The sequence below is a fragment of the Onychostoma macrolepis genome, chromosome 04, assembly GCF_012432095.1.
Source record: "Onychostoma macrolepis isolate SWU-2019 chromosome 04, ASM1243209v1, whole genome shotgun sequence".
In the NCBI taxonomy this organism is placed as follows: Eukaryota; Metazoa; Chordata; class Actinopteri; order Cypriniformes; family Cyprinidae; genus Onychostoma; species Onychostoma macrolepis.
Genome location: NC_081158.1, coordinates 6,325,309 through 6,397,397, shown reverse-complemented (window position 1 = coordinate 6,397,397; position 72,089 = coordinate 6,325,309). Strand labels below are relative to the sequence as shown.

Here is a 72,089-nt window from a genome sequence, read left to right as displayed (position 1 = left end):
AGAACCGGCGTTGGGTCAGTTAAGCTTTTTTCCGTAAGTTGAAGGCCTTTAATAACCCCCTGGAGCCGTGTAGAATATGTTTATGATGGATGGATGTGGATGGAGGCACTTTCTTCAGCTTCATACTTGTTGGTCTGGCTCACTGCCATTATAAAGCTCCCCCAGATTTTCCTTTAATTTGTCACCCATCTGTATGTGTAAACATGTTAAATGAATATAATTATAATATTGTAGTATTTCTTCTTTTTAAATACATATTTAACTTTTACAGTATGGACGAGGGAGAGCATCAACAACATGGAGGCGAAAAAAATGGGTGTTTGGCATGCTAGGTGTGAGGGATAAATGCAGACACCCAATCTTGCGGCTAGTGAAAAGAAGATCAAGACCTCACCTCATCCCCATAGTTGTGAAACATGTGCGTCCAGGCACTACCATTATTTCAGATGAGTGGAGGGCCTACCGGGGGGTTTTGGCAAATATGGGCTACAAACACTTTACAGTGAACCATTCCCAGTGGTTTGTAGACCCACACAGTGGAGCTCACTCACAACACATTGAAAGAGCTTGGCTGACATACAAAACAAGTGTATGGAGACTAAGAGGGAATAGGACAGAGAAGATGCTGAAAGAACACCTCTCACTCATAGAGTGGACTCACTGGCTTGGTGAAAAAAATAAACGGGGACCACTTGGGCACCTAATAAAAGACATTCGCCATCAATTTCCTGGATAACACACTGAACATTTGATTGTGTTTTATTTAAGATTTAAGTCAAATACAGGTTAAAATACAAGTTAACTTATCCCCTTGATTTATAATGTGCATTGATATTTAAAAGCTTTGTTAAATAAAAGGTGTTTTAACTTAAATTCTGTGTTGTTGTTTTTTTTTAAGTGCTGGTGAATATGTATCTTAAAGTAATCATTTTGGACATACTGGTGTAAAATAAGAATCGCCTTAGTGGATGTTAATTGGTATTTTAGATAATGACGTAATGACTTATGACTTTACATAACTACAGATTATTACTAACTCCTCATTAATTACTTATTAATTAACATGAATTCATGACTTGCTAATGTATCATTATGTCATGACTTGTCTTGGAAGGGCACATCTTTAAAAAGTTATCAATTACACGTTCTATACGTATTCAGATCATCTAAATCGGATATTTGCTGCTTTTCGGTGGTTTGTAAAGAAGTGGAAGAGCAGAGGTCACGTGGCTGCATTTGGATGGAGAAGGAACTGAACGGTAGGAGGAAGGTTAACCTTTTGAAGGGGCAATAGTGGCCCAAAAGAAGAGCAAGAACACAAGACAAATGTCTGACTGCAGTGCATAATTATGATATAAAGGCATTAAACCAATCCATAACATAACCAAAGTGATAACCATCATCACTGATTTTAATTTGGAAAATTGCATCTGCTTAATGAATGCGTTTTTGTAGGATGGCGGCAGTGGAATCGCTCAAAACAGGATGAGATGAAATTGTTTTTAATTATGAATGCATTTTGCATTGGATGAGTTGGTTAAACGTAAATATTGCAAGAAATCCACTGATGTTTGTGACCGCTGCAGGTGGCAAATTTATAAACAATTTTACATTGTGCCATTTTCGTACATCTTCTAGAGCATGTTTGATTTAGTTTACCCCAAAGTGTTAATTAATACATTAACTAACATGCAGGAACTAACATGTAATTAAGGTGGTGTTATTCATATGACTCATGTCGTAGTTAAGTTAGTTCTTCATTAGTTCTTGATTAATACATGTCTTAACTCCTCATTAGTTCATAGTCAAGTAATTATTAATTAAGGTATTAGTACATGATAATTCATGTACTGTTATTGTAAAGTGTTACAGAATATATATATATATATATATATATATATATATATATATATATATATATAAAAATAGACAATCCACCAAAAATCTTTAACAGATAAAATCCATCCAATATCTATGAACACGTATGACTTCAATTCACATAAGTTTTAAGAGGTTAGGAAAAAAACTTTTAAAACAATCCTACATACCTGAGCACTTGTGCAGCAACCATCCTCTGCAGATTTTTGCCAGTTTTGGATATGCATTAACAAGCACCTCTGATAGCTTAATTATCAAAGGCGGAGTAAAACAAAGTAAGGAAATTCACCCCAAAAAACAAGAAAAATGACATTTATCGTTCTTACCTCTGAATGAGTCATGTTTTTGGTTATAGTTAATGATCTTCTCCCAAGTCCTGCAAGTGTAAGTTGTAATTCTGTCTCTCCTTTGGGCGTTTTCTCATATTGTTGGTCAACACTGCACTGGCTCCCTATCAAACAATCTTGTTAATTACTTATAAAGCCCTGAATGGCTTCGTGAGCTCTTATCACATTATAGTCCTCCACGTCCGCTGCGTTCTCAAAACTCTGGCCGTTTGATAATACCTAGAATATCAAAATCGACTGCAGGTGGCAGATCCTTTTCCTAACATTGTTCGGGAGGCAGACACACTCTGTCAGTTTAAATCTAGATTAAAGACCCATCTCTTTAACCTGATGTACACAGAACACACTAATACGCTTCTATTATTCAAATCCGTTAAAGGATTGTTAGGCTGCATTAATTAGATCAACCGGAACCGGGAACACTCCCCATAACACACGATGTACTCGTTACATCGTAAGAAGAATGCAGGGTTCCCACGGGTCCTTGAAATCCTTGAAAGTTTGTGAATCTGATTAAAAATTTTCAAGGCCCTGGAAAGTTTTTGAAAATAAACAAACATGGATACAGGTCCTTGAAAATTCCATATTATTCCCTCCGGTCCGCTAATGTGTTATTTCACCAACACTTTGTGCGCATACTAGCTTGCTTGATTTACGTTGCACATTTAAGCGTTACGTTAAGTGTTTCCCACGTGAGGTACTTTGTGTTGTTCGTTGCCATGACGTTCACACGCACACAAAACTACTAAGATGGTACCTCAACGTTTCACAGACACACCGTGAAACATTGCAAAAATAGGCTGAAATGTGATGACTGGAAAATGCAAGTTTCAAGATATTTGGCTCACCAAAGAAGATTACAAAGAATGACTTGCCAGAGATCCAAAGGATGTAATGTTGAATTGCTTTGCTTGTTAAGATCATGCAAAGCCATGAGGCAAGAAAAAACTTAAAAGCATATTCATATATCTTAAAACTTCTGGTTACATGAGCCTAAGCTCTTTTCAATAAAATCCATGCAAAAGATAATATCAGATCATTTTCGAATACAGTATAGTATATAACAAATATTATTAAATTTTATGCAAAACAGAAATACGACAAATATCAGATTTCTGTCATATGGCCAAAAATAAATGCAAAAGAAAAAAAATTGCTTTTTTGCATAGTTGTGTTTGACACATGAAAACTGTAACAATGTATCTTACAAGGTGGCGCGATGTAACCTTTGCTCTCACTTGAAATGTGTCCCCACATTAAGTCCTTGAATTTGAGGGTATTGGACCTGGAAAGTCCTTGAAAGGTCCTTGAATTTGAAGTTAACCAAGGTGTGGGAACCCTGAATGTTATACTAAAACTAAAAGAAAAAAATGGTTTACTAAAGCTATATTTCATTTACAATTAAACAGACGAAATTTCAAATTACAGTAACATTTTACAGTACAATTTATATTATCAGGGCACCAGACTAACATTCGAGAGCAGTGGCACCAGCACCTGATTTGGTAGCACTGAACATGTAATATTACAAGTTTTGTCTCTTAGAAATGCACACTAGAACAGGAACTTGAGTTGGGATGCAGATGTACATTTAACAGTACCATTGTAAAAACTGTAACAGCCTCATCTTTTATACATAACCAAAAGTACAGCACCTCATTACCATGGTAAAAAAGTAGCCTAACTACAGTATATGGTTTCTATGGTGTTTGCATTGAAAAACAGTAGCCTAAAGACATTGTCAACTACAAATCCACATCAACTGATAGAATACTTACCAAAATAATGTAATTATATTCCATTACTCCTTTAACATATTTAGTATATTAATAATATAATAATACTCAATATGAATATCCTACTTTTTTGCATTGTTACGGTTAGTGTTACTACAGTAAAACTATGGTAAATGTGGGTGATTTGTGGATTGAAACGTCTTCTAACTGGATCGTTTGTTGCACTGTTTCTGCTGCTTTCCTTTCTGCATCAGTGTTGATGAGAATAACAGCTCCGTGATTTGTACTGGAGAACTCTGCGCTGAACTCGAGTGCTTCTTACTGGATTTCACTGCGTTGTTTAGCGCGTGATCGCGACTGGTCACTGTAATAAACGCTTGCGCTCTAAGCTCGCGCTGCGCTGTTTTCTTTTGACGCGAGCAGATAAAAGGTTCGTGTGGCGCGCAGTTCAAACGAGTACCGCTATTTTGTTCCGCTTTTGACACGTTTGGCGTTTAACATGTTATGCGCAACAGAGTGACTATCAGTCAGACAAAATGTCTTTTATCCAGTGTGTTTGAGACCCGCGCTGCAAACACCTCTTAAGCACACAGAATAATGCAAGTGGGCATTTTTAATGATTTATTTTTGTAATCGCTGCTTTGAACGATTATGTAATCGTGGCATCCATAATCATAATCGCGATTAGAAATTCGATTAATTGTGCAGCCCTACTATGTGGTTACAATGAAGATATTAATGATTGTTTTGTGACCTTGTCTGTTCAAGGTCAGGTTTTATTTTATTTTTTATTTTTGTATTTTTTTGTGTGTGGTTCTGTCCTTTTCCATGTTGATGCCATCTGTCTGATGCGATGTTCTGGAGCCTGCGTTCTGGATTTGTCCCAGCCTTCCAGTGGTTCTGAGGAGGGTTTGGACTGGCGAGCCACCCCAGACAGCAACATAGTGTTGGCCCAGATCCTCTGTTGTAGAACCTTAGTGAACAGACACAAAATAATTGCAGGACAGCACATTCCTTAGCAGAATCTAAGGAGCCTTCTCTTCGGCCACGCCGTGGTCGTAAAATTAATGAATGATCAGCACAGCGCCCAAGTGTTTGACCAACGTCCTGCCATGTGTTCCTTATCTCATGAGACCTATTAAAATGATGATAGGTTTGAGGAAGACATCTGGATGTTTAAGAACAGGATCTCACTGTTTAAGAAATATTCCTCACAGGATGGATGAAGCATTATGTTAATTAATTTAATGATGAAGAACCATGCGGGGCATGGCTCCGCCCTGTAGAGACAATTTGATTGGAAGAAGCCTCTAGTGGGTGGACAGAATCCAGCCCGTTAAAACTCCGTGACACAAAAGCTTGCTGCTCGCTGCTTGAAAACTTTGGTCTCGCCTCACTGATCGCGCTGCGAAGCGCCTACAGACTTAACATCAGGTTGATCATCCAAGACTTCAACACTCCTTCAAACTTCTGACCAAAGAAACTTTCAAAGCCTGAAACCGCGCAAGGACTTCAAAGCATTGCCAGCTTCGCTGCCAGGAAGCGAACCACTTACAGACGTGCTTCCCCAGTGACGTCACACGACAACGACACATCAGCAGCCAATCAGCCTTCGGGGTTCCCTCAAGCAGCTATACAGGAACCAGAGCCATAGAGAGTCACCCTACAGCCTAATGTTCATACTATCCATCCTAAATAGTATGCGAGACTGCAATAAATGTGTCCCAAAGCATAGTATGTTGAAAAGAGTATGCCAGAAGTCCCCGGATTTTTTACTATTTCAGGTCGATTTTTGAAGAGTGGATCTGTGCACACGCAAATGGCTAAAATTGCCCACAATCCATTGCGCTTCGGCGAAAGATTCGGTCCAGAACTACAAACATGAATAAAAAGCGTTAGAAAAACTACAAACGTGGCCGATGCGCGATCGATCTTTATGTAGAGAGGTTTACAAAAAGGGGTCTGAGTTACTAATAACCCAGACAGCAAGGAGTGTCGACCCAGATCCGGCCCACAACTGGCCCGCGTGGATTTCACACGGGCCAGATGTGGGCTGGATCTGGGCCAGAACTATGTTGCTGTCTGGGAATCAACATTTAAACTAGTAAAAACTATTTATTTATTGTTATCTGTGTTATATTTCATCTGCAACAGCAATGTGAACTTTTATAAACATCCATTTGGTCGTTAACTCTTAAATGCATCATTATGCAGAAAATAGCAGAGTTCTCCGCATAAAAGACCCGCGACTGGCAGATCATCGAGCTACTTCTTTTTTCTCCAATACGGTAGGAAGTTAAATGAAATGAAATGTGAAGGATGTTAAAAGTGACAGGGTGCGTGTAACAGATGCGACAGAGCAGTCCGTTAAACACGCAGTTGTGTGACATGATAGTATGTCCCAAAGCTTGCCTAATCTTCTACTACACACTCAAAAGTGTGTACTTTTTCTTCACCAAAAAAGTACATACTTTAAGGGTGTAGTATAAGTAGGCACATTGGGACGCAGCAACAGAGTTGCGACAACGGAAGTTCAAAATGCTCGATCGTCACATGATTCACGTAGACCTCAATAATTCCAGGAAGTTAATAGCAGGCAATTGGAATACATTGAGTTAGAGAGACAGAACTGTAATAAACAGAACTGACAAAAAAATAATTTATTTACATTATTTATAAAATAATGTATACATAGTATATGTAGCTGTATCAGTGTTGCTTTTAAAAGATAAAATCCGCTAATATTTGAGGATTAATGTGGTCAGATAACCTGCCATGTTAACATATTTTAGGCTGATGTTACCATGGTAAAAGTCCATGTTTGCTATATAAACCACAGCGTGGTCTTTTACCAAAGTAACTTCAGCCTCTCTGTATAAATATAATTATGTGTGTGTGTGTGTGTTCTAACAACTTGTATGTTAGTCAAGTGCAATCACATCTTAATGTTCATTGTCGTTTTATTAATCTCATGGTAAATGTTAAGTTTTTTGTCTTTGAAAATTCATTCCAAATAAGTGAAGATATTTTAAGACTAAGTGGGAATTAATCTCTTTTCTGCACCCCTCCATTATTAATATATAAATATATATTTGTAGTATATTCAAATTTAAAATAACATTTATAATAACATTTTTACCCATTTAATCATATATTTTATTTATGTTGACTGTTGTTATGCACTTATTTACGTACTATAAAGCATGCTGTCCTTGAACAGTCTCCACTATAGTTTGCTGTGCTGCATGGGATGCTCCAGTCACTCACAGAAAGGAGTTTGAATGTGTAATTTCCCTACTGACATGGAGAGGAGAAAAAATGATGCATCAAGTTTTGTTCAATTCACATTTATTTGTATGGCACTTTTTATTATAAACATTGTTTCAAAGCAGCTTTACAGAAAATGCATGTTTCTACATTACAAATAAGAGTTCTGTTAACAGGTGTAACTGTGTCAAAGTAATGCTCATATGGCAGAAATGTTCTAAAATTAGGCTATACAAATCATGCAGTTAATGCATGTCATGTATTCAGAAACAATGAATAAATTAAAGCAATGGTTACGTGATTTGATCATGTTGATTACAATGAAAGGAAAATTGATCAGTTTTGTATGTTTATTCAGAGTCAGAGTCAGCTTCATCTGAAGTCCTCTCAAGGGCTGGCGTCATCTCTTCACAGGTGCTGGTCATCTGAAGTCTTCATGAGAGGCTGGATATAGTCAGCAGGAGCAATCTATAGATTACACCAACAAAATATGATGTAATCATACTTGGGAACTGGCACTTTTTCACAAAGAACAGGGAACGACTTGCCAAACCCAGTGAAGAGGCTCATTGTGAGGGTGATGTCTCATTACAGGGAGTCTTCAGGTTGTTCTGAGAAAGATAGAGGAGAAAAACACAGGAGAAATGGTTAAGTGATTCTCCATCACATTTCAGTCCTGTGGCATCTGCTCCTTCAACACAGTGCTTCTACAGTAGCTAAGACATTTAAGTATAAAATACAGTAATACAGTACAGGTTTATTGTGATTACGCCTATAATATAGTAGTGGTATATAATACATTTTTGGAAATGTAGCCTAGCATGATTCTGAAAAGAAAACTGCTCGCCTATTTTAAACTTTTTATTCTCACTCAGGTCCATCAGCATCCTTTGCAATAAATCTAAATCTATTAAATAACTTCCCAGCAACAGAAATCATGTTTAAAAGCCTTAATTACACAACAACGAATTAAACTGCCTGAAGAGAATGAATAACATCCCGTAAATCTACTAATTAAGTGAGGAATAATCTAATAATAATCTGTTTTAATGCACAAGATAATTTGAACACAAAATTTCATCATAGCGGTCTCTTCTGCTGCATCTCTATGGCGCTGATAGTATGAGAGCTAACTTCCGGGAACTATTGAGCGGCTCCATGATCCGCCATCCAAACTTTGCCCTGATCCTTGTTACCTTGCTCGAAATTTGATAAACTACTAGTGTTTTGTTTGTGTTATCGTTGGCCACGTAATAATATGAATTAAATTTTTAGGATATACTGATTTTAACGCTCGCTGGACCAGGCGTTAATAAGGTATAAATAAGTTTTTGGATTAATATCAATTCAATCAAATCAATATCGAATCGTTAATAAATGATTCCCCAAAAGGATAAATAAGAGCTAAAATGAATAAAATCCTTACACTGTGGACCATTCAAAGGACAGTTTTTCTTGAAAGATTGAACAATTCAATTCAGTGTTGAAATCGAAGGTTATCTATTATATTTCATTGAGAATGGTTGGTTTTCTATTTTGATTTACAACTGGGGTTGTATGTTGTTGTTTTTTTTGTTTTATAATTGAACACTGATTGATTTAAAAGAACAAATAGTGACAACAGAAATTTAATTGCTTATTCAGTATTTTTGGAGTACATAAAATATTGTAAAGTGTGAAGAACTTACCTTGTTGAAAACTAAGAAGCTCTGCTGCTGAGCCATTGGTTCATTTTTAATACACTGCACGAACCAATGGCTGTGCAGTTTCACTGTGTGGTTGAAAAAGGCTTCAGTTATCAGAGAAAAAGGAGTTTTCCCTTATCGTCTTAGCAGACTTTGTACTCATTCCTGTATCTCAGGAAACCGAGGTAACATCAGTAACTTGTTTCTAACAAGTGCTTTCGACCTACTTTTTGATCTGAATGGTATGCAATGTCATATGTGGAAAACATTTGAGGTTTGCCATAGACTTACAATGCAACTGAATGCTTCTTCAAACGCCTGAAAAATCGTGGAACACTTTTAAACAGGAAAAGATGGAATATTTACTTACATATTTACAGCTGGTCTATTCGCACGGGATCAGTATTACCTGAGGCAATTATCCTGGACCTTTTTACAGAAGGTAAAAGTTGCCATAATCTTTACTGTCATTGTTCGTAGTAATTAATTACTTTACCCACCACTCCATGTAAAACAAATCCCGTCTGAATACTCACGTCCCAGACGTCCTATCTCTTCCTAAATTACATTTTTTAATTTTGTGTTATTTAATTTGCACAGTCTTGTGCAAACAAATATTCTATATGTGTTTTATGGCCTTATTTCAGTGACTTAAAAAATATAGTTTTTCACTAACCACACATAAACATTATTTTCTCAAAAACACAATCATGTACATACATACTGTTCACATATTATTGTAGCCCAGTTTGTGCTGAATACAGTGTTATCAGACTTTAGCCAATAATATTTTTATAAGATATTGAAAAAAACACAAATGCATGTCAAAATTCTCCAGGGCCCCAAAACACCCTCAGACCCCAGAGGGTTAAACAGGAAAATACGGAATATTTACTTGCATATTTACAGCTGGTCTATTCGCACAGGATTAGTATTACCTGAGGCAATTTTCCTGGACCTTTTTACAGAAGGTAAAAGTTGCCATAATCTTTACTGTCATTGTTTGTAATGATAAATTACTTTACACCCCACATTTACTTATAATTGATCCCAGAGGTAGCATATACTGTATTACAAAACTATAATAGTAAAAATAGTAAAAGCCTATTTTTTAAGCAATTATAATAGTAAAACACATCAAATATAACATGATGATATTTTGCACTCTTCCAAAACTATTTGCTCTGGAACAAATAATAGATTAACGAGACTAAAGACTACACATTAGATTCACTCAAAACAAATTATATCTCATGTTTAACCACTATAGAGACATCAGAGCCAGCGGCAAATTAGAACAAATATTGGTATTTGATCAAAAATAAAGGGAATGTTTAACAAGGAACCATTAATTACTACTTAAACATTACAAAAATAATAGTAAAAGCCTGTCATATAAAACAAACATCACAAAATACTCGTAGGGGTCAGACTCCACTGGATAGTTTTAAAAGTGGTAATTGTATTAACTCAATTTACAAAGAATGTTAAGATTTTTTGTTACAGAAGGAACAGAGGAAGTGTGCAAATCCATCTGCAGAGCTTTATTCAGAGACATGGTCGTAAAACAGGTAAGGTCATGACAATGACAAACAGGTATATTGAGGGCAAGGCAAGAGAATGATCCAAAACAGGTGTGATCGATCGACGGCTGACAATATCCAGAGGGCTTGACAAAAGAGGTAATCCGTAAACATGAGCAATAGTCCGGGCTGGGGTGAACAGTATCCAAAACAGGGCCAGGCACACGGGGAATCCAAAACACAGACGTGAATCAAAAACAAGGGAAAACAGGCAATGTAATATAATGTAAAGTTTATTTATATAGCACTATTAAAACAACACATGTTGACCAAAGTGCTTTACATCATCTCAATACAAAAAAAGAAAGAAACATCACCTAAAACAACAATAATAAAAAATTATCAACAAGAAGGATATGCCATGGCAAACAAATAAGTCTTTAGCTGTACTTTAAAAACATGTACAGAATTAACATTCTTGACATGTGAAGGTAAGCTATTATTGTGAAGGCAAGACTTTGACTAGACTAAGAAAACTTAAGACAGGCTCCGTAAAGTAACTATCACAGTGACAGATGCTAAACAATACTCGGCAGTGAGAAAGAGGAAGTCCATGTATGAAGTCTTATGTAGCATGTCTGATTGGAATTAGCTGTCTGCGTGTAATCAGTGCATTCAGCTGTGTGTGTTTCTCAAACGGAAGGCTGCATCCTCCGGAGGTCACATTTGTAGGCTGCATACGTCATAAAGAAGATCTTATTTTAGAATATTAACAGTTATAAATTTGACCATTATTCTTAGTTAAGCCTAAATTGTTGTAATATGCTTATGACTCGCGAATGTAATGCTCAGTTAACTGAAATAAACCAGGCTTGATGACGTATGCAGCCTACAAATGCGACCTCCGGAGGATGCAGCCTTCAGTTTGAGAAACGGCCTACGTATGTATGAAGTCTTATGTAGCATGTCTGATTGGAATCAGCTGTGTGTGTGTGTGTGTGTGTCATCAGTGCAATGGATGATGGGAACTGTAGTCCGGGGTGAAGTGCAACAGTTAATGCAGTGCAAGAGTCCATGTGGTGAGCGGGTGACCTCTGGTGGTGAGTGAATTGAAGTTCATAGACTGGATTCGTGACATTTTTAATCAGCCTGAAAAGAAGAATCGTATATTCACTACAAGTTTTATAACATGTAAGACTGTAAGGAAATAATCAAACAGTTGAAAATAAAAGTATCGAGTAGGGTTAGGGCAGGTGTAGGGAGGGCTTTATGGTCCCAATAAGGTAGCAGCCATTTAATAATTTGAATTAAAACTATAATTTACACTCAATACGTTACTATTGCGTACTGTTTTATAATGCACTACAATACTGAGGTGCAGATAATTGCCACTATTTGCAATAAGTAGTATAAATAGCAGAAGATCTTGCTATTTTAACATAGATTCTATTTACACTATAGCTATTTGCACTTAGTGTAAATAGCATATCTTTAAAAAATACAGCTATTTTCACTTGGTGTAAGTAGAATCCATTGAGTGTAAATAGCATCTATCGCTAAAAAATATGCTATTTACACTTAGTGCAAAAAGCCGCTGCCTTATTTATTTAACACAATTATTTACATTTAAAATTTGCACATATCATACCTGTACATACAAAACTGTCTATTGAAATATGCATACAATTGTCAATTTGTATATTGTTATTCCTTATTTACTTGTTCTATTTTTATTCTTTTATTATCTGTGTTTTTGTCCTGTCGCTGTCATTCTGTCGCACTGTGGAGCTTCTGTCACGAAAACAAATTCCTCGTATGTGTAATCATAACTGGCAATAAAGCTCATTCTGACTCTGATTCTGTTTCAAAGGAATATAAATATGAGGAACACAAAGGCCAAATTCCCATAATCATTGATCACAATGAGTAAAATCAAAGAATATATTTCTGATGTGCGGCAAAAGATTGTTGAACTTCACAAAGTAGAAAGTGGCTTTAAGAAAAGAGCTAAAGCATTGAAAATTCCCATTTCCACCATCAGGGCAATAATTAAGATTCCAATCAACTAAAGATGTTACAAATCTGGAAGAGGACGTGTGTCTATTTTTTCTTAAAGCATGGCGAGGTGTCTGAGTGGCAAAAGACTCTGAGCAAGATCACAGCTGGAGAACTGCAGAAAATAGTTGAGTCTCGGGTCAGAAAGCCTAAAAAAATGATCAAAGCCCCTACATCACCAAATGTTGTTTGGAAGGGTTTCAAGAAAAGTCTAGAAAAAACACTCTCATCCAAAAACATACTCCAGCATATTAATTTGCTAGCCATGACTGGAACTTCAAATGGCACTTTTTTATCTTTTATGTTGTGGGTCTATTTTTCTGCCAGAGATTCTGGAAATATAGTTTCAGACAGATAGTGTGTGTAACGATAGGCTGCCACTAGAGGGAGTGAGAGCGACACGGTCATGTCAGTGAGTTGTATCCAGTTATGTGGTTGCAGGGTTTCCATTAAAGGCACGTAAATACAGTTCAAATCCAGAGTCTTTATTTACAAGACACGACCGATAGCATTGTGGATTTGATAAAATACCAACAGATAAAAAATTTAAAAGGGGCACTGCTTCTGCTGGCCATTCCAGTCCTCTGACCTGAACCCTGTAGAACATGAGTGAACTGAAGAGAAGAAGCAGCAACATGGAGCTGTGAATCTAAAGGGTCTGGAGAGATTCTGGATGAAGGAATGGTCTCTGATCTCTTGTCAAGTGTTACTCATCAGGAATTACAGGAGAAAACTCAGAGCTGTTATCTTGGGAAAAGCAGGTTACAAAAGGTATTGAATAAAGGGTATGATTAATTGTGGTCAATGTGTATTAGAGAAAAATATTTATTTCATAATGAGATTTTCCCTCCATTTTAAATTCTTATTCTCCAATGAAAGGTTAGGCTTTTGTACATTTTTAAAATAAAGGATCAAGAGGATTAATGATACAGATTTATTTTCACAGCCCCTTTGATCAAATTTACCAAGGGTATGAATAATTTTGAGCACAACACTGCGTGTGTTTGTGTGTATGTAAAAATTACCTGAGCTGAATTGCAATTAGAAGTAGAGGTAGGCTGAATTGTTTGTTGGATTAATTTGTGAAATTTCGATTTCGGATTGTTCCATTATGACATCAATTGAATAATTTGTAAAGCTCCTTCAGATGAGCTATTAAATCTGTGTTTGAAAAAACAGCTGTGGGAAATTGTGGAACGATATGAATTAAGCAGCATTGATAAGGCGATTGAGAAAAGGTGAGGCCAGAGAAATAATAAGAAACAAATTGAGTGATCTTCAGATTTGACCATTTACGCCTAAACAAGTATCAGCTGGGGTTAATCCTGCAGCTCAAAAATCAGTTTCATTCGTTGGTTTGTCATTTGAGCAGCAGAAAGAGCTTATTAAAATGCAACAGTTGCATAAAAAGGAGATGCGTGATCATGAGATAGAAACAGAAAAACGTAAATTGGATGATTTGATGAAATAGCGTGAGACGGACTTTGAAAAAATGAAACCCGAGCAAAAATTAGCTGCAGAACGACAAACTCAAAGAGTTTCAGATAAAGTTTGAGAGCTTGAGACTTCGAGGTGAGAGCAGATCATCTAGTGATCACGCAGACTGTTCTTTTGGTATAATTAATAATTTGAAATTGTTGCCTGCGATCAATGAGAGAGATCCGGATGTCTTTTTCTCATTATTTGAAAGCAGACCAGACGAACAGGGATGGCCTGAGACTGACCGTACAGGTATGCTTCAATCTGTTTAAGTGGGGAAAGCTGAGGGGCATATACTGCTCTTTCAGTAGCGCAAAGAAAGAAGTATGATAGTGTCAAATCTGCTGTGTTTAAAGCTTTTGAACTGGTCCCAGAAGCTTATCACCAAAGTTTTCCTACTTGGAGGAAAAGTGAGAGACAAACACATGTGGAGGTTACACAAGAGTTAAGTAATCATTTTGACCGCTGGTGTACAACAACTAACGTACAGTCATTTAGTGAGTTACGCAAAATGATGATTATTGAACAGTTAAAAAACATTGTTCCCGATCAAATTGCAGAGTATATTAACAAAAAGAAACCTCGCTCTGCTATTGAAGCTGCATCATTTCGTTCCGACTCACAAGAATTGATTTAGTTATGGGAATCAGGGTAATGGAAATCTTCGCAATGAAGTGATCAAAGTTCACCTTCTCAGAGGGTGAAATCTGATTCTACGTGTCGTTATTGTTTGGAAGTTGGACATTGGAAGAATGCATGTCCTGTACTTGTCTCTCTTGTCTAGAATTTCTCGTGCAGAACTCGTCATCGCCCAGAAGGATGATCCTGGGTTGAAAAGTTTGTTTGCTGCTGTTCTCCCACTGGAGGATGTGGAGAGTGCCGCGACTGGATACTTTATACATGATGCGGTGCTGTTGCGCAAGTGGCTCGCTCAAAGAGAAGATTGCGGTGCTGAGTCACTTGTTTCAGTTGTTGTACCTGAGAAATTCAGAGATGTTGTACTCTGATTGGGTCACAGCGATATAGCCGGGCACTTAGGTGTAAAAAAGGTGTTTTGCAGCATTTTTATTGGCCGCTGTTGAAAAAAGATATCTTGCTGTTTATTAAAATATGTTATACGTGCCAAGTGACCAGAAAACCTAATCAGCCACTGAAACAGTACTTCCAGTAGAGCAACCCTTTGAACTTCTGGTAGTAGTAGGGTTGGTATCATTTTTTCTTCTCGATACCGGTGCCAAATCAATACTTTTAAAATGGTACTTGTGCCTAAATGGTGCGTGAACTGATACTTGTATAAAAATTATAAAAAATAAAATAAAAATTACCAATGAATAATTGGATTGGCCATTAGCACTAAACACATGATGTCTTTTTCATCCCTCGCACAAAAAATCCACATATCCAGTCACAGAAGTAGCGGAACTCATGAAGCTCCAGGAATATGGACAAAGGCATACTAAATCCACACTATCTCCAATACCGCCCGGAGCGCTATTCGAGGCTTAGTGTATCCCATCATGCATCATGTTCTGGAAATAAATCGTGAGACTTGTTGCCGAGATCTCGCGAGACGTCACGGAAACCTTTCCAATGTAAGTTAAATATTAATAATAACTGGACATTACAAATAATTTGGTAGAAAAACAGTGTTTTTACGTTTTATTGGTGCAAAGATGAGTATTGGTGATATTTATTTTGTACATTTGCAACTGCTTTTTATCACTTAATCAGAAGCACCACAAATTAATTAATAACTACTGAACAGACATTTAGAAGTTGATTTTAAAATGCAAAGTATTTAATATTAAAATAAAGCTGTGTGTTAAACACTTGCATTTTTACACTATAAGTGTGTCCCATCAGGTAATGAAAAGTTCGACACACACTTGTGGTCTTCATCCTCACTTGAACACTTGGGCCAAATACGTCATATAAGTTGTCAAGTGCAAAGACCGCAAGTGTTGTTATTTGGACAAGGCATTGGTTTGGGTGTTTAGGTTTCTTTTCTCTGTGGCAGGTTCTGTGATTGGGGCATGACTGGAGCGCACCTGATGCTCGTCATAGCTGTTATTTAAACCTGGTGCGAGAGTTCGTCGGTGCTGCTGCTCCCCTGTTGCTTGAGCAGTTTGTCAGAGCTGAGCTCCAATTTTGTGGCATTATATACTTTGTTTCGCATCCACTCACTAGCGCTGACCACACTCAGTGTTGCCAGATTGGACGGACGATTTCCAGCCCAAAAGTTCACGAAAACCACCCAAAACTTTAACTGTCAAAATAATGTGATAGAATGTAAATCAAGGTTGATAAGAGCCATTTTTAAGTCCTTATAACGAAATAATGACGACAAAGTAATATAAATATAATGCTAGATAAATTTCCCATGGATCAAATCGGGGCAAATACATTAAAGAGAACTACCAAATATGATTAAAATATGCAAGCAGACACTGTAAAAACAGCTATCAAGAAATTAACCGATACCCTCGAAAAACACATGCATCATTTTCAAGGTCAACAGTCAGAATTTAAATGCAGAAAAGTGCCCAATATAAGTGATCAGAATAAGCAACGTAATTATAGGTATTCTACACTCGTTCATGCACACAACATGACAGTCATACTGTGTCGTTCTGTATGATAATCCGACAATAAAAAAAATTAAAAACAACAATGCTCTTACTTTCGTGTCGCTCTATAATTTCACACAGAAGTCTTTAGTGAAGTTTATATTGAACATAATACAGAACTTTGCACAGTCAAAACTAACAAGTCCAGCAGCTTTAAAGGATATACCAATCTGGACTGTTTAAAAGATAAAAGACTGGATCATATAGATATAAATAGATTTTGATTAAATAATTTAACTGTGCCCTGATTTCAGAGTTGCAGTGAAATAGCCTTCGTGTCATCTCCCTCAACAGCTGTAATTCACATTTTGAGAGTTAAAACACTCTCCACTCTTTACCTTCGAACTTATATTTAGGTATTAATATGATCACTTGCATACATTCAAAATCAGATCCGTTATCACGCTAAAAACCCGTCGCTCATGAATCATCACGTCTGTCTGCTGATTCTAGTGATTGGCTAAAAGTGCGGCCGCGACGCCAACATCAGCACCAGTCCCTTTGGCAGTGTGTGTATGTGTTTAGTAACGTTGTGATGACTGATGCATGCAGTAGGCTATATATGCACACTTGGGCTTGTTTGTTAACCAATTAGCCTGTACAATTTATGTTTTGAAATCCGCCAAACTGACCAAAAACCAGCCCAAATTTTGTGCATCCATTCACCTGCATTTCATACTGATTGATATTACTGATACTGACTTTGTGATTGTTATTTTTTGTTGTCATAAATATCATGCTAGAAGTTATTCCGCCGTGTCGTCTCCCTTTATGTTACATCTTTGAGCCCACAAACACACACAGACATGAAATACAGTGTTGGAGAGTAGCTAGTTACATGTAACGGAGTTACGTGATTTAATTACTCATATATAATGACTTAATGAGAGGATTTCATGAGTCATGTTGCAATACATTTGTGTAATCATAAAATATCTTCCTTTTTTCTTGGTATTGAACGGAGAAAACAGAGTACAAGGGGTAGTAACAATGAGAGATTTGAGATTTTTAATTTGAACAGTTTATTTCCAAAATGTTTCCAAATAATTAATTTTATGGCTCGTGTGTTTTTTTAAATATAAGTTGTTACCTTGATGATAACTGATTGTCTACCTTACGTAGGACATGCCAATTTGATAAGGTGTATTCTGATTGGTTGATTATTTTATCTTGAAAATTAAAAGATGAAAACCGTGTGGGGGGTTTCACATATAATACAACTTTTCTTCTCCACAAATGTTGCAGGATTTTTCTTTGTTTTTATAACAGCAAAGGCTAAATTAATTTTGAATGGGATGTTGAACAAGCACATATTGCTGTGATGGTTGGGGTGTGCATACTTTTGGCTGTATAGTGTAGTCCAGAAATGACACGTTTGCAGGAACTTACCGGGGATGGGACAGAAACAATCTTTGTCCGTAGAGGTGCAGTGCATCTGAATCTGGGAACGGTCCTTGTTTTCTCTTAAGATAAAAGACGTGTCGTCTTTATCGGTGTTAAATCCGTATGAAAAACTATCCTTCGATTGATTTCCATATCTGATGCGGATGCATGCATCTGCCCGAGCCTCTTCATAGGATGTCCTGCAGTTAGGCCCGATGCGTGTATACTGGGGAGCATAATTTTTGTTTTTTTCCATCAGAAAAGCAGTGAAAAATGACATGTAAATATAAACTGATATGTGACCCTGGAGCACAAAACCAGTCTTAAGTCGCTGGGGTATATTTGTAGCAATAGACAAAAATACATTGTATGGGTCAAAATTATTGATTTTTCTGCCGAATGCTGTCAGCTCTTAGAGAGAAAGGCCTCACCTAATAACATATGCAGTCCAACAAACAAAATGTGAACAGCGTCATCCAAAACATTAACATTACTCAATACTGAGTAAAATGACATTCACCTGTAGATCGAGAGGAGGTTTTCTGTATTCTGTATGCATTATGACCCTTTTCTTAAATGTGTACACTTTCTGAGAAACTAGACCTCTAGGAATTTACAGCTGCACCCCCCCTAGAACTTGATTGGATATTATCTTTGGGGTCTGTATAGGGGGAAAGCATGGACAATAAGGTTTCCATAATTATTCTATATGTGAGCCAATAATAATAATAATAATAATAATAATAACCTAAGAAACAGTAATAAACAAGCTCGGCCGATACAACTCTTTAAATTCGTGTTGGATGGTGAAAAATCCACATTCTGTGCATCTAAAGCCCTTAAAAAGAACATGAAGTCACTCGTGCAAAAATATCTAATAAAATATGATGAATGAATGTAAAATGTTTTCTTTGTTCGGTTAAGAAGGTTCATCTCTTGAACCTTAGAAAATAAGAGTAAATCATTTTAAGATCAAACACTTTTAATTGTAGTTTGTCAAAAAGAATATTTTTATCTTGTTTAGTTGTTTAAAAAAAAATACAGCTATAAAAGTATTGTGGACCTTCATAGAAGTAATAAAAGTAAATCGTATAACAAGAAAAGAGAACCGATTAATGAATTTGTTAGAACATAACGGGTATGAAACTACAGGTGATGGTCATATAATTAGAATATCATCAAAAAGTTGATTTATTTCACTAATTCCATTCAAAAAGTGAAACTTGTATATTTTAATCATTCATTACACACAGACTGATATATTTCAAATGTTTATTTCTTTTAATTTTGATGATTAGAGCTTACAGCTCATGAAAGTCAAAAATCAGTATCTCAAAATATTAGAATATTTACATTTGAGTTTGAATAAATGACCATCCCTACAGTATAAATTCTGGGTATCTCTTGTTCTTTGAAACCACAATAATGGGGAAGACTGCTGACTTGGCAATGATCCAGAAGACGAACATTGACACCCTCCATAAAGAGGGTAAGTCACAGAAGGTCATTACTGAAAGGTGTGGCTGTTTACAGAGTGCTGTATCAAAGCATATTAAATGCAAAGTTGACTGGAAGGAAGGATTTGGGTAGGAAAAGGTGCACAAGCAACAGGGATGACTGCAAGCTTGAGAATACAGTCAAGCAAAGCTGATTCAAACACTTGTGAGAGCTTCACAAGGAGAGAACTGAAGCTGGAGTCAGTGCATCAAGAGTCACCACGCTCAGACGTCTTCAGGAAAAGGGCTACCAAGCCACTTCTGAACCAGAGACAACGTCAGAAGCATCTTAACTGGGCTGTGGAGAAAAAGAACTGGACTGTTGCTCAGTGGTCCAAAGTCCTCTTTTCAGAAGAAAGTAAATTTTACATTTCATTTGGAAATCAAGGTCCCAGAGTCTGAAGGAAGAGTGGAGAGGCACAGAATCCATGTTGCTTGAAGTCCAGTGTGAAGTTTCCACAGTCAGTGATGATTTGGGCTGCCATGTCATCTGCTGGTGTTGGTCCACTGTGTTTTCTGATGTCCACAGTCAACGCAGCCATCTACCAGGAAATTTTAGAGCACTTCATGCTTCCTTCTGTTGACAAGCTTTATGGAGATGCTGATTTCATTTTCCAGCAGGACTTGGCACCTGCCCACACTGCCAAAGGTACCAAAAGCTGGTTCAATGACCATAGTGTTACTGTGCTTGATTGGCCAGCAAACTCGCCTGACCTGAACCCCAGAGAGAATCTATGGGGTATTGTCAAGAGGAAGATGAGAGACACCAGACCCAACAATGCAGAAGAGCTGAAGGCCACTATCAGAGCAACCTGGGCTCTCATAACACCTGAGCAGTGCCACAGACTGATCGACTCCATGCCACGCCGCATTGCTGCAGTAATTCAGGCAAAAGGAGCCCCAACTAAGTATTGAGTGCTGTACATGCTCATACTTTTCATTTTCATACTTTTCAGTTGGCCAAGATTTCTAAAAATCCTTTCTTTGTATTGGTCTTAAGTAATATTCTAATATTTTGAGATACTGATTTTTGACTTTCATGAGCTGTAAGCTCTAATCATCAAAATTAAAATAAATAAACATTTGAAATATATCAGTCTGTGTGTAATGAATGAATATAATATACAAGTTTCACTTTTTGAATGGAATTAGTGAAATAAATCAACTTTTTGATGATATTCTAATTATATGGCCAGCACCTGTATATTTGGTAACCTTTTATTCAAGCTTTAAAGGAAGTTTATGCTTTAAAACAGTAAGTCTTATACAAATGCACAATACTTGATTTAAAAGTTTGAAAACTTGCATTTGTGACCTGAACTGCTGACCTTCCTGAATGGTGCCTCTGTGTGTATGTGTGGGTGTGTGTGTGTGTTTGGGTGTGAGGATCTGTTTGGAGATGGCATTCCCTATTTTTAAAAACCTTTGTCAACATGATTTCTTTTGTAATATCATGTTTGGCCTTATATTTACTAGGAATTGAATCTTTGTAAAAATAAGAGAAGTAATAAAAAAATGAAAATGATATAGATTTAAGAGACTTGTGAACCGTTATTATTACCACTATTAATAATCAGTCTTATCAACAAAAGCATGTGTTTAATACATATTGTATATAAGTGTTAACAACGTAGGTATTTTCTACCACCGGACATATTTTTCATTTAGCTTGATCTGTGCTTTTTAAGCACAATTAAATATTCTCAGGAGACTCCATTGATCCACTGAAGATGCTCCTCACATGTGCGGATTCATTCAAGTGTAGTTTACAACTCCGAAGAATGTGTGCCATGGTGACATGGACGATTTTGTAAAGACTTTTCACATGTCTGTAGTTGACTTTTTAAATGAGTTGGAACGTTATGGGTAAAAGGGTTGGTGCCTGCAAAAGCCATAAACACGCTGTTCAAAGACGTGACCCTTCAAATCACGTGACCATCAGGCAAGATGTTACATCCTCATATGGTCTTAGGCATGGGCCGGTATGAGATTCTGACTGTATGATAACCTTAGATAAAAATATCACGGTTTCACGTTATCACGTTATCACGGTACTGCGATTACAGCTCTAAAATGTATTATTTTTAAATGTCTGGGTAAAAAACAACAACGTTTTTTCCACTGAACACAATATATTTTATTTTAAGAAACATACAGAATATTTTGGAACCGTAAACATGTCAGGCTAAATAATTAATATGAATAATTGAATTCTTGTTAATTAAATTACGTGCAGTCACTTAAGTGAGCCTAAACCTGCAGCTCAACAATAATCAGAACATAAATTATTTTCTGAAAAAAAAATCCACATATCAGTCACCTAAACCTACAGCTCAATAATCAAAAACATGGATCAAAACAATTTCTGTAAAAAATAAAAAATGCAGTCATTAAACCTGCAGCTCAACAAGGTTTTTGGAGACACGCTCACTTTCTACACATTCATCTTTCAGTCCAAGTTATGATTGGTGAGGTACAAAGATGTGTGCACATACACATAAGGAGAGTGCTCGCGATTGTGTCTCACACACACACACACACACACGGTCTCTCTCCAAACAGTGGCAAAGACACCTGAGCCAGCAGTTTGTTTGTTTTTTAAATGACGTGATTTTGAACAGATGTAAACAATGGCAGGAGGCTTAAAATTATAGACGTGATACCAGCTAAAATGAATTGTACTAAATCACGGAAACGTAGTCTGCTATTCCCCGCTCTGTGAAGTAACGTGAGGGAGGAAACTAGTTGACGTTAGCTAGTTAATTAGGTATGTTATCTGCCTCGGTAGCAAGCCACATAGTATTTATTTCAACACTGAAACAACCTCTGTTTTGATTGAGGGTGAAAGAGGGAGAAATGAAGACGACACAGATATATCGTTTGTGTACGACCTGGAAGTATTTATTTAGCGATCGGCGCCAAAACGTCATCTGTACGGAACATCATTGTGATTAGTCTACGTTACCCGAGAAATTCCCAGACGGCAGACTTTGTGTTTTTCGACGGGGGAAAAAGTTCCAGGGATTCACCTCCTTTGGCCATCATCCTACACACAGGTGACTCTCACTGATCGCTATCCGGAGGATGAGGAGTCACGTGACTCGTTACGCTCTTCACTCACAACTGAGTCCTGCACTTTCCGTCTTTGACACGTAAAAAAACTGCGCATACCGCAGGAACGGTATAACGGAAAATTTTAGTGGTTTTGAAACCGTGAATTTTCCAAACCGCGGTATAACCTTGAAACCGGTTATCGTCCCATGCCTAATGGTCTGTCTACATACATTTCTGAGTAGACATTCAAAAGTATATTTTCAGCTAAGGGTATGTTTCACCCTGCTGATAAAGAGCGTTCAGAAAAGTACGAACATATATAAGTGTAGAACTAGATCATAGCTACAGGCTCACCCTAGAAGGCTGAGACTCTAAGATATGGTCGCTTTTTAATTTTTTATTTTATTTCGCCTTTTAAGCAGTAATATGACTTGAAATAAGTTAAATATAAAATTTTCGAAAAGATAAAACTTAAATAAGGAATCACCGGCTCCGTGTTGGACGGAAGATACGTCAGCGCTGTGACAAACACCCAGACGCCTTCACATATGGAACTTTTTAAAATATCGCTAATTTATTTTTTTAAAACATACAGAAAGACTTTGGCGAAATGTTTTATCGCATGTGTGAGGGGATTAAAACATTGGAGATGATACTTAAAATAAGAACCTTTTAAAGATGCTGAAGTGTTTAATGTGGAATAAATCTAATATAAACTATTCTTTAGTTGCAATAAGAGTCACCGGACATCAGCTGAAGTAGGGAAACTCTCTCTTAGAGAAAAGGTTAGCAGACTAACTGAGATCATCTGGTCTGTAACTCGACCCTCACCCTCCCTTGTCTTGTCTGTGTCGAGATTACCCCGAAGAAGAGCTGCGAGTTTTGTTTATATTTAATGTTTACAACTTAAACATTTTTATTTATTTTGGAAATCTTTAATTCACAGAATGGACATCATTGTTCACAGAAAAAATGTAAGACATTTAGTCACCTAGCCTGGCTATTGTAAATGTTTATTTTTATATAATGTTACATATACTCACATTTTATTTATTGACATCTTTAAAAGATGATGATGTGTTTTATAAAAGTTCAGTAAACTTAAATAAATGCTGAATATGTGTTTAAAATGTATGAAGAATGAATTGCCTTTGTAACATGTTGTCATACCATCCCATGTATTACAATTGGTGATTTTCAGAATCTTAAAAGCATATTAATGGCTAAAGTCTGATGATACTGTATTCAGCACAAACTGGTCTACAATAGTATGCCAGCAGCACGAACGTGCATGTTTGTGTTTTTAAGAAAAACAGCATTTATGTGTGGTCAGTGAAAAAACTAAAATACTTGTTTAAAATGTGTGATAAATGGTTTGCTTTACTGCAACATGATTGTTACTTACAAAAAAAAAAAACAAGTTTGTTACTTGAGTCTGTTTTTAGCTTGAAATGTTTATTTTTATACTGTATGCTATACATATAATCGCTGGAGCGCGGTAGAAGTTTTGACATTTGTGTTTTTCAGTATTTTAAAAATATATTACTGGTTAAAGTCTGATTATAGAGTATTCAGTACAAACTGAGTTATATGTTAGCATCATGAATGTACATGCTTGTGTTTTGCAAATTTATGAAATTATGAGTTTTCATAATTAAGATAGCTTACAATCAATATTTTATTAAAAATGGTTGTATGCAGAATTTTGGTAGGCGTACAGTAAAAAAAAGATTTTGTCCATGGAGTGCAGTAATACTCCAAATGATTGTACCCACGAGCACAACTTTTTAATTAAATTAAAAAATGTAAATAAATTAGCTTTTTAAATTAAATTATACTAAATGTGTCACGTGTCTGCCCTCCTAAGTTCCCGTTTTCCCTTATTTGGTTTAGTTCCGGTTCTTGTTAGTTAATTTTCGTTCATTGTCCCCACCTGATTTGGATTATCTTGTCTGCTCTTTTGTTCTCGTCCTGATATAAGTCCTCAGTTTTCCCCTTGTCTTTGTCTCAGCTTAATGTTTAATAAATGGAAAGTGTGTTAATGTTATTTTGTTCTCCTAACCTTTATTTTCCCGCTCCTGGTAAAATGTACAACGTTTTTATATTTTTAGTGACGACTAAAACTAGTGTAAATGTTTGCATTGTTTTATATCGCGTGTGATCTCAGTTTATTTATTTATTTTCATTTAAAAGTAGAGAATAGCCTACGACTCGGGACGATTGAATGCGCACGCGTGCGTGTGAGAGAGAGAGGATAGCAACCAATGTCAAATTCGAAGAATAAAAGTTGATCAGTTGTAATTTTAAATAAATAATTTAAAAAGTTTTGAAGCCGGCCAGGATTAGATACGTAATCAACACAATCATCTAATCGCATCACCACGACGTAGCCCCCCGAGCCATCGTACCGCTGTAAGATTACTGAAATGTTACTACTTTTATTGTTAAAACATACAGAAAGACTTTTGTTTCATCACACTGTGTGCGGTGGAATACAATTTTTGGAGGATGAATAAAATAAGACACTTTTAAACAATCGTTTGATGCGAAATAAGTAAAATGTATAGGGAAATATTTAAACATTAAAGTAATGTTATACATCTCATTTTTAAAATGTTTGCAAAGCTTATCAGTTTTCTCTCCCACAACGGGCCAAAATGACGGGAGCGGTGGGGGCCTGAGTCACACACACACACACACACATGTACAGTCACACGAGCATGCTCACTCTGCAGAGATAGAGAGAGAGAGAGAAATACAGAATTAAAGTTTAAACTAAACACATTTTTTGTAATCAATTCATTTGAGACCTGACCAACTGGAATAGTATGAAGACGTGATTCTCTGTTTTCCATGAAGAATGTAAGACCATTTATATTTTTTAACCATTTTATTCATTAAACTAAACATTTGTTTTTTTATCCCTTCTCATTATGTCATGTTACCTATTTTATTTATTTTTATACAACCAACAGAATATGTGTGTGTCTTAAAACTGACCTGTTCAAATTGTTTATTTATTCTGTTATTGCCCTTAAATTCAGTATGTTTTTCGCAAGGATCCCAGAGAGAGAAGGCAAAGGACTTTTTCCAACTAAAAACAATTTTTTGTAAACCTCTCATTCGAAGAATGGTGTTCCTTGCAAAAGGTGGAAATCTTTTTTTCTCTTAAAGAAAAGTGTAAGAGGGATTTAATTTATTCCTTTGTTTTAATCCCTTCTCACTGATAGCCACGTTACACATTTTATATAAATTATTTTTATACAGCCAACAGAATATATGTGTGTCTTAAAACTGATCTGTTAAAATTGTTTTATTTATTCTGTTATTGTCCTTAAAAAAAGATATTGGATTTTATACACCCATACGGAGAGAGCCCATAACACACCATGCCTTGGAATGCAACCGGATACCACTGCTATGTGGTCCACAGATGGGCAAACTCCCCGGATGAGCATAAAATCTTCAAAAACATTACCCGACAGCTCATTTATGGTCTTACCATCGTACAAACACTTTTACAAACAACATATCTCATCCCCGGATGACGTCGGAATATCACGCATGCCAATCCTCACATCTGGATCTCATTAACTGGTCAAGGGGTCAACACGACGTGGGTTGTATATATAAGCTATGCCATATATACTACTAGCGCTATATAAATGCTTCATTCATTCTGTAGATTTCCACTGAATGAAGCCTTAGTTTGACGCTTTGTCCACTCTTTTCGTCTGAATCCACATCAATAAATCCACAGAACCACTTGTGCAAAACTGTATTCATTTACTAGGTTGGCAACAACAAACACAATCCAAAGAATATTACAGAAAAAATGAAAACGATTAATTAACGACAAAACCAAAAAAAAAGAAGAGAGAAAAAAGGTCAAAAAACTGTGTGGCTCCACTATGCTTGCCTCACTGTTTCCACACACTCACCCCTCTCCCGAGTGTATATCCCCCAACAATTAAAGGTGCATGCAGTTAAAGGTAAAAAATGCGATAGCAGTCCTATAATCCCAATGTAGTATAAATGCACTTTGAATTATCCACACACATTTTAGATAACACAATTAACTCCTTGAAAACTGTAAATATTAACTGCATCAACTTGTAGATACTGAAAATATTCCCTTCAATATCCTCCACATAAATGAATCATGTAAATTTACTATTTAACGCATAAATTAAAATTATTTATTAACTGCATTTAGGCTCCTACATTACCGGCCCCTAATTGTTATCAATGTCCTTGAAACAATTACTCAAAACTTAAATTAAAGGAGCCTACATGCTAACTAACAAACTATCTAAAGAAATCTTCTTGGTCTTCACCCTGTCCGAAATAGGGTCTTTCCTTTGAAACAGTTCAAACATTGTCCTCAGATCCTTGAAGAAGACACAGCTTTGTTATCGGCCGACAAAGCTCATTGCTCTTTGTCTTGACTTTCACTTGACGAACGAAGCCTGCTTTGTCAGGAAAAATCTCCACAATTCTTCCAAGTGGCCATGAATTTCTGGGCGATGTATCATCCACAATCAGCACTACATCACCAACACTGAAGTTTCTTCCTGGAGTGGACCATCGCTGACGTTCCTGGAGCTGCATAAGATATTCTTCACACCAGCGCTTCCAGAAGACATCCGCGAGGTACTGGACTTGTCTCCATCTGCGGTTAGCGTACTGGTCATCCTTGTTGAACACTCCTGGGGGTAACTCAGGCTTGACTTTGAGTAACAACAGGTGGTTGGGCGTTAAGGCCTCTAAATCATTGAGATCTGAAGATGCCTGGGTGATAGGCCTGCTGTTTATGATGGCCTCAGCTTCACAAAGCAAGGTGTGGAGACCTTCTTCATCCAAAAGTTGTTCCTTCACTGAGATGTTTAGAATTTTTCTCACCGAACGGATCAGCCGCTCCCAGCTTCCTCCGTGGTGAGAACCTGCCGGCTGATTAAAGTGCCACTGAACTCCTTTCTCTTGCAAGTTCTTTGCTATCTTGCAGGTGTTCCATTCTTTTATTGATTTTTTTAACTCACTGTCAGCCGACCTGAAATTGGTTCCATTATCAGAGTACATCTCTTTGACTTGTCCTCTTCTTGCAATAAATCTTCTAATTGCATTGAGGCATGCATCAGTGTCAAGTGAAGATGCGACTTCTAAATGTACGGCTCGTATGGCAAGGCATGTAAAGATGACACCGTATCTCTTTATTTGCCCTCTTCCTCTTTTCACCAGAAATGGACCAAAGTAGTCAACACCGACTCTTGTGAATGGAGGACTGTCAGGCAGAACCCTGCATCTTGGTAGATCAGCCATGAGTTGCTTGCCGGCAGTTCCATGTAATTTCTTACAGCTGATGCATCTGGACAAGAACTTTCTAATAGCGCCATTTGCTCCGGGGACCCAAAATCTTTGACGCAGTTGTGCCAACATATGATTTCTCCCAGCATGAGCTGTAACATCGTGAATGTGCTTCAGCACAAGCACTGTGATGTGTGAATCCTTTGGCAAGATAGCTTGCTGCTTGGAATCCTCTGGCATTGCTGCGGCTCATCCTTCCACCAACTCTAATGACTCCGTTTTGAAGTACAGGGTTCAGCTTGTAAAGTAAACTACTTTTCTTTACCCTTTGATGTTCCTTTAGCATAGTCAAGTCTTCTTTTAAACTTTGTTTTTGACAGTATTTCACGATTTCTCTTTCTGCTTCAGTCAAACCTTCACAGGTTAGGTGTGTTCCTTTGAAAGCCTTTTTGAACTGATTCATTCTGTTTTCTCCGTGTGAGTTTGATTCTTTTCTCTTTGCTTTCAGTTCCTTAAGCAAATCTTTAAATTTCAGAAACCAGGCCACAGCGCGTTTTAGTTTTGTCCAGGATGAGTAATAGGTCATCAACTGTTTCGTAGCATCTTTGGGCTCTTGTGTCTGAATAACAAGCGCTCGAACTTCCCTTTTAACCTCTGAGCCGTCAATATCCAGCAGTACAGGATCTGGATTTTTTGGCCACTGGTCTTGTGCACAGAGCAGGAAACTGGGTCCTGAAAGCCAGCTTTCACTATTCAAGAATGCTTCAACAGTCTGTCCTCTCGAGACATGATCAGCAGGATTCAAATTGGAATTTACATACCTCCACTGTGAAGTCTGAGAGTGCTTCAGGATTGTTGTGATCCTATTGACAACGAAAGTCTTGAATCTTGTGCCCTCGCTGTTCAAATATTTCAGCACAGCTGTGCTGTCTGTCCAAAAAATTGATTCGTTAAGTTCCAGTTCAAGCTCTTTCTTCAGAAGCTTGTCCATCTTGATGGCAACTGTTGCTGCAGTCAATTCCATTCTTGGTATGGTTGGAGACTTTAAGGGCGCAACCCTTGCCTTCGCCATAATCAGGGTGGATTGAGCTTCACCGCTCGCAGTGCGTAGCAGTAGGTAACTTGTTGTTCCGTGTCGTCTTCACTAGCATCAGCAAAATGATGTAACTGTGCAAAGACTGGGGCACCAAACTGCTTTGATTTTACACATCTGTCAACTCCAAAGGTCTTAAGCTGTTGCAAACCAGACATCCACCTTTTCCAACTCTTAATGACATTATCAGGCAGCTCTTCATCCCAGCTATACTTCTGCCGGCACAAGTCTTGCAAGATTCTTTTGGCTGGCAGTACCACTGGAGCGAGAAAACCCAACGGATCAAAAATGGAACAGAGGAGGGAAAGCAGGCCTCTCCTAGTGTGTGGTTGAACTTTGAGGTTGATTTTGAACTTGAACTGATCCGTTTCGGCACACCACTGGATTACCAATGCTCTCTCCATTGGCAAGTTATCTTCATCCAAGTCCAAATCCTGAAAACCCTGGGCCCTTTCCTCTTCAGGAATTGAGTTGAGTAGCCTTCGACTGTTACTCGACCATTTAGTTAGTCGAAATCCACCTCTTGCCAACATGCTCCTCAAGTCAGCGCAAAGGGTGATTGCTGTGTCTTCATCTGTAGTCGACTTAAGACAATCGTCTACATAAAAAATTTTCCTCACAGTTTTGGCAGCTTCTTGACCAAACTTATCCGCAAAATCTGTAGCACATTTCTGAAGTGCAAAGGTTGCAACGCTTGGCGAAGATGTTGCACCGGAGATGTGGACCAACATCTTGTGTTTGACAAGTGCCTGCTCGCAGTTCCCTTCGGGCCACCAAAGAAACCTGAAGAAATCTGTGTCTTCATTGCTGACTCTAACCTGGTGGAACATAGCCTCCACGTCAGCCATGACCGCCACGGTCTCTTGTCGGAACCTTAAGAGGACCCCCAACAGCGAGCTTGTTAGGTCCGGTCCCTGAAGGAGCTGTTGGTTCAACGATGTTCCTTGAAAGCTTGCTCCACAATCAAAGACAACAGGCAGTTTTTGCTTAACTGGATGTCTAACTCCGTGATGAGGCAGATACCATGTTCGTCCCTCAGTAGACTGACATTCAACACTATCCAGCTTCACTGCGTAGCCTTTCTTGAGTAGGTCATCCATAAATGCAACATATTCTGCATGAAACTTGACATCTCTGGAGAATCTTTTCCTTAGGTTCAACGCACGTTGCTCTGCGACTGATCTGTTGTTTGGCATGCACACTGACTTGTTCCTCACCGGCAGACAAACACTGTAATGACCAACCACAAGTTTTGAGGACTGAGACACCATGTCAATAAACTGGTGATCATCTTTGGACATTTCAAAGACTTCATTTTGTCCAGCATCAGGAAAGTCCTGCTTGAACTGCAGTTGCCAAAGATCTTCTAGCTTGGCTACTGAGATACGATTGGTGGTGACTCCTGTCGATGTGCATGTCTCCCTCATATCGCTTCCACCTCTGAGTGGTCCATTTACTGTCCAGCCTAATATTGTTCTTACAGCATATGGGCCGTCATCCACACTGCTAATCACCTGCAGTGGTTCCATTGCCTTGGGAACATTTGCTCCTATGAGTAATCCAACCTCTGCTTGGATAGTGGGGAGTTTCACTTCCTTTAAATGAGGCCAACTGTCAACATCCTCTTGGCGGGGAATATTGTCTTTGGTTACGGGGATGGTTTTCTGTGAAAACACCTCAGAAAGTTTAATAAAGTGATTGCCATCCAAGCTACTGATTTCCATTCCATTCACAATGCAAGTGTTAACAATAGATTCATTCCCCATTGTTTGCAACAAGATGCTTGTATTTCGTCCATTCATACTTAGTCGATTTATTAGTGACTCCGTAGCGAAAGTAGCTGAGCTACCTGGATCCAAAATGCGACGTTGTCACTGCCTTGGTTCCTTTTTGTGCTTTGACACACACAGGGATGATCGAAGAGCACAGTTTTCCTTACCGGCCCGGTGACAGCAAAAGTTTCTTTCATGTGTACAAGGGCACTTGAACGGATTGCTGCTCACAACGCTCACTTGTGGCTTCTTCTCTCAAGCCTTTAGTGTTCATGTGTAGCAGTGTGGGATGCAGTCGCGAACATTCTTGACACTGAGCTTTTTCTTTACAGCTGCTACTCATATGACCATGTTTCAAACATGCAAAACACAGACCCTTGCTTCGTAGGAAGTCAATCTTGTCTTTGTGCGGCTTGCTCTTGAGTTTTCTGCAGACTGTGAGACTGTGTTGCTCTCCTTGCAATAAACACAAGGCTTGCTGTTTGCGTCCACTGAGACATTTTGTGATTTTGGCGTTGGTTGTTTGTCGTTTCCAGTTTGGGAGGAGACAATGGCTGCTGTAAATACTTTCTTTGGTTTGAGTGTCTCTATGTATTTTAGGTTTGTTTTCTGTTGTACTGGTTGTTTTGGCCTGGTGGTGGCTTCTTGTATGTTCCCATAAAATGGGTGTAGTAAATATCTAACTTGCTTGTTGACAAATTCGACGAACTCCTTGAACTTCACCCTTTTCCTTGTTTTTTCTTGTAGGTCGATGCAGACTTTCTCCAAGCTTCTTTGAGCTTGTATGGCAGCTTGTTAGCCAGTGCCTTTATGTTAGCTGTGTTGTCCAAGTCTTCCATGTAGCTTATATCAGTCATTGTGTTGCAGCAGCCTGTGAGAAACAATGCGAAAGACTGCAGTGCAGCGCCATCTTCTGGCTTGATTGTCTGCCAATCCAAAGCCTCCTTTATGTAAGCTTCTGCAATCTTGTAGTCATCACCGTAAAACTCCTTCAGCATTTCTTTCGCTTTAGCATAACCTGCTGAGGATTCCATGTGAATGCAGCTTTTACCAACTCATGTGGTTGTCCACCGTGTACTGCAACAAAACTGTAGGCGATCACGACTGTCACCAGTGCGATCCTCAACTCCATGTTCAATAGATCTGATAAAGGATTTATACTCAAGCGGATCACCCTTGAATGTTGGAATGGTGAGCTCAGGGAGTAATGTGGCTTTACGATTCTTCACAAGGTACTCAGTGACGTCAACTTGCTGAGAGATAGCCTTGCATAAACTATCAAGCACTGGTCCATCATTGAGGTCCATGTTTGTTGCAGGCAGGGCTCTCTGCGGCCTTGCTAGCTGAACCTTGTTCTCAAGGTTGAACGTTGGCGGGGAGTGCTGTGTTTGTGTTTGGTAGGTGGTGTTCACCTTTGTTTCAGCGATCTGTTCATTAGCTTCTATACTGCTCTCGGCTGTTTGTGTGCATTCATACTTTTGCAAAACTTCCATTTTTGCATCTGACTCTGCATTCTGCATTGCATGCATCTCCTTTTTGGCCTTTATCGCAGCCTCTATTCTTTTTTTGCTCGGCCTCAAACTCAGCTTCTCGCCGCTTTTCTTCTGCTTGCAGCTGAGCTTCCCTGCATCTTTTTTCTGCATGCCAATCTGCTTCTTCCTTTTCTATGGCTAGCTTCTCTCTTAAAGCTGCAGCCTTTGCCTTTAATGAAGCACGCTCCATTTCTGCCTTTATTCTGACTGAAGATGATGATGACACACTTCCACATTGTGATCCGTGTCTACTTGACCGTTTCGTGGTAGTTTTTGATGATGTAGACCTACTATCTGTGGGCATTACGTGTTTATCACACTCTTCAGCCTGCTCAGAGCATTTCATGACATCTTTCATCCATTCCTCACATTTCCAAAAAAAAATAATTTATTGACTTATTTTTAAGATCAAACCAATTCTTTTGATCATCCAGAAATTCTTCGTCAGACATAAATCTTCTCAAACCAGAATTTAAGTTGGAAAATTCTTGCTGCAAACCACTGAAGTCCACACGCAATTTATTTTTGACAATGTCAGCGTTAGCATCATCTTCCATTAATTGCTCAATAAGCTTTACCATGCTCGTTAACTGGGATAACTTATATCTGCGTGCATGAAGCTGTCTTGACCTATGTTCATCCACAGCCTTCTCAGTCATTTTTACTTTCCGTTTTTCACTGTCTTGTTCATCCATAACAAACAAATGTTTCCACACTTAACTAGTGCAAATGTCAAAACCATAGGGTGAGCTTAACACACGTAAACTGTGTTCCACTTCGTCGTTCGGCCGAAAAGCATCCTTTTTTCTATTCATTTTTGTTTTACGGCCGCGCGCACACCAACCGCACTCCTTGTCATACTATTAACGATCCCCAGCAAAACAAGGGCAGCCACGACTTACAGATTCACCTTGAAAGTATTCTCCTTCCGTCATTTGTCTCGAGTCAGGCCGGTCCAAAGTCCAATAATCCATGCAGAGCAAGTTTTTTGACTAATATGTAGATTTCCACTGAATGAAGCCTTAGTTTGACGCTTTGTCCACTCTTTTCGTCTGAATCCACATCAATAAATCCACAGAACCACTTGTGCAAAACTGTATTCGTTTACTAGGTTGGCAACAACAAACACAATCCAAAGAATATTACAGAAAAAATTAAAACGATTAATTAACGACAAAACCAAAAAAAAAGAAGAGAGAAAAAAGGTCAAAAAACTGTGTGGCTCCACTCTATGCTTGCCTCACTGTTTCCACACACTCACCCCTCTCCCGAGTGTATATCCCCCAACAATTAAAGGTGCATGCAGTTAAAGGTAAAAAATGCGATAGCAGTCCTATAATCCCAAACTATCATAAATGTAATATAAATGCACTTTGAATTATCCACACACATTTTAGATAACACAATTAACTCCTTGAAAACTTTAAATATTAACTGCATCAACTTGTAGATACTGAAAATATTCCCTTCAATATCCTCCACATAAATGAATCATGTAAATTACTATTTAACGCATAAATTAAAATTATTTATTAACTGCATTTAGGCTCCTACACATTCATTTGGACAACTTTAAAGACGATTTTCTCAGTGTTTTGATTTTTTTGCACCCTCAGATTCCAGATTTTTCAAATAGTTGTATCTCAGCCAAATATTGTCCCATCCTAACAAACCATACATCAATGGAAAGATGATTTATATTTTGTGATGTATAAATCTCCATTTCAAAAATTGACCCTCATGACTGGTTTTGTGGTCCAGGGTCACATATTGTTGTGAAATATTATGTTATTCTCTCAGTTATTGTCTGGCTAATTATAGGACATGCTAACAAGGAAAAAAATGAACTATGAAGAATGAAAAGACTTACCCCTCTGTCTTGAGTGGCAAAGTACCAGGTGTAAGGAGTCTCATTGACGACTGAAACATTGATGCCTGAAGCTGTGCCACCCATGGTTCTGGATATTCTGTTACATTAAAACATTAAACTTTGGTCAGTATTTAATAGTGATGGAAGATAAATAAGAAAGTTAAGAAAAAAGTAAGATCAGAAAAACAACAACAACTGGAATGGTATTAATAATAACTAAAGTAAAAAGAACCTGATTTTATTCCTGTTCAGAGAAGTCCGTGACTGAGAGAAGAGTGAAGTCTGCTGCTCTTTATAAACCAGCCGTCAGCATGAGACGACAGAAGGGGGCTGAGCTTAAGACTACTTCACAGAGAAATGAATATAAGATATAATATCTTGTTTAATCAGTTTTCATACGCTATGTACCTAACAAGAAACCAAGAGTTAAATATTATCACAGGTGACTTATAAAAAATCTGACCTTAAAAAAACTTTTATTTTGGATGTGATTTAATCGTTTGACAGCACTTTATATATATATATATATATATATATATATATATATATATATATATACACCATAGGGCTGTCGCGATTATATCGGTATTGACGATAACCGTGTAATCTTAGTTCATGTTAATTTCAGCATTTACTAATGCATTATTAAAATCACAAGTTGCGATATATCGATGTTGTGAATTCTTATGGCCACAATAACCGTGAAATGAAAAATCTAATATCATGACAGCCCTAATATACCGTATTGACCCGAATATAAGACGACGTACCTTTTTGAAAACCAAATCTTGTTTTGTTTTTTTCTGTTTTTTTCTCACATTTTTTTTATAACACGCATTACTTTCATATTGCATATTTTTCCTATTTTAATTTTTGTTTTGAAAGTATGGTAAATACTGGTAAAATGTACCAACAATGACATTTAAAAATATACACTTTTTGATATATCGTAATAACAGGTAGACCATCTGAATTATATAACATTGTCCACCCATCTCATAGTAGCCAACCAAAATTTTATTATCAGTAGAAGTGAAATCTTATTGTAATCTTCAAATCTGGGTACTGTTTTATGTTATAAAATCACTTACAGAGGAAGTTTGGTCCCATTTGGTCCCTTTACAACACACATTACATTTACATATTTCACGGCACACTCGTTTTAAGCGTGTTTGGCTCCACCTATTGTTGTGGGTGTATTACAGACATGTCAAAGTCTAGACCCCGAATATAAGACAACCGCATTTTTTCAGATGTATTTCCAAGAAAAAAACATCGTCTTATATTCTTTTTTTATATATAATATGCATTTCCCTTCTCAGCTTGTGAAAAAGCTGTTTTATGATGAGTTTTGAGTCAACATATGACTCTCATCACCACCTGTTTTTTGGTGGTTATCAGTGAATTACAATGGTTCAAGACAGATATCAGTACTTAAAACATCAGGCTATATCAGTTAATGAAATGTTTTATTACCATGAATTTAAGTTAGGTCTGTAAAACCTAAAATATTGCCACCACATTTTTTACAGTGAAGCTCTGGCAAACACAGTAGAGCCCTGCACGGGCCTAAAATTTTGGCCCTAGTCCGGCCTGCGTCCGACAGCTCATCAGAATTCTCGGCCCGAGTCCGACCCGAGCCCGTCTTTTTTCCACCTTCTCCCAAAACAGCTTATCTACTACTGTTTCAGCTATTAAAACAGTTCAGTTTTGTATGAAATGGCAAAGTGATTGTAATTCGTTTCATTATTTTATTAAGTTAATTTAAAAAAACGTTTGGAGCATTTTTTTTTATTCGTTAAATGTAAGTTTTTGTTTTTTAAAGTAACGACCAAGCGGCCAGCGGCAGACAGCGAGTTGATCATAGCCTATATGTTTGATCAATTTAGCTTTTTCAGATCATCACGACTTCTCTAAAATTAATCTATAATTATAAAACAGCTCCACAATGTTAGTTTAAACGCTTGAGCTAGATAAATGTGCACTGATGCATATCCAGTAGTTTGTGCGGAGAGTGAAAGCTGAAGCGCGCTTTACAGGACGCGCCAGAGCGATCACTTGCATTGGAAACATTTCAAAATACGCTGTCATTTTTGCTCATAAAGGTAAGAGTAAAAGGCTACGTTGTTCTGAACTGTAAAGGGTCTGCTTTTATTTGTGTGCACTCACAATATCAACAAAACGTGCCTTCATAAAAAAAAAAAAAAAGCAGTTTCGGTTTTGAGCAAGCGGAGCGTTTCTGAAAAACCGAAACACAGCATATAGCCTACTTGCCTCACTGACTTGATAAATATAGTATCTATAGAAAGCTTTGAATTACTACTTTAAAACGAAATAATTCGAATCGAAAACAAAAACTCTTTCAGAATTCTATCCTTCAGAATAAAATCCCTAAAGATGCATTTCTCTCTAAAGGCGCATCCAGTGAGGAGATGGCGAGTCAGGATCATCATCAAATGCATCAAAAATGCAGCTTTTCCCGAAGCATTGGGAACTTTTTGTAACTCCACGCTCCAACTTCTTCCTGATGCTCTGCATGGTGACCTGTATGCTAATGTGTGCGTATGCGTTGCGTATTGCTTAGGCGATGTATAATATTTATAATATAATCAGTATTTAATTAGCCGTGTGTGCTCTGCGCGTATATGGGCACAATAAAAGGAGCAACATGATCTCACAGAATTCCGTGTAATGTTCACGGACTTAATTAACCTCCGAATCTGTGGTGGCATCACGGAATCGCCGAAAATATTCCGTGATGGGCTCACAGAAGTGATACCAATGTAAGTCAGTGACAGGCATCAGCCGTGCTCCACGCACGGAAACCCTTAGCATCAATATGCCGACGCGATACTGGGAAATTTATCGTCATCATTATTGTTCAGAACTGGGTAGGTTTAGGGTAGGGGTGGGGTCAGGTACTCCAGTGAAAGTATAACTGCATCGGAGTCACTCTTTTTACGTGGTCCGATGCAGCGCTGGTGTTGAACCGGTGAATCCGTGCATGGACCACGGCTGATGCCTTCTGTGAGCCCAGCACGGAATTTTCGGCGATTCCGTGATACCACCACAGATTCGGGGTTAATTAAGTCTGTGAACATTACACGGAATTCTGTGAGATCAGGTTGAAAGGAGAGAAGCTAAATGAGCCCGAGCCCGATCTGTAAAAAAAAAAAATGGCCCGAGCCCGGCCCGAATGGACTCGGCGTGTCGGGCCCCGTCGGGACCCGACGGGCTTGCAGACCTCTAAAACACAGCTGCCGGTATTTTACAGTAAATTTCACAGATTTTTTACTTTTTTATTTTTTACACATTTTATCAGATAAACCTCACTTTGCTTATATTTAGAACTTCCTCTTTTCCCAGGAGTAAACAGGAAACGTCTGTTTTCACATTTGCATGTAATGACAGAATTTACAGAAAACGGGAAGATAAAGAAGAGAAACTCTTCAAACTGAAAGTTCAAGATTTTCAGACAGTTCACATAGAGTTCAATACAAGAAGATACACTACAACATAAAATAAAATGCAGTAAATCTTCTTTTTGTTTTAAAATGTTTTCTTATAAGCTCTTTTTGGCCTCTTCAGAAAGTTCATCCATGCATGTAAAGTCCTCACAACGCTCTGATCTGCAGCTTTTTTTTCTTCTGAGTAGTGTTTTATTCCTGCCTTGTCTTGTTTTATAATTCAAACTGTACTTTAAAGTTAAGTATCATATAATATTTTAGATATATTTTCACATATATAAGCCTCAGGTTTGTAGGTCAGGAGCAGAAAGCCATAAAGCACTGCAGAAGTTTAGGTTATGGGCTACATTTCTGTTTTTATTGCACCAAACCAAAGTCCAGCAGACACTATTGGAGTAACACTGCTCCTGAAAGCTTATGTTGACAAAGAAGCGGTAGAAGATACTGCTGAGAAAACTAAACTATTATGTATTTTCCCCCGTAATCATAGTCCATGCAGCTGTCACATTTCAAAAGAAGTTTATGATCACAGATTGAAATGTTGGGGGAATTTAATTTACAATTTTTAACATTTGATTGTAAATCAACAAAATGAATGAAGCGATTTGGAAAAGGATTCGCTCCTTTTGCTGAACGAAGTTATTTATCATATCTACTCCATCACACTTTAAACATGCTGCGAGATTTGAAAACTGATACTTTTGAACGTTAGCGTCAAAAGTATACAGCTTCATGTGTATGGGTTTTCATATTCAGTAGGTTTGATCGGTAGCTCACGCAGTATGCAGCTGCACTTGAGAGGTGAAACTACGGTTAAAAAAAACACTCAAGAAGTACTTCTTACATATCCTGTATTTTTGCAGAACTGAGACGGTATAGTGTTGTGTTGCATATGTCATATGAGGCTAAAATTTGATTGTGAGGATATGTTTTTGAGTAAAATATTTGATTTTGACGTGGAAGTTTGACATTCGTACAAGTTCATGTGTAGTTTTGAAATGGTATTCATAGCTGAGAGAAAATTGTGAGTTGTTTCATGAATTGTGTTAAAATGAAAATGAAAGGTAAGATGAAATGTAAACGCCATCAAACCTTTTCTAAAGATGTTCATTTCCCTTCAGATATACATTTGTACTACTGAAAAACCTGGCCTGTTGAACAGCAGTGTCTTGTTTCTGCACACTTTGAAATGTGCAGTGCTCACATTTAATTAAGTTATCGCCTTTTGAAGTTTAATAATCAATCACAATAATCCATATCGGATTTCTGTTTTTCTATCCCCATATTTAAGACCTCTATATTAAATATATGATAATTAAACTTTTCTTATGCTATTTAGTACAGGTGCTGGTCATATAATTAGAATATCATCAAAAAGTTGATTTATTTCACTAATTCCATTCAAAAAGTGAAACTTGTATATTATATTCATTCATTACACACAGACTGATATATTTCAAATGTTTATTTCTTTTAATTTTGATGATTAGAGCTTACAGCTCATGAAAGTCAAAAATCAGTATCTCAAAATATTAGAATATTACTTAAGACCAATACAAAGAAAGGATTTTTAGAAATCTTGGCCAACTGAAAAGTATGAAAATTAAAAGTATGAGCATGTACAGCACTCAATACTTAGTTGGGGCTCCTTTTGCCTGAATTACTGCAGCAATGCGGCGTGGCATGGAGTCGATCAGTCTGTGGCACTGCTCAGGTGTTATGAGAGCCCAGGTTGCTCTGATAGTGGCCTTCAGCTCTTCTGCATTGTTGGGTCTGGTGTCTCTCATCTTCCTCTTGACAATACCCCATAGATTCTCTATGGGGTTCAGGTCAGGCGAGTTTGCTGGCCAATCAAGCACAGTAACACTATGGTCACTGAACCAGCTTTTGGTACCTTTGGCAGTGTGGGCAGGTGCCAAGTCTTGTTGGAAAATGAAATCAGCATCTCCATAAAGCTTGTCAACAGAAGGAAGCATGAAGTGCTCTAAAATTTCCTGGTAGATGGCTGCGTTGACTGTGGACTTCAGAAAACACAGTGGACCAACACCAGCAGATGACATGGCAGCCCAAATCATCACTGACTGTGGAAACTTCACACTGGACTTCAAGCAACATGGATTCTGTGCCTCTCCACTCTTCCTTCAGACTCTGGGACCTTGATTTCCAAATGAAATGTAAAATGTACTTTCATCTGAAAAGAGGACTTTGGACCACTGAACAACAGTCCAGTTCTTTTTCTCCACAGCCCAGTTAAGATGCTTCTGACGTTGTTTCTGTTTCAGAAGTGGCTTGGTAGCCCTTTTCCTGAAGACGTCTGAGCGTGGTGACTCTTGATGCACTGACTCCAGCTTCAGTTCTCTCCTTGTGAAGCTCTCACAAGTGTTTGAATCGGCTTTGCTTGACTGTATTCTCAAGCTTGCGGTCATCCCTGTTGCTTGTGCACCTTTTCCTACCCAAATTCTTCCTTCCAGTCAACTTTGCATTTAATATGCTTTGATACAGCACTCTGTAAACAGCCACACCTTTCAGTAATGACCTTCTGTGACTTACCCTCTTTATGGAGGGTGTCAATGTTCGTCTTCTGGATCATTGCCAAGTCAGCAGTCTTCCCCATTATTGTGGTTTCAAAGAACAAGAGATACCCAGAATTTATACTGTAGGGATGGCCATTTATTCAAACTCAAATGTAAATATCCTAATATTTTGAGATACTGATTTTTGACTTTCATGAGCTGTAAGCTCTAATCATCAAAATTAAAAGAAATAAACATTTGAAATATATCAGTCTGTGTGTAATGAATGAATATAATATACAAGTTTCACTTTTTGAATGGAATTAGTGAAATAAATCAACTTTTTGATGATATTCTAATTATATGGCCAGCACCTGTATATACTGTATAAGTCTTTTCAAGTATTTAAATTTCATTAAACTGATTGTAAGACTTTTTTGTTTTGACTTCTTATGGACCTGCAGGGACCTTGTTGTTGTTGTTGTTGTTGTTTTAGGTTTTTTTTTTGACTTACTGACTGTCAGATATCTTCTCAGCATTTGCATTTAGATTACTTAAAGCTGTCATAAAGCAACAACAAGAGTGGATTTACATATTACTAAGATATTTTTTGGCAGCAGCTATTTGCAATGGATTCCATTTACACTAAGTGCAAATAGCTATAGATTCAATAGCAGAAAATCTTGCTATTTATAGCAAGATTTTCTGCCATTTAAACTACTTATTGCAAATAGTTGCAATGATCTGCACCTCAGTATTGTAGTACATTATAAAACAGTACACAATAATATTGTTTTGAGTGTAAATTATCATTTTAATTCAAAATTATTAAATGGATGCCACCTCATTGGGACAATAAAGCCCTCCTTATTATACCTACCCTAATCCTACCTGATACTTTTTCAACTTTTTGATTATTTCCTTCATTTTTATTGATGGTAAATGCCTTTCCGATGCAATATGAGATTTGAAAAGGGAGAACATTTTTAGAAATTGGTTAGGTTTCAAACACTCCGCCATCATCCCCGTCCCAAAGAAACCCAAAATAACTGGACTTAATGACTACAGACCTGTGTCTGAAATCACCCTCTATAGCAGGGGTGGGCAAACTCGGCCCTTCCAGGCCACTTTCCTTCAGAGTTTAGCTCCAACCCTAATCAAACACACCTGAACCAGCTAATCATTGTCTTCAAGACTACTAGAAGGCTACAAGCAGGTGAGTTTTATCAGGGTTGGATCAAATCTCTGCAGGAAAGTGGCCTGGAAGGGCCAAGTTTGCTCATCACTGCTTCTATACCCTTAAATAGGGAACTATATGAGATGACAGCTATTTGTAGTGGTGTCCGAAATTGTAGTGGACGTTATCGTGTGCACTCGTTCAATCCCATAATGCACTGCAATAACAAGTGTACAATGATATACACTTAACTGCTCGAAAATACCCATAATACACTTAATCCACATTAAGAGTGGTTTGCATTTCTCCTGTTACTTGATTTTGTATTTAATAAGACTATATTTCAGAATGCCCTGTTAATCTTTATCTTCGTGCATGTTGGCATTCACACCATAACACACTGCGTCTTCAGATGTTTTTTTTTTTTTTTTTTTAAATAATATGTTATGGAAAACTGTTTTATATACATAAAATCTAAATACAGTATATGAAATTTGTGTAATTTACCTAATACACACTTTATTGGGATGGGAACAATGTGAGGGTAAGTGATTGATGACAGAATTTTGTTAAGTGTACTATCCCTTTAAAAGCACAGACAGCAAGGGTCCAAAAACACCTTTTTTGTACCTCCTTTATATTAACTGTAAATAGTGATAGTGATGTCTACTTTTTAAACTAAAACTATGCTGTCATTGTAATATCTGTTTTCTGAATTAATCAGGGCTTACTTACATCTTTCCAGTTTTAAATGTTATAATTTCACTAATAAAATTTTTTTTCTCTCTGTTTTTCCTCACCCTCAGAATGGTGAAGAAAACAGCTGCTCAGTCTGGATGGAAATGTGTTGTTAAGATGACAGTGACAAAAGCTGTAACAGAATGAAGGGGTGCAAAATTAAAGCCTAACCAAAGTCATCAACACAAGCTGCCTAACACAGTATACATCATAAAACAAACAAACGATTTCTGAACGTTTGGGCCAAGAACTGTTTTTTGTTTGTTTTTAACAGTTGAAGTAGTTTTATAAGCTATAATTTTGAAGCTAGATAGATCTACATTCAGGTCAAAACCTTGAATCAGGATCAGAACCTGCTTCAGAATTACAGTCCAGTAGTTAAAATGTCTCACGAGAAAGTAAGCACAGTGTTTCTCATTTCTGTTCTGAGAAATTCCCATTACTGCAGATTTTCAATAGATAATTAATTTGTCATGCTCATTTAAGTTAATTTACCTCCAACACTATGTGTTAGACAAGTCATGGACTGACAAGCACATTGTTCAACATTACATGTTTAGTTATTTTAATACTTATATTTGACGTAGAATAAATGTGGATGAGGTAATTAACCATTGTCAACCCGTAAGCATGATATAGACAGATCTCTCACAGCCTCTCTCCACCTCTTCTGTCACATCAGAGTAAAAAAAAAGAAAGGCATATTATTGGCAAAGGCTACTTCGCCCACCAACGTGTGATTGGGTTAGTCAACACTGAAACTAATGTTTAATCAGAGTTTTTTTTTTTTTTTTTTCAGTGGCGTAGATCAGGGATGGGCAACACTGATAGTGACGAGGGCCATCATTTGTTCTCCAATATATCAAGGGGCCAGATTACTAATCCACATCCACACACCTTTACACCGTTTATAATTAATGTAATTTGTTTTTTCAATATTTTATTAACTATGAAACTTGTGCAGTTAAGCTAATTCAGAATGGAAACTTTGTTGTCAGTTAACAGCAATATTGTCACGAATCTGGTCTGTAACTTCCATTCACTCACCACCAGAGGTCACTCACTCACCACAGTATTCATTGCACTGATCACATTACTGTTGCACTTCACCATCTACTACATTTCCCATCATCCATCGCACAGATCACACAGCTGTCACAGATTACAATTGCACTGATTGCACACACAGCTGAAGGCACTGATCACACAGCTCTCACTAATAACACACTCTATTTAAACCCTGGACTTTGTTTCCCTCACTGCCAAGTATTGTATGCGTTTACCGCTCCCCTAGCTGTAGGTCTACAGAGTCCCTGATAGTTTTCCCCTGCCTGTTTTGGATTGTGTTTTCCCCTGCCTGGACTATTGCTTTGTTTTCAGATACCTCTCTCGTCAAGCCCCTTCGGATACTGTTCACTGTCGACCGACCTTCGCTTGCCGTAGGATTACTCTTTGTCTTGTCCCTGCCATACCTGTTTGCCATTGCTCGACCCTGCCTGTATTTATGACCATGCCTGTTAATAAAAGCTTGCACTTGGATCCGCACGTCTCACGTCTCGTCAGCCCCGTTACAAATATTACCCCAACAAGCCAATGTAAACCTCTTAAAGGCACTGTCTGTAAATTTGCAATAAACAAATGTACAGAGGTCATTTTTTATTAGTGGCCTACAGAACATTATCAAAACAACAAGAGGACCGTTAAAAAGGGCTTATTGTATAACCAGGTATCTGCAGGATTTTTAAAATCAAATTTAAGACATTTAAGACCTGCACTTCACTTTTCAGCCTTTAAACATTTTTTGGTAACACTTTACAATAAGGTTCATTAGTTAAACATTAGTTAATGTATTAACTAACATGAACTAAGCATGAGCAATATATTTGTTACTGTATTTACTAATCTTCGCTAACGTTAGTTAATAAAAATACAGATGCTCATTGTTAGTTCATGTTAGTTCACAGTGCATTAACTAATGTTAACAAGATTTTAATAATGTATTAGTAAATGTTGAAATTAACATTAACAAAGATTAATAAACGCTGTATAAGTGCAGTTTATTATTAGTTAATGTTAACTAATGTAGTTAACTAATGAACCTTATTGTAAAGTGTTACCCATTTTTTTTTTAAGAAAAGGGATGAGTCAAAAGTATTAATTATTATATTAATTTCAACAATTATTATCAAACAATTATTATATTATATAACAAATATATCTTAGTGTCTTAATTGTTTAGATTTTTATCATGCATTAGATTCTTGTCGATCCATCGGTTTACATTTAACGAACATGCAGCAAAAATAGCAGACGGGCTTATTGAAATTGCAAATTCGTTCAGAGAAAAACAAATTACATTAATTATAAACGGTGTAAAGGTGTGTGGATGTGGATTAGTAATCTGGCCCCTTGATATATTGGAGAACAAATGATGGCCCTCGTCACTATCAGTGTTGCCCATCCCTGATCTACGCCACTGAAAAAAAAAAAAAAAAAAACTCTGATTAAACATTAGTTTCAGTGTTGACTAACCCAATCACACGTTGGTGGGCGAAGTAGCCTTTGCCAATAATATGCCTTTCTTTTTTTTTACTCTGATGTGACAGAAGAGGTGGAGAGAGGCTGTGAGAGATCTGTCTATATCATGCTTACGGGTTGACAATGGTTAATTACCTCATCCACATTTATTCTACGTCAAATATAAGTATTAAAATAACTAAACATGTAATGTTGAACAATGTGCTTGTCAGTCCATGACTTGTCTAACACATAGTGTTGGAGGTAAATTAACTTAAATGAGCATGACAAATTAATTATCTATTGAAAATCTGCAGTAATGGGAATTTCTCAGAACAGAAATGAGAAACACTGTGCTTACTTTCTCGTGAGACATTTTAACTACTGGACTGTAATTCTGAAGCAGGTTCTGATCCTGATTCAAGGTTTTGACCTGAATGTAGATCTATCTAGCTTCAAAATTATAGCTTATAAAACTACTTCAACTGTTAAAAAAACAAACAAAAAAAAACAGTTCTTGGCCCAAACGTTCAGAAATCGTTTGTTTGTTTTATGATGTATACTGTGTTAGGCAGCTTGTGTTGGTGACTTTGGTTAGGCTTTAATTTTGCACCCCTTCATTCTGTTACAGCTTTTGTCACTGTCATCTTAACAACACATTTCCATCCAGACTGAGCAGCTGTTTTCTTCACCATTCTGAGGGTGAGGAAAAACAGAGAGAAAAAAATTTTTATTAGTGAAATTATAACATTTAAAACTGGAAAGATGTAAGTAAGCCCTGATTAATTCAGAAAACAGATATTACAATGACAGCATAGTTTTAGTTTAAAAAGTAGACATCATTATCACTATTTACAGTTAATATAAAGGAGGTACAAAAAAGGTGTTTTTGGACCCTTGCTTTCTGTGCTTTTAAAGGGATAGTACACTTAACAAAATTCTGTCATCAATCACTTACCCTCACATTGTTCCCATCCCAATAAAGTGTGTATTAGGTAAATTACACAAATTTCATATACTGTATTTAGATTTTATGTATATAAAACAGTTTTCCATAACGTATTATTTAAAAAAAAAAAACATCTGAAGACACAGGGTGTTATGGTGTGAATGCCAACATGCACGAAGATAAAGATTAACAGGGCATTCTGAAATATAGTCTTATTAAATACAAAATCAAGTAACAGGAGAAATGCAAACCACTCTTAATGTGGATTAAGTGTATTATGGGTATTTTCGAGCAGTTAAGTGTATATCAGTTGTACACTTGTTATTGCAGTGCATTATGGGATTGAACGAGTGCACACGATAACGTCCACTACAATTTCGGACACCACTACAAATAGCTGTCATCTCATATAGTTCCCTATTTAAGGGTATAGAGCAGTAATGGGCAAACTTGGCCCTTCCAGGCCACTTTCCTGCAGAGATTTGATCCAACCCTGATAAAACTCACCTGCTTGTAGCCTTCTAGTAGTCTTGAAGACAATGATTAGCTGGTTCAGGTGTGTTTGATTAGGGTTGGAGCTAAACTCTGAAGGAAAGTGGCCTGGAAGGGCCGAGTTTGCCCACCCCTGGTATAGAGGGTGATTTCAGACACAGCCTTGGTCAACCAAGGCAAACAGGAACGAAGACAAAACATAAGGGGAACAGACGAACTAAAAGTCAATGAAGACGAAACAGAAACTCTAACTAAACGTTACACAGGGCAACTTCTGCAGAATTTATTATAAAATCTCAAAAGCAATCTGAAATTAGTGGAAAGCAGGAGAGTTATAGCAACAAACATTTCTGTAAAACATACGCTAATATGTGCCCATGCAGTCCTGCACAAATGTGCTACTTTCATCTTACATGTACCCTACTTTAGGAAATAACATTAATAAAAACAGAACAATCGTAATGACTTTATTTTGTAAGGACATTTTGTAAGCAGCCTTTTGGTTTAACTTAAAATATATTAGTTAATAGGAGTTTGGTTTGTCATACTTAATTTGTGTTCATAATCATTAAATTAATAATTAAAATAATTAAGGTTTGTTGGTGAGCAGACCTTTGAAATAGAGAGCCGTACCATAAGTGCTTATCCAGGCATACTTTGTCTGGCCACTGTACTGTTGCCAGTAAGTTACTGTAATTAAGATTTACAGTAGCAAACTGTATTTGATTTAGTTGCAAACTGTACTGTTTTAAAGTAAATTACTGAAAAAAATCCAGTTCATCAGTATACTACTGTAATTCATTCATTTTAATATAGACTTCATTAGATTTTATAAATTTTTATATAGAATTCATTTTATTTTTACTCTACATAGGTACTACTGGCATTCAATTAAAACAGACACAATAATTACAAAATATCAAATTCTTTATTTAAAACACTGCATGTATAACACTTAAAAATACAGTCTTCCAACGCTGGAACAGTGCATCTTCACCATTTCTCCTGTCTTAGGACGTTTTGCAGTGCATTATGTTGTGTCCTCTGGATTTATCCTCACAAAGAATCTTTAGGCAACAGAAACATAATGGGGAAAAAAGACAAACAGCCAAAGAATACATAGCCATCTGCAAAACCCAGGTGCTCACCCTCCACTTAGTTGTTAGTGACATAAATGTCTTCTCTGAAAAACAAGAAGTAGAAGTGACACACTTTTAAAAGGCAAACCCCATGTAGAATACACAAATCTCTCAAAACCATAGTTGTTCTCTTAACATGAATTATCAGTCTCAGGGTGGCTGGCATGTCTTTCTTGATGCTTCATTGCAGTTGCCTTTAAAACACAAATACAAAAAAATGCAGTAAATCTTAAATTCCATTAAAAACTATAACAAACTAATTCCAAAACTAGAAAAGGCAGCTAGCTTAGCTAACATAGGATGTTAGGAGGTTAAACTGGTGTGCAAAAATCTGACACAGACAAACGTACATATATTTTTGCCTTGCTTGCTGGTCTTATTCTCTCGTAAGGTGCATCGACACACAGCGCAGATGTTCTCCAGAGCTCTTCCACTCTCACGCGGGTTCATCCCCGGCGCTACCCTGCTGCTTCTGTGTCTTCTTCGGACGCGAGTGGTGCGGGGCGGCGCGACTCGATAAAAAACAATATAGAACCCATTATATATATTATCTACAGTGGATGTGGACAGTAAAGTGATGCCCCGGTATATTTCTGATGTGCAGATGTAGGCCTACTCCAAGTGCTCGCGCAGTTTCTGACACTAAGTACAAACGGCACAAATTTTGCAATCATTACAAGCGATGTAACATCCAGTGTAGTCAGTCCCAAGCTGTTGCGGCGTTATAGACACGATGCAGGGCAAATCGTGTTAATCCAAATGTAAGAAATGAGAAAAATAAAACAACCTCAATAGAATGGCGCCAAAGAGGCCGTTACAGCAAATACAGTAGTATACAGCAATTTTAAAAAATACAGTGTCTCTGTATGTGGGGTCTGACGTAACAGAAAATTCCCATGATGCAAAGGGTATTACAGTTATTTACCATAAAGGGAATTTGCAGTATTATACTGGGTGATATACAGTAAATAACTGCAGAAATTACAGTAATGTCTAACAGTGTAGATTTCTTTGTGGTTAAGAAATTAAACTTGCATCACTTTAAGGTTCTGCCTTCATGGTTGCCTCCTTCGTGACGATGATAATTTGTGAATCTGTGCTTTTCCCAAATAAGGTTTTCCTGGCTCATTCTTACTGTTAATCATGTCTGTTATTGATCCTCTGACAGACATCTTGAGATAATTGCAGACCTCTGTCATTTGATCTTTTCATATCTAGCCCATAAATACACTACTTTAGTGAAAAGACAAAGGAATGTAGTTGTTGTGAGAACAGCATTGACAGCAGCGATGGTTGTCACCTCCACCATGTTTAAAGTTTATGACCCACCCAACTCGGAAACTCATTATTTCAGAATTTCCCAGTAGTAAATTTCTGATTAGGAAACTCATATTTACAATAATTCTGGTAGCACGTGAAGGCAGCATAAGGGTTACTAGAAAGCTACAGGCAGGTGAGTTTTTAATCAAGGTTGGAGCAAAACTCTGCAGGACTGTGGCGCTCTAGAACCGACGTTGGCCACCCGCAAAATAGCTTAAAATTAAACTATATTCAAGTTTTGATGGATGATGATGATTGAAATTGAAGTAAAGGCGATACAGGAGTCGTACATTAGGCGCGTGTGTAGTAGACTCTTAAGATGCTGCTGACTCGTGGGGGGAGTATCACAATGGGGTGTCAGTTAAAACACCTTGAGAGACCATCCATTTTCAAGTTTTATTCTCACCAATGCCAGTACACAAGTCATTTGTACAGGTGTATCAGACTGGTTTCTAAACTTAAATAATAATGAAGAAATATAAGTTCAACAACCAATAAATCGCATAACAAAATTCAAACCATACAAAATATCAAACAACAAAATAACCAGGGCTCGAATTGAGGGGGGATGTGAGGGGATGGCATACCCCTGGTCAAAAAAAAAAAGATAAAAAGTATCCCCTCTGTAAAACCACCATCCCCTTTGGATTATCAATTTTGTGTATTAAGTAAAACTTATGCACATAAAATGTTAAAATTCTCTACTTATGATCATCTACAAACTAAATAACGACGATTGGCCAATCAGAACTTGGTACTGTAAGAAGCTGCGCACAAGCAGAAGAAATTTCGTCAACTTTTGAAGTTCTTTTAAAAGAAGACAACAGAAGCTATGATTTTTCCTTGATTAGAATTTAAAGACGTTCTCCTGACATAATGTATGTGTGACTGTGAGGGACTCAGAGACGCGGGACTGTGCGATGAAGCCCTTTAGAATATAGTTATAATGCTCTTATAATTCCAGAAATGAAACAAAAAATACCCACGTATGAGTTAAGTTTTTATATTCATTGCACAAGCAATGTACTTTTCTGTATATCAGCACGTGCGCGAGGCCGTGAGCACAACATTTTATGTGCTTAGTTTTATACAACAGTGCATAGCAGCATGGTGTTTCGTTCCATGAATGAATCAGTTTTTGAACGAATCGAGTGAGCCAGTCGTTTGATTTGAATGATTCAGTAAGTCATTTATTAAAACAGGGACTTGCTGCCAGCTACTGGCGGCTTTATTTTCATATTTATTAATCAATGACAGACCTAAGCCAGTCAAGGTGCCAGCACAAGAACACTCAGAAAAATATTGTTTAATTGTCAATATTGACCAAAATTCCTCTATTTCAGGCCCCAGAAGAAAGAAAAAAAAACAAAGCAACCTTATAAATAATAGTTCATTTATTAAGGCTAATTTTTCGTTAAATAGAAATCTTTTTGAAAATGAAACCAATTTTGCAATCATTGTGTAAAATTAGCCACAGGACCCCCCCATTACCCCTCCCTCCTATATAATGTTCTATGACTTATAGCAAATTCACAAAAGGAGTCATTACAGGGATTCCAGTAAACGTATCAGTTGAAGATGTGAAAAGAAACATAACAAATGCAAGAGTAAATGAAGTCAGACGTCTAAAAAAAAAACAGAAACGGAAATATGCAAGATAGTCTCTCGGTTATGATCAATTTTGATCAGGAAAAACTCCTGGAAAAAGTGTATATTGGATTCACGTGTTATGATGTGAGGTTATGTATACCCCCTTCACTTAGGTGCTTTAAATGTCAGAGATTTGGACATGTAGCGGCGGTGTGCAAGGGGAAGCAAAGATGTGGTAAATGTGGTGGTGAACATGAGTATAGAAAATGCCAAGAGGGTACAAAGCTGAAGTGTTGTAATTGTGGTGGGGAACACAGTTCTGCTTACAGAGGCTGTGAGGTTAGTAAGAGGCAGGCCAAAGTGCAACGTCTCAAGGTTGAACAGGGAATCAGTTATGCAGAAGCAGCAAAGAAGGTTCCAGGGAATGTGACAAGGGTTAGACAAATGGTTTCTATAATCCATGTGAAAAAATGAAGTCAAATCATTTTAGAAGCTGTTGTGGGTCCTTTGTATGACAATGTAGTATGGTGTGGTGAAGTAATAATACTGATGTGAACGGCCAATTTATTGATGATAATTATTTGGTGTGTATTAATAATGGAGAGGGAACACGATATAACAGTATACAAAAATACAGAAACGGCACTTGACCTGACATTTGTATCTACTGTAATAGCAGGGATCAGTACATGGAGTGTGATCAAACATACTACAATACAGAGTGACCATTATCCTGTAGTACTACAGTTGGTACAAAGATATGTTATGAAAAAGAAAAGAGAAGTCCTAAATATGGGCTTTACTTAAACGTCAGTGCTGGTATCTTATTTAATTCTGTAAGTTAGCCGTAACTGTGAGCAGATGTTATAACGTTACTTGGCGAACCAGGGAGGAAGATTAGCGCGTGTGTCATGTAAGCAGTCTGTTTCTAAAATAAACTGCACATGAGTAGTTTAAACCATCCAGCGTCGTAATTAATTAAATTTTTCTTTCTTCTTTTTCTCCTCTTTCCTCTGAGAGGGTTCAGAGCCCAGGTTCTGTTCAAAGGCTTTCACTGCTCTCTTTATCTTCGGAGAAGTTGGCAAATTATCAGTAGTATTACAATTAGCTAAGTTAGCAAACGGATAAACTTAACCATCTGTCTTCCCTGGTGGGTTGCTGTCATTTATCAATTGTACAGCGTATGTAAATACATAAATAATATTTTGGTGTTCTATAACGCTTTCTAACCACCATGTGGTGTGTTAGCTAGCCAGCTAGGTTAGCCAGTCGTGTGCCCTCAACGGTCTCTGCATAGGAACAGTGTGGACCCACCTTTTCTCTTTTAATCTCTCTTGGTCTCTTTTCTGAAAATGTTTCATTGCAAGTTTAGCACGTGTGGAAGTGTTTTTCACCAGACTTCAATGTTTTGGCCACAGGCTGCATCTTGCCTTTGGTAAGTAGGCCTCTCCATATGGGTTTGTAGTTAGTTGCAATATGTTTATTATCTTTAAGCATTGCTTTTGTCTTTATATTTAAAAAAAAAAAACAACAACATCTTAATCACTTTGAGACAGATTGTTTGTATAACTTAATTTTCCTGCTTTATGATTTATATTTCACATATTGTTAATTGCATTGCTTTCTGTGAAGCACTTTGCACTTGTTAAAACAAGTCTTGTTTACAAGTCTGGAAAATGCAAAACTACACAATATTTCTTTTCTTTTTTAGAAAATGCTTTGAAGGGTGATGCAAGGGTAAATCGGGCAACATGACTTGAACAAGCAGCTAGTTAGCCATTTCTCACACAGCTGGAAAAAGAAAAACGCACAAAAACATCTGAATCTGCCAGAGCATTCTTTAATCACAGAGTGTCCAACAAGATGGGGCTCTAGACAGAAGATGATTGCGAGGGTCTTGGAGCAGAGTCAGGCCTTGTCTCAGGTTCTGTCTGAAAACAGGAAGACACGTCACTTAGTTCCCACCTGGCAAGACACAGAGGTCATTGAGTCTATCAATGCCGCCCTACACTGTAAAAAAAAATTGTGTAAAATACCGGCAGCTGTGGTTGCCAGAATTTCACCGTAAAATATACGGTGACAATGTGTAACACTTTACAGAATGCTTTTTGCAACTGTAAATTTTACAGTTGAGAATTGTTTGTTGTTTACGGTACAGTACTCTTAAATAAAACAGATATAATGTAAACCTGTTTACAATAATTTACTTTAAAAATTGCAGCTGTAAATGTTAAATTGTTTTACGGTAAACTACTTTAACAAATAACAAATATACTTTAAATCTACATACAGTCTATCGCTGTGATAAATACAATACAACTGTATGAAATATTATAGTATTTTATTGTAAAGTTCAATTTTACAGAAAATTACCGGCAGCTGTGGTTGCCAGAATTTCACCGCAAAAATTACAGTATAACACAAGGCATTACAGTTAGTTGCCTTAAATTTTAAGTCAACAGTCAGTCAGGTTATTTTAAATTACTGAATGAATTATTAAATGCCACCCATTGTAAATCAAGGCACAGACTATCATTAATAGACTTTAAAGAAAGAGTTTTTTTATATACAGACACTGTTATAACTCTCTGTCTCCGCGAACTGCTTTTAGAAACACGTCACTAAAATGAACTGTAACTCAGCAAATACTTCACACAGAATTAGAAGTATTAGAAGTATTAGAAGTAAAATTAGAAGTATTTCAGAATTAGAAAAGGTAACTTTTTTAAGAATATAAACTTTACAGACACAAAATAAAACTTAATTTAACCTAATATAACACTATAAACTTAATACTTGTTGAGGCTTACAACAAAGACAACAACAAGAATTTCAATTACATTACGCATGGCTGTGGAGTTATTAACAAAAATGCTTACAACAGCGTCACCTTGTGGCTGATTTCCACCAAATGGAAATTCACCATGACTGCAGTGGTAGGCCATACACACTGACAGCTGCCATGAAAACCTGCATTATTCTGTATATCTAAACTAGAGGAAACATAGCCTAATTGAACCAACTAGCTCTGGTTTCATATAGGGATATTTGGGAAAAAAATAATTTGTTTCTAGCCCCAGTCCCAGTGTAAAACTAATACTAGTGAGAGAGGATGTTCTACATAGATTTTAATATACATTTTTAATTTACATTTAAACAGTAAACAGTACTTGATGACAAATTACTAGTAATTCTGAGATCTATAAAATAAACTAAACTAAACATCAACATTTCTTGACTTTCATACCTTGGGTTATTTCTGGACCGGAAACAGATCATTTTTACCATAAAATTGAAAAGTTGTAAACTACAACACATATAAGTAGTGGCATAACGCCTTACATACATAAGAGAAAGTGATTCTGGGTCATTTGTTTTTATACATACTACAATGTAAAGATAAAATCTTTAGTAGGCCAACAATTACATCTGATAGATAGATCTGTGTTTATCCAGACGATTTCACGCAGCCGCCATTTTGAAATCGAAAGGCTCCGGTGGGAAGTAACCCAGAAGTAATGGTAAACCACCAACCTGGACCTGCTGCCACTGGGATTTACGAGCCTAGATGTGAGACGAGGAGGCATATCTTCTTATTATTATATTTTACGGGAGTTGGCATCCGAGGAGGCATGTCGTAACCCATCAGCTGTATTTCTGAAAGGGCTCAGCAACTCGATAGAGGTCTAAATCACCGATGTTGAAGGTAAGGTTTAGGTAACATTACATTAGACAAACAAACTCTGCCGTGCTGATGGAAATACATCTGTTTATCCAATTTAATTTTTGTAAACACCAGTAAGACATTTTATGTGAGCATGCACTTCGTATACACAGCTGTGTGTGTATATAATGTGTGTGTGTGTAAACTGATTTTATGTAATAAGCACATTTGGTTTAATAACCAAAACATACAGGAATTTTATATAGCCTAGCTTGTGTGTGTGTGTGTGTGTGTTTTAACTTTTCTGAATGGATAATGTGAAGACACATTACAAATTCTCTTACATTCCCTTGTGAAAAAGAAGTGTGCTTAACTGCAGTAAAAGTGTACTTTTTGTGTACTTCAATTATTAAAAGTATACTTTTTAAAAAGTGCACTTGCAAATAATATAATATAAATTAAATTAAAGGCCACTTAAGTGTACTTAGAGAGTACACTTTAATGACAATAGGTCTTAACATACTTAAGTGCACTTTTTAAAAATTTAATTTATAATAATGTCTAATTAAGTATTACTTAAACATACGTTTTACATAATTATGATTTTATTGTGTTTTAAATAAGTACACTTATTTTGATATTTATCAGTATACTAAAGCACATGTAAAATAATTTATTTTAATTTCAATTTAAGTGTGTTCTGTGTATTAATGCACTTGAAATGTATTTTTCTTCTAAACTTTAAATATACTTTCTTATACAGTATACTCCAATAAAACTTATTGTTGAAATTTTCATCACCAGCTCTTGCACTATGAACTCTATGAAGATTCATTTTCTACATAATATTTGACAAACAGTGTCATTTATGAGAGAGTACTGTATTTGTATATAATAATACTGTACTTCACATCTGTGTACAGAATACTTTCAATATCATTGTTGTTTTCACTTTGCAAGCAACTTTTGCAATTGCAAGCAAAGGTTTAACAGATCTAAGCAAAATTAATTTGCATTCAAATACATTTGATTTTAGACTAGGCTACACTGCACTGTAAAAAAAATTACTGACTTTTAGTTAGGAGAATGAGTCATGAATGAGTCTAACAATAGTCTTTGGTCTAACTACACAATTAATTAGAACAATTTGAACTTGAACAGAAATGAAAAGCCTGAAATAACATGTAACCACACACTAAGTGTCTCTTTTGTTTTATGCGCCAAAAATATTACGTCATGATGGCGCGCTACTTCAGCAGAGTTTGAAAAATTGAACGAGAACAAAGGAGCGGCGTGTTTGGATGATTACAGATGAGACTTTCTGTACTGCAGATAATGAATCAAGTAAGTATATCTTGATATAAGCTTTCTTTATTCTTAATTTAATCTAGACATTCCTGCGGCTTTCACACCCGGCAGTTCTTGCTATATGGACTCGGGAGGGGAATTAGTCGTGTCCTATAATTTATCTATTAATGCTTTTCTGATATCGGAATGTTATCGCGTGTGTCGACCAAGAAATTTGGCTGCTGAAAATACAATATTTTTAACGAAACAATTTAAAATTCAATTTAACACTACTAAACAAAAGATCCGATCTTGTAATATTTAATGTATATACTCAATATTACCACCAGTAATATTCAATATACAGTATCTGTCACAAGCCAGGCCTCTGTGGCTCTCTCCGATCACCATCGGAGGGCGCCCTCACCCGAGTACTAACACTCGTATGGACTCCATTTCTGCCAGGTGTTCTCCATCAACCCCGCTGTATAAGGCACACTCTCACTCTCCTCCAATGCGAAGTCTTGTTTAGTCTGTCTGACATTTCTGAGCGGTTTACTTTGACTGTTATTCCGTGTTTGATCCTGGACTGCCTTGACCTTTGGAATTCTCTGCCGCCTGCCCTTTTGATTGTTTGTTCTGACTCTTACGTTTATGATCCTGGTTCTCTGTGTTATCCAAGACGCTGTTGATTGACCTCTGTCTGCTTGTTAAACTGATCTTAAATAAACACTGCACATGGATCCGATTGCCTCTGACTCCTCACTACAATATCAGCCACCTCTAGAAATAATGGGTTTTTTTTTACATTTGAAGAGTGAGATGTTCCATTACTGGTTGTGTTTGTAATATGTAATATTTTTGTACTTATCTGGAGTTATTCATTTTGCAGGATCAGTGCAGATTTGTTACTGGAGATACAGTGTGGAAACACGTGATGTTAGAAGTTTTTAATGAATTGTTGCCCAGTCAGCTCACCCTGATCACACATTACCAGCTAAAAGTGCTGTATTAAGTCATTATCCCTATGGATTTTAAATGCCTTGGATCTTTTCCATTTGCAACTATTATATTCCCACCTGTGCATTTACAGATCCCCCTCTAATCATCCTGTATTTTCCAGGTAACAAACCAAAGGAAGAGGAAAGCAGCTTTACTGTGTCAGTCGTGGTAAATACAGGAACATTTCTTCATGAAGATGTGCGAGAGAAGCTTGCAAGGCAAGATGAGGGAAAAATATTAAGGTGCATTTTTCCAGTTGCCAAATATGTCAATGTAGTGATTACTTCCATTTCTGTCGCTATGGCATTTCTGCTCGGTGTTGGAGATGTTAGCGTATCTCTAATAAGATCGGTCACAAACATGATCCCTGCACGATCTAATGTGTAGCGTTTTATTAACTCACTGTCATGCATTGTGTGCAACACATTTCTTCTCCGTCTTCATGTTTACTCTATTTTCTCCGCTGCTAAAGAAACTCTTAAGCCTCTTAAAAGTCCTCGTTCGTACACCTAACAATTTCGGACCTTAAGACCTCTTTTAAGGGTTAAGATGCTTTTTGAATTACTTTTTTCTTTACTAGGATCTTTTCTTTAATCTTAAGGGGAAACACCCACATTTCTAAGAATTTTGTTACTAGGAGCAACTCTTAGCGCTAAGATTTTTCACGAATACGGGCCCAGGAATTTGTAGGAAATCTGAAGGAACATCTCTCAGCGTTCTACTACGAAGTTGCCCTGATGATTGAGGTAATTCACCTCTTAGGTGATGCAGATGTGGTCAAAAGTTTACATGCACCTTGCAGAATAAACTGCTTCATCAGAGCAGAAATTGCTAAATTTTAATGATTCTACCTGTAATGATTCTTACTGCTTAAATTATTAACATTCTGCAGATACTGCAAGGTGTATATGAACTTTGGACTGCAACTGTGTCTATTGCTTTTACTCAACTGAACCATTTATAATGACTGGATATGTTTTCTAACAATTGTTCTTTTTTCTTTCCTCAAGGAATTTTTCTCTGACTTTCCTGCCTCTTTGGAACATTTCCGTTCACAGAGACTGTGGAGAGATGGTGTGCAGCTTCATGACATTTGAAGTTTTCTGCCAATGGAGAGCTTCTGGGACACTGACAAACAGCACTTCCCAGCAAGTTCATTTGGAGTTCTTTTTTTGTTATTAATTAATTAATTTAGTCAAACTTGCATTCACTAATGCTGGAGTAAGATTTTAGAAGAAACCTTTCGGTTCTGTTTAATGCCTTCATCAGTTTGCTTGCACAGGTTGCTGATTCTTATGTCAGACACATTGTCTCCTATTTGTCCCCCATGGATCTTGAATTCTCGACGCTGCTCGATTGCAATGTCTCTGATGGAGACCATGGTGTCAGAGTTGAGATGTGCTGTGGTCACTAAATTCCTGCTTTGGAATTCTGGAATATACAGGATTATTATTGTTTCGAAGATGTGTGTGTGACATGACTGTGGGTGTAGTAAATGTAGGTTTAGTTCTTGTAACGGAGCCAACGAGACGAGAGACATGCGGATCCATGTGCGAGCTTTATTTACAAGGGCGTGGTCAGGAAACAAGCAAGGGTCAAACAGTGGCAAACAGGTATATCACAGGCAAGGCAAAGAGTCATTCAAAACGGGCATGAGTCAGTCGACAGCGAACAATATCCAAAGGTGCTAGACAAGAGAGGTAAATCCAAAAACAGGGGAAAACACAATCCGAAACAGGCAAGGCAAGACTAGGAAAACTATAAAAGGCTCTGTAGGGTAGCTAAAGCTAGGGCAGCAATAAGTGCATACAATACTCGGCAGTGAGGGAGAGAAAGTCCATGGCTTAAGTAAGGCATGCAAATGGGAATCAGCTGTGTGCGCTTCGCCAGTGCTGAACTGTAGTCCGGAGGTGACGTGCAACAGTTAGTGTAGTGCAAGAGTCACTGTGGTGAGTGAAAGGTAGAAAACTTTTAGCCAGTAGAACTGTCATGAATCCGGTCTGTGAACTTCCAAACTCTTCATAGTTTGATAACATTCTTTGGTACTCAGCCATTTATTGCTTCTCATAACACAGACACATCAGAGGATGAGTAATCTTTTCAGTCCTAATAACACACTGCTCTACAATTTCATCAATGCATTAATTTAAATTCATTAACACAGTTATCCCCTTGGTCAGGTAGCCTAGATAATTCACAACTATGCATGTGACAAGTGACAATGTAATTGATGTAGCTCTCTTCGTCACCATCCTTTAATGGTGTAACATCTGCATCTGCTGCTGGGTGAATGTCTTTAGCCAATTGGAAGAGTTCAGCTGTGTTCAAAGTGTAGACTTTCTTCTTGATGTTCCAGATAAGTCTCTTTCTTTCTTCGTCGGACATGATGCACTTTCAGGTAGATCTGGTTATGTGGTGATGCTCTTGGTCAGGATGATGCTGGTCACCTGCTCCCCTTAGCCTCTCACACACATGTTGCTCCCTTCCTGAGGAATGTGCTTTGCTGTCTCTAGGTTCAAAATCACTGGACCAGGCGTCTTCAGAGTAGCGCTGATCCCAGACCAACCCCTTAAAAATCTGTTACAGGTCCTGGGCAGTCGGGAAGACTGTAAGCAGTAATCGGCTTAGTAGTAAATGAGAGAGACAAGAGTTAGTGGTTGCTTCCACGGTCCTCTTTGTTGTCTTTTATTACACATACACATCTGTATTTCAGAGTCAGTAACCCAGATAGCACACGTACGTCTGCGAGATGTCTGTTAAAGATCTCTTGATCTGGAAAGCATCTGCAGTCTACAAACGTCTGACAGACGTCTGTAAGATGTCAGTTTTACATACATTCTAAATCATAAACATCTTAAAGACATCTAATAGACGTCTATTTGACATCTAAAAGGAGACGTCCAATAGACGTATTGCAGATGAGCAAACACCCTAAAAAATACGTCTTGCAGATGTAAATGCAGATGTCAAATAGACGTCTCCTAGATGTACGTGTGCTATCAGGGAAGACACTTTGAATCACAAAGTAATTCATAAACATGTTGGAAAAAAATAATACACACTGTATAGATACTTAAATCACAATAAATAAATGAATAAACAAATAACGAAATGAAAACTTAACCATATGTACAGAAATGCTCTAATTCTTATACAAAACTAGCTGAATTAGTGTCTCAGGTAAACAACTCAGGTAAGTTGTACACATAAATTACTCAGGTGAATACATGGAAAACTTCTGTGTGATAAGCATCTTAAAATTATCAATAATATAAATAATCAATTGAAACAAGTTCTTTGTTCATTAAAGCATGTAAATTACAGTTTGATGTGACATTTAATTAATTTCACTAACTTTAGCAGTGAATGAGAGAGACAAGAGTTGCTTTCACGGTCCTCTTTGTTGTCTGAGGATGCGCTGCAGTCGTCACAGTAACTCAACTCTCTCAACTGACACCCAGAATTCAGAAAATGCTGCTGAACTGCCCAGTGCAAATCCATTACAATACACCCAAGCAATTCAAATACAACTTAAATATATAGATATAAATAGAAATAAACAAATAAAAATGAAATATATACACAAATAATCAAATTTGTGACCCCAAACTATATGTAGGGTGGTCACATATACATATACATATTTATATAGGCTATATACATATAGTGGTGTGAAAAATTGTTGGCCCCCTTCCTGATTTTTTTTTTTTTTTGCATGTTTGTCACACTTTAATGTTTCAGATCATCAAACAAATTTAAATATTAATCAAAGATAACACAAGTAAACACAACATACAGTTTTTAAATTAAGTTTTTTATTATGAAGGGAAAACAAAATCCAAACCCACATGGCCCTGTGTGAAAAAGTGCTTGCCCCCTAAACCTAATAACTGGTTGTGCCACCCTTTGCAGCAACAACTGTAATCAAGCGTTTGCGATAACTTGCAATGAGTCTTTCACATCGCTGTGGAGGAATTTTGGCCCACTCTTCTTTGCAGAATTGTTGTAATTCAGTCACATTGGAGGGTTTTCGAGCATGAACCGCCTTTTTAAGGTCATGCCACAGCATCTCAGTAGGATTCAGGTCAGGACTTTGACTAGGCCACTCCAAAGTCTTCATTTTGTTTTTCTTCAGACATTCAGAGGTGGACTTGCTGGTGTGTTTTGGATCATTGCCCTGCTGCAGAACCCAAGTTCGCTTCAGCTTGAGGTCACGAACAGATGGCCAGACATTGTCCTTCAGGATTTTTTGGTAGACAGCAGAATTCATGGTTCCATTTATCACAGCAAGTCTTCCAGGTCCTGAAGCAGCAAAACAGCCCCAGACCATCACACTACCACCACCATATTTTACTGTTGGTATGATGTTCTTTTTCTGAAATGCTGTGTTACTTTTACACCAGATGTAATGGGACACACACCTTCCAAAAACTTTTGTCTCGTCAGTCCAAAGAGTATTTTAATGTGGTTTTATATTATTTTAAGTATGATCTGTGAACACTGTAAAGTGCAAACATGGCCTTGGCTAACTAAGCTGGTTGACGGGAATTCCATCATCCTTATTTGTTATTTGCAAAAATTTAAAAAGGAAAACATTAATGGTGTTTCAAAGTCCGGTTTACCGCACCTGAGCTCCTTTAGCTAGATTTTGAAATGATCAGAAATATCCTGTCATGATGCACGCGGTTGATCTACACCGGTGGTTATCAGATCCAGTAGCTCATGTGATCAAACTGAAATGTTGTTCACAGTCAGTCTAAGAGTGCCTTCTAATGATTAGATGCACAAAGCTATAATAAAAGTGTAGATGTGGAATGAGATGTTACATGAACATGGTCAAATAAAAGCACATTTCAAATGTTTTTTTTTTCACAGTGGTGTTGATGTGCCACAGTTTGAGAACCAAATACACAAATGTGATTTTCAGTCACAAAACAATTCCATTCCTAAATGTTGGTTTATCAATGATTTATTGAGCTCAATGTGTGGACATGCAAAAGAAACAAAACATCTACACTGTAAAAAAAAATCCCGTAAAATTTACGGTAAAAAAACGGCAGCTGTGGTTGCCAGAATTTTACTGTAAAGAAATACGGTAGCAGCGTTTTAGGGTTTACAGATTTAACTTAAATTTACAATTAAAAAACAGATTTCTTTAACTGATGTAATGTTAATATACCAACACATTGAAGTTCTGAAATCTGTTTTGATTCGCCTACACTGATAACCATCAAAATCAGGTGGTGATGAGAAAGTCACATGATGAACCAAAGCTCACCACAAACAGCTTCTCCACAAGCTAAGAAGGCCAATACTAATATATATATAGTTATATATAGAAGGTGCACAATGTCATTCACACAAACACTAAACACCATCATGGCGAGACTGAAATATGCAATAAACATTAATTTAACAACATTAGATGTAACATACAACCCTAATAAACATAACTGATAAGAAGAAACAGTTATTTCAAAGAAAAAAACATCAAATTTGAAATGCAATGCAGGGAATTCTGGGAATGTAAATTTAAGTTTTTCCCCCTTTAAATTATACATTCTTTTTCACTTCAAAAAATGGTATTTTACCGTTAAATTGTCTGAAATGTCTATTACAGTTTTTCACCGTGTATATTAGGGGAACTTACCGTTAACCATTAGCTGTACCATTATCCAAAACAGAGATGAGAGAGAAAAATACACCATGTTTCAGTATCTGATTTGCATGATCCCCATCAAGGAATGTCAATCAGGGAAATCTGATTGAAATCTGCTATTTCAGCGTGACGTTGTGTTTGTGGTACCAGTTTCATCTGAAGTTTTTGCAGCTGGAAAGTATTTAGAGACAGAAATGACAGTAAATGAGATGTCCCTGGCTGTCAGGACCAAATTCATTCTCACACCAATTTATTTACATTTTGAAAAGTTTGATAGGAAATCTGCTCAAATTAGTCATCTAGAAACACATTTCTCCCTCTCGCGTAAAGACTCTGATCCACAGTGCAGTTATTAATTACACCATTTCTTCATCTGACACCAGATCCTCAGGAAAACAATCTTCAGACCTTCACACAAACACTTTTGACTGAAAATAACGGCCCCTTACTGTCAAAGTGTTTATAAGTAGATTTTATACAAAGTTCATCAAACTTATAAGAAATAGCATAAAATAAAGCAAATGACGTCTATGACATCCCAAGCTTCGCGTGAAAACTCTGACCATTTCAGTATCTGATTCAAAACAAGCAAACCCCAGCGCCTTTTGCCTTACATTATAATGCATTATAACCAATACTGTAATATATATCTACAGCCCAAATGTACTCTGCCTAAGAAATAACAGTCAAAGGACAGAGGTAGAATTATAATAGGCAGACACAGATTTAATTTATGCATTTATGTTTAATTGACTTTACTTATAGTTCCAGTTCACAGACACAAATTAATCACTTTTTCAATGACCATTATTTATATGCAATAAAATCAAATAAAGAATGAGCTGCAGAACCAGGCTGAAGCTGAACACAGCAGTTTGATATGGGCTATTCATCTTTATGACCACTAGATGGACACAGCGTGTTGTGTTGAAAAGATTGTGGTGAAAGTGAAAGTGACATATGAAGGCCAAGTATATGGTAACCGTACTCAGGATTTGTCAAGTTAGTGCACACACATGAGGAGTAGTGAACACACTTTTTTATTGAATGATAATTTACAAACTCAAGTGCAATAATATGCATATGAAACTATACACACTTTTCCCATAATTACATCTCCAGCCATACAAGTCAGCTTTATATATATATATATATATATATAGCGCTGATTACGACTGCATCCGAGGTGGTTGGAGTTCAACACACATTGCTTCGAGACATTTGTAAAGAGTGTGTTGTTAATAAAGCTTACGCGATCATTAACTGTCCATCTCATCCATTATATAAAGAGTTTGTTGTCCTCCCATCAGGCCGTGGATATAGAGTGACAGGGTGTGGACAAATTCAGCTACTTATTGGATTAAAACTATTTAATATTGTCATAATTTAAATGATGCTATCTGCAGCTTTGTCATAAACATTACTGGATGGCACAGGATTAGTTTGTCATTATTTTCTGTATCAAATGTAGAAAATATTCAAAACACTAATAAATGATCTTAAAAGCTCATGATCTGTTTTGTGTGATTCTCTTTCCCGTCAAACTCAACATTGTAAGGTTCTGGAGAGTCATTCCTTCTGAAGGATTGGGTAATACTCGGGTCATTACAGGTGGGTTATCATGATCTTTAGACTACAAACAGAATGAGTGAAGGACTCCAGGCAGCTGCTGAGGAATCAATCTGATGAAACGGACAGAAGCATCAGAGGAAGAACCTGACTTTCTTAGGCACGCTCTTGCGTCCGTCTGTGGAAGAAACTGAATAAACAATGAATTACTTTGACTGGTTACTTGCATTTAAAGCTACCTTAAATATGCTTCAAAATACTTAATGAGTTCAGTATTACTTTTTGCAGGCCTCAACATAAAGCCTTGTCATGTTTTTGTTCTTTGAACAAGTAAATTGCTCATTTACGTCCGAGTAAAAAAGTTTAAAAAAAATAAACACAATATTAACTTATTAGCTTAAACAAAAAATGTAAACACTACCTTCATCTTTATTCTCTCTCCTCAGCCAAATTGTGAGAGGGATGCTACCTTTGGCTGCATCAGAGAGTTCCTTGTGTTTTTTTCTTTTGATCCTTTCTTTCCTTGGCATTCTATTGAAGTTGCTGATATAAATAGAATGCACACATCAAACAAAAATGAGGAGATGATGATAATATTACTAAACATTAACTTTTAAACAAAACAGTGAGTCAAGAAGTTAATCATGTTGATTTCATGTTTAGTTTTGTTGATATTGTAAACTTTATGTTTGTATTACGTGGATGAAAATGCTGCTAGCTATCATTAAATCAAAGATACAAATGTCTTGCACGTTAGAGATAATGACATGAGAACATGCTAAACAATTCCAGCGCCGTTTAATGGCCTCAGATAAAACAAATGAAACGTCAGTGTCTGAAATGTGGCAGCAATCGAGTGATGCTTATATTATAATTAGGCTTAGGCTGAGACTCCAGGGCTCGACATTAACGCTTCATTAACGCCAGACAAGTAACATGATTAAAACATCACCAACCAAAAATAACTAACTAACTATCTAAACACCAAAACGCAAGTATTACTCTGATTTTATTACATTTAGAGTAAGTGGCGAATAGTGGATATAGCTACTGTATATAATGCATCTATTGATGGTATAAAGTTGCGCGACGTTCGCGCAGCCTCTCCAGGAGAAATCAAAACACTCAACACTAATAAACTCGGCATTCTGAGGTAAAAAATCAAAATGGAAAGTTTTTTTTATTTAACAGTCACATCACACATTTTCACCATTTCGACTGTTCAATAATTCTATAAACAGTTAAACAAGCAAATACAATAATATTAGGTCACTTACATTTTTAGGCTGAACCACAGCGCATCTCACAGCAACCATCAGATTCATTGCTGAATGATTCAGTGTTTTGAACGAATCGGTTGAGTCAGAGTTTCATTAGCCCATGCATTAACATCTGATGAATCTGTCATTTGAACGAATCGTTTGAATGAACGGCTCAATGACTCACTCATTAAAAGCTCACTACTGGCGTTTTAATTTCTTTGAAAAGTATCATTTCCACCATCATTTCTTGTTTGTGTATTAAAAAAAAAGAGAAAATTTTTAAAGAATCTCATGATATTATTTAATGCAGTTGTATTTTTCGTTGTAAATGATTTAATCTGATAAAATATAAAAATAAAATAACATTATAACTGAATTTATAGATCAAATGTAAGAATTTGAAATGAAAGTATTAATGAGATTAGTTGGAAAATGCTCTCTATAAAGGTTTTTTAAAAAATGCCCTTGGATTAAATGCAAAAAACATGCAGATTTATAAATCACAGCTGATAGAAAACCGATGAAAACATTGCTTCAGAATAAATCATATTTGCAAAAAAAAACATGCATATACATATTAGAGCTGCACGATTCTGGATAAAATGAGAATCACGATTTTTTTGCTTAGAATAAAGATCACGATTCTGGAGAACTTTTTTTATTTGAAAGATTTACCCCTGAACATTAGGTTATCAAACAGCAGTAAAATAAGACACAATACTCTTTGCTTTAAATTTAAAGAAATGTAATGAAAAATAATGTCAAGAAAACAAAATCACCATTAAACATTAAAAAAACATACAAATGTATTATGTCAGAGTAAAGCGATTTAAAGACTCTTTACTAGAAACACTAGCCTATCAACATTTTGTGGCTTCAGTGCAGAACGGCGACAAGAGACAATGTTGCCTCCTGTGCTGAAAACCCTTTCAGAAGGGGAACTGGTTGCAGGAATGCAAAGGTATTTCCTGGCCAGTGAAGACAATCTTGGATACTGCTCCTTGTGAGCCTTCCACCATACTAATGGATCAACTTCACTGTCAGCGTTGCTTAAGAACAGGGAAGACTGTAGCTCCATGCTGACGGATTGTTGTTGCTGTGAGGCTGGATCTGTTGGCCCTGTGTTGCTTTGAAGAAGCTCCCTAAGGTCTTTTGAGTCTTCTTTGCAGGACTGCTACTGCTAGTTGTAGTAGGGAGACTTTCCTGTGAAGGACAAATCATGTTTATTTAATCACAGTTTAGTCATGGTAAAACAATTTAAACAGTTCTGTACATTGTAATACACAGGAAATATATAGCTAGATTTACCTCAACTGTTGTTAGCTTTGACATCTCATCTTGTAGTTTGTTTTGGACAGCAGTTTTGTTATCTTCATTGACGTAAGTCATCTTAAACCTGGGGTCGAGGGTTGTGGCTGTGTCAAGGAGGTCTTGTGTTTTTTTGGTCATTATATTTTTCCTCCAGATACCCCACAATCTTTGATTTGATTGTGTGAATAAGGTCAGAGTCATCTTCCTTAACAGCCAAAACAGAAGACAAAGGTGAAGGAAAAGGTGGAGAGCAGGTTTCACAGAAGAGACACTGACATACTGCTCTCCTGAAAGAGCATCTGTGAAGTCTGCTAGTGGGGTAAGAGTCTTGTCCACAGCCTCCAGGACCTACAGGTCTTGCCATATTGGCAAGAGGTGCCTAGCCTTGCGGTCAGAAGACAGGACATGGGTGATGGCAGCTTGCTGCTCAAGTATTCTCCTCCCCATAGCCTGCCTAGATCCCCACCTTGTCAAACACTCCGTCTTGAGCTTGTGGTCTGGTAAACAGAGTTGTTTTTGTGCCTCAGAAAGCTCCCTCTTCCTCCTCCAACTGTAGCTGAAACACCCGACAGGCTTTTTGCACAAACCCATAGCACGTTCAATTTGTGGGTCCTTCATTGCATTCTCTAGAAGAAGAAAAAAATAAGTTAACAAGTCTGAAGTCTTAAACACACATTTATAAATGGTATACATTTGGTGATGTAAATAAGGAACCCACCGGTATTGGGGCTATTTGCTAGATTATATATAAAATTATAGCTAACATGGACTTTACTACATAAACTTTTAAACTTAGCTGGAGAAATAATATAATTTTGTTGTAGCTTACTTCTGTTAGTATCACATTCAAGTATTTTGAATCTACTCAGCAAATTTCCATTTTAATGAGAGACTGCTATTAAAAATGCCACTAGGTGGCGTAAAATTTGTTTTATTAAGAATGTTAATATGAGACTTCAAAGTTAAAAACAAAGCAGACCAAAAATGTTGCTTTGTTTCTTTTTTGCTAACTCTCAGTAAGACTTTGAATAAAATTACAATATTAATAGTGCAACACTGATTTTAAGTTTTAATAGTTTTTTTTTTTTAAATAAGGTATTTTTTGGCAACCCTTTACAATAAGGGTCACTTGGTTAATGGTAGTTAAAGTATTTACTAACATGAACTGAGTAAGAACAATGCTTGTCCAGCATTATTAATAATAGTTAAACATTTACTAATGCATTATTAAAATTCAAAGTTGTGCTTGTTAACATAGTTAATGCACTGTAAGTTAACATGAATTAACTTGCATTTTCATTCACTAACGTTAAAAAAGATGAATACATTTTGTAATGTGTTGTTCATTGTTTCTTCATGTTAGTAAATACTAACTTACATTAAATTTTTTTTAGCACTTTACAATAAGCATCTTATAGTTAAAGTAGAATGTTTAAGCATTAGAAAATTTATGGAAGTCATTTATGGATGTTGCTGTAGTGATGCACACAAGATTCTCCTCATCTAACTTCCAGTTTATGAGAGCATCCTTTAATCCTTGCGCCAAAGCTTCACCAGTGTGGTCCTCAGGGAAAAACCCAGTTTATAGGCAGCGACTTTTCATCTCAAAATCATCAGTAATGAAATGGATCGTTATGCTCATGTATGGTTCCATTGCTCTGTTGGTCCATAAATCTGAAGTTGCTGCAAAGTTGTGTACGTCTCGCAATTCCGTCTCAACTGTTTCGCGACATTTGTTGTACAGAGCAGGGATTGCAACGTGTGAAAAATAATTACGAGAGGGCACACAATAGCGCTTATCAAGGGTTTGGATGAGTTTTTTAAACCCGTCTTCTGCAACAGTGGTCACGGGAGCCATATCTTTAGCCAGGTGAAACGCGATTGCGTCCGATATTTCTTTGTGTCTGGGGGAGGTTGTTGGGTACAGTGTTGCATTGAATAATGTTGCTTGAATTGACGTTTGCTTTGTCTGGCTGCAGGTAGGCCTACTTTGTGATTGAGCGGCTTTGTTTTTCCGTACAGACAAGATCAGACAAGTTATGCTAGTCTCCTGTCCTTGAAAATATAATTGGCTGAATCGTATAAATGCTGGATTAAGATCGCGTGGGGGGGTTGAATCGAGATCGCGATCTTTTAACGATTAATTGTGCAGCTCTAATACATACACACACACACACACACTATATAAAAACCCGATACTATAGAGCCCCTCCACATAACAAATCCCAATTTAACCCCAGTTTACAACAGCATTATGCTAGGATAAATGTCCATTTTTTGTTACCTGTCTGCTGCTCGTGTTTTGAAGATGCTGCATAGCTGTCACGAATCTGGTCTGCACTCCTGTTCATTCACCACTAGAGGTCACCCGCTCACCACATGGACTTTTTACACCACACATCACATGGACTGCATTTCCCATCAGTCATCTCACCCATCACACGCACACAGCTGTCACCAATCATTCATTGCACTAATCACATGCACACCTGATCACACAGCATCACTGATCACACACACTATTTCAACCCTGGACATTCTCTCCCTCGTTGCCGAGTATTGTATGCATTATCGCTGCCCTACAGAGCCCTGTTAGTTTTCCTAGCCTTGCCTTTGTTTAATCGTGTTTTCCCCTGCCTGGACTATCGCTACGTTTTGGATTACCTCTCCTGTCTCGCCCCTTTGGATTCTGTACGCTGATCGTCGACCCACGCTTGTCTCTGTTTACTCTTTGTCTCGTCCATATCATACCTGTTTGCCATTGTTTGACCCAGCCTGTACGACCACGTCTCTGCCTAATAAAGTCTGCATATGGATCCGTACGTCTCACGTCTCGTCAGCCCCGTAACAATAGCGCTGTAAAGGAAATTCTGCCTACCGCTCCACCTCCGCTACTACTATAATAGAATAATATTTTATTTTGTGTTTATTATTATTGTTAGTGACAAATGGTATAGAAGCATATTGGTATTTATAATAATGACATTTTAATGGCATTTATAATAATAATAATAATAATAATTAGGATTGATCGGTCTTGCAGTTATGCAGCCATACACTTGGTGCAGATTCAGCAGCCAAAGATGGTCAACATAACTGTGTTTGTTCTGTTCAGCAGACAATTTCCAGAGAACCATTTAAAACTCTTTTACATTCAAAATAAAGTTCATTTTTCAAATTCCAAACTGTATTATTATTTATTTTTTACTTAAACATTTTGCCATTTTTTTTATGAAGACGAGATAAATCTTGCAGCTCAAACTTGTGTATAAAACAATTTTTTATAATATTTATTTAGTCTTTTATTTTATTTACAGCATTTACTTGTACTTTTACTTCCATTACTTAAGTATGTTTCATATAAAAAAATATACTTTTCACACTTAAGTACAATAAATATCAGATACTTTTCAACTTTTACTCAAGTAATATTCTAAACGGTGACTTTAACTCCTACCAAAGTCATTTTCTGGTAAGATACCTGTACTTTTACTTGAGTATGGCTTTCAGGTACTTTATACACTACTGAATACTCTACACTGGCACAAACATGCACTTATTTTCAGTGCATTTTCTTTTGTAACGTCTTGTATTTCCACAGATATGTTATCAAAGCCCTTCAGATTAGAATAAAGTTAATTCTGTTAATTAATGAATTAGGATTTTCACCGATTAACAGACACTATCTATCTGTCTAAATCAAGCAGCATTGTAACATGTTGAACCCTGTCATTTTTACATTATATAATTCAATACAAATGCAGTATGCATGACTCCTAACTAGCAGTAAAAGTTCTTAGCTAAGTTTTCTCTTGAAAGCTGTTCACATGTTGCTAGCAAGATTATCACGTTACCAGCATGTTTGCTAGCATGATTAACAAGTGACTAGCATGTCATTAGCATGATAAGCAAATGACTAGCATGTTGCTAGCATGATTAGCAAGTTATTAGCATGTCACTATGTTGCTAGCAAGATTAGCAAGTGACTAGCATGTCATTAGCATGATAAGCAAATGACTAGCATGTTGCAAGCATGTTTCTAGCATTAGCAGCATGTTTTAGCATGATTAGCCTGTTACTAACAAGTCGCTAGGAAGAAAACAGTGAACTCTTTTGAATGGAAGTTTCCCAAACCTGAAGTGGAACCCATAATTTAAAATGCAATATGCACGTTTGGAAAAAGGTGGATAATTATTGGGACAATACAGTGAAATTGTTATACAATTGTTTTGGCAGTAGTTTGCTGATAGATGGATGGATAAATGTTTGTAAGCCCCACTGACATAAAATTAGGTCCCACTTTATATTAGGTGGCCTTAACTACTATGTACTTACATTTAAATTAATCATTTGGTACAATGCACTTATTGTGTACATACACATTTTTACATTGTACTTATATTTTTAAAACTACCTATATGTAATTACATCTGTAATTAATTTCTGTAAGTACATTTATAATTATGCTGTTGACCCATCACTTACACCTTAACCCACCCTTAAACCTACCCATACCACCAAACCTGTCCCTAACCTTCCGTAATCACACCTCAATAGCAGCAATAGTGTTTTGCAATACAATATGAACACAATAAGTACATTGTACTTATTTTTTAATGTAAGTACATAGTAGTTAAGGCCACCTAATATAAAGTGTGACCTAAAATTATTATTATTATTTTTTAGCTTGATCAATCTGTGAAAGACTTATTGAGTGAAGGACAGGACATTGATGACCCCACCAGTGATGAAGACATTGCAGACACATCTGAGGCACTAGGTAGAATTATAAATGTAGATGTACAAGACTCTTTCAGGGTGTAAAGTTGCACAAATCTAGAGACAGTGACTTTTCATGCATTTTAAATAGTCTAGTTCTTCTATCATTAATTATTAGGATTAGTGTTGTTTATACATGTCACTCATACATCACCCACTGGGGTGATTGGCAACATGCTTCATGTAGGGCTCCAATTTTCACAACAGCCAAATCTGCTTCAGTTCTCATATTATTACATACTTACCGAGTTTGATCATAATAATTCTAGTCTGTTTGTACTGCGCAGGATGGGTTTAGAGTTTAAAAAAAAAAAAAGTTAAATAAATTATTTTCGGATAAGGTAGCAATTCATCAATATAAAACATCCTCAAATTACACACACGTGAACATGGCCATTGTCAGAACAATGGCAGACTACTTGCAAAGCAGGTCAGGAGCAATTCATGTGATTCACTTTTTTTTTTTTCAAAAGTTGACATAATTGATTTTTAATGCTGTGTGTCATTACCTGCATTGTGGTTCTTTCTTGAGTATCAGGGAATGTGTAAGACCTGGAGGATTTTTCTGAAGAACACTGAGCAGTTTAACAAATAAGGCACTTATCTATTAAAAATAAAAATAAAAAACAGTTGTAGATCATGCAGGTAACGACATAGTATTAAGAATCAAGAACAATGAAACAAATTAATTATAATTAAAAGTTTGCAAATACTTTGGCTGTGTGCAAAAACATACTTTGATTGAAGTTCTTCTAATGTTATTATAATTTAATCTTTTATCTCAATCATAGGACCACATCCCTCTACCCAGCAAGAGGGTGAAGACCACAACTCCCTTTTTCCCACTCAGGCCTGCACTTAAACGCCGAAAAGCTGACACAGACACTGTTGAGCAACAAAAACTGAAGCTGTTACAGCAGATGTCTGCTTCAGTTCTGGCTCCCCCAGATGCATGCAGCTTCTTTGGAAACCAGGTTGCTGTGGAGCTCCGGTTAATAAAGAATACAAGCACACAGACCGGGGTAAAAAGAAAAATAATGAATGCTTTGTTTGAGGCCCGGGAGGCTGACCAATCTAGTACCTCACCATCCTCACACATGCCACCACTCATATATTCACCTCTCACACCTACACAAATGCTCACCTCAACCCCTCTGTACACACAGACACCTCAACACTACTGTCACGGGGTGACGTGAAGCGGAACTATTTTTGCCTAATGTTGTTTCCCTGTGGGAGCGATTTCGATGTAAACAGTCCGGCCGGGCTTAGAAAATGAGAAATGAGCGTCAGCTGTGCAACGAGCGGAGATTGAGCCGCGAGAGAGACAGGTATTCACGAGGGGGATTATAAAAGGACATGTTTGCAAGGAGAGAGGTTGGACCCACTCCGGGAGAAACACTGAGGTCACACAGAGCGGAGGGAGGTTGCATATTAGGAAGAAGGAGCCTTAAATCAGCGGTTTGATGTATCTGGACCCAAAAAAGGGAGATAATACTAACAGAGGAAGAGAGGTAGTGGATCTATGTTACTTCGTCAAGCAGCTGATTGCC

The 72,089-nt window shown here is 37.1% G+C and overlaps 2 protein-coding genes across 3 annotated transcripts in view; one reads left to right on the top strand and one right to left on the bottom strand.

The window, feature by feature from the left end:
* LOC131538605 (uncharacterized) overlaps positions 1–855 on the top strand; it is a 4,663-nt gene extending 3,808 nt beyond the window's left edge. For both annotated transcript variants that reach the window (XM_058772535.1, XM_058772536.1), the window contains exon 4: positions 272–855. In XM_058772535.1, coding sequence (XP_058628518.1) covers positions 272–736 — 465 coding nt within the window. In that variant the 3' untranslated portion in view covers positions 737–855. The remainder of the gene's footprint in view (positions 1–271) is intronic.
* Positions 856–27,910: 27,055 nt separating this feature from the next.
* Positions 27,911–28,906, bottom strand: LOC131538457 (uncharacterized). The gene has a single exon (XM_058772333.1). It carries the CDS (start codon positions 28,904–28,906, stop codon positions 27,911–27,913), a length of 996 nt encoding a protein of 331 aa, XP_058628316.1.
* Positions 28,907–72,089: the final 43,183 nt, after the last annotated feature.

Excerpts from the sequence above, each read along its gene's own strand:
- LOC131538457 (XM_058772333.1), bottom strand. The coding sequence starts at position 28,906 with ATGGCGAAGGCAAGGGTTGCGCCCTTAAAGTCTCCAACCATACCAAGA.